This window comes from Coffea arabica, chromosome 9e (genome assembly GCF_036785885.1).
Source record: "Coffea arabica cultivar ET-39 chromosome 9e, Coffea Arabica ET-39 HiFi, whole genome shotgun sequence".
Lineage (NCBI taxonomy): Eukaryota > Viridiplantae > Streptophyta > Magnoliopsida > Gentianales > Rubiaceae > Coffea > Coffea arabica.
The window spans coordinates 36,002,774-36,074,862 of NC_092327.1; the positions used below are offsets into that span (position 1 = coordinate 36,002,774).

The 72,089-nt window shown below is 33.8% G+C and overlaps 4 protein-coding genes across 9 annotated transcripts; 3 read left to right on the forward strand and 1 right to left on the reverse strand.

Moving 5' to 3' along the window:
* The first annotated feature begins 7,623 nt into the window (after window positions 1-7,623).
* Window positions 7,624-9,414, forward strand: LOC113709206 (uncharacterized). Its single transcript, XM_027231910.2, has 2 exons — window positions 7,624-7,953; window positions 8,222-9,414. The coding sequence occupies exons 1-2, from the start codon at window positions 7,749-7,751 to the stop codon at window positions 9,085-9,087; spliced, it is 1,071 nt and encodes a 356-aa protein (XP_027087711.1). The 5' UTR covers window positions 7,624-7,748; the 3' UTR covers window positions 9,088-9,414.
* Window positions 9,415-13,322: 3,908 nt separating this feature from the next.
* Window positions 13,323-24,162, forward strand: LOC113710606 (uncharacterized). Of its 3 annotated transcripts, none has more exons than XM_027233712.2 (13): window positions 13,323-13,660; window positions 13,753-13,895; window positions 15,533-15,673; window positions 16,271-16,401; window positions 17,090-17,305; window positions 17,701-17,870; window positions 18,625-18,725; window positions 20,507-20,632; window positions 21,265-21,320; window positions 21,405-21,462; window positions 23,008-23,128; window positions 23,203-23,313; window positions 23,676-24,162. In XM_027233712.2, the coding sequence occupies exons 1-13, from the start codon at window positions 13,651-13,653 to the stop codon at window positions 23,768-23,770; spliced, it is 1,479 nt and encodes a 492-aa protein (XP_027089513.1). In that variant the 5' UTR covers window positions 13,323-13,650; the 3' UTR covers window positions 23,771-24,162. The 3 variants fall into 3 exon arrangements, with proteins under 3 accessions (XP_027089513.1, XP_071922139.1, XP_027089512.1); XM_027233711.2 differs by having other exon boundaries at window positions 13,332-13,660; window positions 23,658-24,162; XM_072066038.1 differs by lacking the exon at window positions 23,676-24,162 and having other exon boundaries at window positions 23,190-23,313.
* An 8,311-nt stretch (window positions 24,163-32,473) lies between these two features.
* Window positions 32,474-42,694, forward strand: LOC113710258 (DNA (cytosine-5)-methyltransferase DRM2). 4 transcript variants are annotated; one of them, XM_027233160.2, is made up of 10 exons: window positions 32,474-32,596; window positions 33,290-33,356; window positions 34,055-34,189; window positions 34,367-34,466; window positions 34,548-34,597; window positions 35,915-36,034; window positions 37,601-37,700; window positions 40,777-40,868; window positions 41,006-41,740; window positions 41,948-42,694. In XM_027233160.2, the coding sequence occupies exons 2-10, from the start codon at window positions 33,354-33,356 to the stop codon at window positions 42,386-42,388; spliced, it is 1,776 nt and encodes a 591-aa protein (XP_027088961.1). In that variant the 5' UTR covers window positions 32,474-32,596; window positions 33,290-33,353; the 3' UTR covers window positions 42,389-42,694. The 4 variants fall into 4 exon arrangements, with proteins under 4 accessions (XP_027088961.1, XP_027088964.1, XP_071921693.1 ...); XM_027233163.2 differs by lacking the exon at window positions 32,474-32,596 and adding an exon at window positions 32,600-32,671 and having other exon boundaries at window positions 41,948-42,536; XM_072065592.1 differs by lacking the exon at window positions 32,474-32,596 and adding an exon at window positions 32,602-32,742 and having other exon boundaries at window positions 41,948-42,536.
* Window positions 42,695-58,463: 15,769 nt separating this feature from the next.
* LOC113710697 (peroxidase 7-like) lies at window positions 58,464-60,226 on the reverse strand. The gene is made up of 3 exons (XM_027233816.1): window positions 60,017-60,226; window positions 59,284-59,626; window positions 58,464-58,867 (listed from the first exon to the last, which is right to left on the reverse strand). The coding sequence occupies exons 1-3, from the start codon at window positions 60,224-60,226 to the stop codon at window positions 58,464-58,466; spliced, it is 957 nt and encodes a 318-aa protein (XP_027089617.1).
* Window positions 60,227-72,089: the final 11,863 nt, after the last annotated feature.

Sequence of the window (72,089 nt, forward strand, 5' to 3'; positions counted from 1 at the left end):
GATGATGTGTTTTGATTAGTCATACAAGTTTCTTATTTTCTAATTATCAATACTTATTCAGATGATGACATCAAGTGAGCCCCATAATCGAGACACCTGGTTTCTTCTCACTGTTTTTCGTTAAAAGTCATTAGAAAATATAAAAAAAAAGTATTGTTAATAGCATCTAGGGATGGCAACAGGCAGATAAAATCCGATATTCACATGTAAAAATTCGATAATTAATTTGATTAATTAGACGGTGGATGAATTATTCATTAAGATTTACTAACATTATGACACATATATAATATTTGAATTTTAAATTCAAATTTAAATTATGTGCTATATATATATATGTAAATGTTCTCTCAAGACTCAATTTTACAGCCCAATGGAGCATAGAACTAACACAACCCATGACACAGCGCAACAGGCAATATGCCGTGAGAGCATTCCTAACACTCTTTCCTAGACAGTTAGATTTAGTCATTCACTAAACTCATACTTCTCAATCTCAAATTTTTATTCTAATGGAATATTTTTATTTTAATGTCATCAATTTTTAGTTCGTCAAAAGTTAGTTTTTAGATTTTTAAACTATTTAGATGCGTGTATTTTTATTTCATGATCGATTTGACAAGTTTAAGTACTGAATAGAGGTTACCGGATGGTTAATCTAAGCCTACGAGTAAACACCTTTAGTAATAAAATAAAACTTGTATGCTTATGCGTTAGGATTTCGTTCGATACTTGTCTAAATGGATAAGAGTTTAATAAAAAGGATTTCGAAAGATACCCTATCCACTGTTTTCCCTGTTAATATGGTATTTCCTTTGTAACTTTTGCAAAAGTACATGAACAAAATGAAATCTTATCATCAAAAAGCATGATGCCGTTTTTAACTATAGCATTTGTATGATCTTATTTTCGTTTCTACCATAGATGTAAATTGACCACTAACCAAAAAATCTTCACTTCATCGAACTGTAATCTCATTGTCTGTGGACATTATTTTGGCTGACAAATCAGAGCCCCGCCGCCTTGCCGAAGGTACAACGGCCAAGGGAGTTGGAGATTTGGACATGTTTGATAAAGCTGAAGATAGTTACTTGGGACAATGACCTCACCTGAGTTACATTACCAAACGAAAATGTACACAACATTGACATCCAACCTAAAGTAAACAACAAAAATGCCTAGAAAATTCGAGTTCTTCATCTGTTTGATATTTAATTACTTTTTATTAAGTGTATCTCCTATAATTTCTGTTCCTAATATTGTAGAATCGAGCCACATTGGAGTACTTCAGAATTCGTACGTTTCTATTGAAGGAGATATTAAAAGTGTGCATGTATGGACGCCAAAATTTTTTTACTCCCATTAGCGTTTAACTTGTGATGATGACAGTACACAACCAACACCATAAAATGGAAATCTCCTATGAACAAACTTTGCGTCTGTGTTTAAATACTTGTAAACAGGAGGAACTACTGCTAATTTTACTTGGCATTTACTTCGCACGTTGGTTTATATTCGCCCAGTCATCACCAGTAACTTGTATAATTTTCTCTTTAGATTTTTTGACGAAAGGAAGCACTGCACTTTTCCTTGATACATCGAGATTTGAACCCTCGACTTAGTGTACATGTACAAAAGATCTAAGAGACTCTTTCTGATCACTGGATCAAAACTCAACGGGTCAAAAATCTAGTATCACGGGAAGAAGTTTTATCTTGATCCTAGACTAGGGCAAATACAGTGGTTGATCGGATGCTGTGCTATTCAACAAGCGACTCTTGGACAATGGTAACTGGTAAGTAGTAACTTGGTGGGGGCACCAAAACGGAGTTACTTATCATGGATAGATAGCTTAGGAAGTGGGGATACTTGAGCTTGTTGGCTTTTCAACAAAAAAGGGATTAACAGAGATAATTGTAATTCTGTCGGCAATCCTCTAATTTATGCCAAAGTCTTGTGTGCTGCATTCGTGGTCCACTGTACGTACTTGATGATCATTAAACCTTCTTCTTTCCCATCATGCGAGCCCTATTGATATTTTAGCATCAAAAGGCCTAATTGGCCGTCCATTTTGTTAGCATGATACCTCTTTTGAATCAATCAAATCAAGTCTTCATCATCTACATACCTTAGTTTGTTCACTATGATGAACAAGTCATTTCAATCAGTTTTGAGCGCCATTTTGTGCTAAATCTTATGCATACTTGATTATGCTTTGTTGACTTGAAGGATTTGCAAGGCACCTAAGGTCTCGCCCATAAGCTAGCTAGTTGTGTAGACAATTTTATTCTTCTTCTTGGCATGCTTACAAGTAAACCCGTCCCTTTTACAAGAATCCTTTATAGGTAGTTTAAAGTTGAAACTATTATCCAATGAGCTGCTTGCAAATAAAAATTAGTAAAAGATTCAAATAATCTGGAATTACAATGAGTTCATTCCTCCAACCCAAAAAAGAAAAAAGTTCATTCTATTTCTCTCGATTTGGTTTAGGAAAGGAGATATTTAAAAAATCAGTAATTCATTGTCCTTTTTTTCAAAAAAAAAGAGAAGAAGTTAGATGTATGTTTAATTGCTCGATAGTGATTTATAACTAAGAAATAAATTGCAAAACAGGCGAAACTCAATTGAATTACGAAAAGTAGAAATCAATCTCATACGTAGCTTGGTATGTAGTGGTTAAAATGAAGCACTTTAATAACCGAATTTCAATGAGTAAACAATCGTGAATGAAAACATACAATGGTTGTACTCAACTTTTCTAGGATAAGAAGGTGGAATTAGAACTTTGATTCTCATTTTCCTCCAAAACTATAATATTTCCGATTAATGAAAATACATATACCCATTGCATCGGAGAAGAGGGATGGGTTGAATGGTATGCGAGAAAGAAGTGAGCGAGAGATTTCAAATTCGAAATCTCCCACTTAATTTCGTCGTGTCAATTAGATCTGTAGAAGCTTCAAGTTACGAGAATTGAATTCTCATTGATTCACTTTAAAATTACTTTTTTTTTCACAATAAAAACTTGTAACATAAATACTTTGACATGTACAAGATAAAAATTTAAAATGGAGGGAAGTAAATGTAGTCTCGTTTTTCCCCCACTTTGAAAGCACAAACTGAAGCTATGGTTCAGTTTATTCACTCTTTTGGTTAATGTTAAAGTAAAACAAGTACCAATACGCATTTTCAGATAGCCGCTGCAGATTCCCTTATCAAAAAAAAAAGAGTACCAATACGCATTGGTCTTGCTATGAGTTTGTGTATTTCTGTCTTCAAAGGTTTAAAAGCCAAAATACTTGGATGTTTTGGAACTTAATCAAATCATCCAAATACGGTTCTACCCTAAATGAAAAACCAATGTTAATGCTCAAAATTTCATCAAACGAATTGATTTTCTTTCTTGCCTGCAATCATGGCATTGTTTTTTAGCCTTTTGACTCTACATATATATATATATATATATATATCTATATATTTTAGGCTTCTTTCATAATTTATCACTAACACTTGTCTTCTTACCAACAATAGTAAGAAAATAACTAGTATTTAATTAAGAAACGATTCAACAGTAACAAGTATTTGAGCTTTCCCCTTTTCGTTTTACCCCCATGGTTAATTTCTTTCCTGAAACACAAGTCTCACCTGCCTATTTTAAAAAAATATTTGGAGACTGGAAAAATACAAAAAGTGGTTTCTTGGACCCATAGGCTATATTGCGATGTTAGGGGGGAAAAAAAGAACTGGGATCATAATTAAAAAGTTGCATCGACTTTCTCACAATGTACTAATTTACTTTTGTACAAAAAAGTCCCGGCAAAACTCTTTTCAGGCTACATTTCCTTTAGCAGGAACACCCTTCCTTGCTTAATTCTTTGTCTTTGCTTCTTTTCTTTTTTTTTTTTCCTTTTAAGGCCTTAAATCAAATAGTTCAATTATTAAATTAGTGCTTTGGCTAATTATTAAAATGCTCTCTAATCGATTACTGATAGGAATCTGATTTTAACTGCTGTGATTATTTGAAATAAAGCACCTCAGTGATTGGTAATTAACACATGCATTCAGTCCAACTCATAATGTCCTTAATTAAGAAATAACGAGAATAAATATTCAGTCCTAATCATCAATCAAACAAGAATTCTAGTGTGTCAATTCGATCCAAATTTTGAAAAGAAATAACTCGTATCAACTATCAATATTATAGGCAGCAATTTAAAGTGTAACACGTTACAATAAGACCAAGATAAGCAATATTAATTAGCTAGCCAAGTAAATGGAGGGTTGAAGAAATGTACTATTTCAACCAATTTCAACTTACAATTAGGTTCTTCTCTATTGACCTGATCATTTGTCCATCTTTAAAGCATTAAAAACCTAAAACCATTTCAAGCCTAGACCGCGATTTCTAGCTAGAATAGCAGACTATGATAGTAAACAATTGTCAACATGACATTGTTTCAGCATTTGGTCCATGCTATTTTTTATGTTTTTGTTTTTATTTTTATTTTTATTTTTTTGGTTAAGGATAACAGTACTGAAACCACAACCAGAGACTTCTTACTCGAATGGATAATATAACAATTTTGTTTGTTTCATATTCGAAAACTCAAGGTTTGATATAGGCTGTCAACTGCATTGAACAATTGTTTCTAAACATATATAGCCGGACAAGGGTCCTAGACAATTTGCTTCGAAATTTTCTTTTTCTTTCAATTTTTTTTTCTTTTTCTTTCAATTGCTTCAACTTACTGCAAATGCGATCCTGGCTTCATTATCAAGGATCCCATCTAGAACTATATATGTATTTTGTAGGAGCAAAAAGCTTCCCAGTCTTTGGGGTGGCTAAGTGAGAAAGTTTTATCCTCTTAAGAAGTGCCTAATGGCAGCAGCTGCCTTATTCTTGGGGAAATTTTTAACTTGGAAACCGCACTAGGATTACCAAGGCTCCTAATTGAGGATTTCTTAGGTAAAACTGTCAACTTATATGTAAGTTGAATTAAAACCCTTTGCTTTCAGAGCCAAGTATAGCCATTTTAAGTATAGCAATAATAATTAGGCATTACATTAATAAAACTAAGCTAGTGGACTTGCAAAAAAAAGAAAACTAAAATAGTGGACCTTGAGTTGGGCAGGGAGAGGCAGCTTTTAAGCTTTTAATTTTCCTCCAGAGTCTAGATTCAACAGAATTTATGTATCATCACTTATTAATTTCAAAATTATTGAAAGCTTCATTTTCTTGAAAATCTATTCAAGTCTAATGACTCCACCTCCCTACTGCAATAACTTATGTGCTTTCATCGAAATATTTGCCCATCCTCAACTAAGGAATTAAAGAACACTAAAAGAGAAAAGAATTTTATACATTTTATTCTTATAAAGTAAGGGAATGATTAAATTTAAGAAATGGAGAGGGAGAAAGCGAATTGAACTCAAAACCTCTTATACCTAACTCTTAACTTTAATCATTAAATCAACGCCTCTTCGGCAAGAACTTTATATATTGTTATTTCCTGCAAGCAAATATTTCTTAGATGAACAAGAAACCAAAGATATAAACGAGAAACCAATGAAACTTAGCTCCTAAATCTTCTTATTTAGCGATTTCGCTGTTTTGAGTTTGCTCCTAAGGGACAGGGCTAAGAAATACAAAACATAGCAAATGCACGAGTAAAAGTAAGCTTGGCTATATATAGCCGGCTACGTCTGCATGGCCATTGGCCACCTTATAGTTTGCTTCGGTGCAACATGAATAACACTATTCCTATTGATAAATTCCTTCCTACCAAACATAATTGTCAAAGATCTTTCAGAAGGATAAAAGTAAAAACTGAATTAATGGGATTCTAAATTCTAGGCTGATATAATTCTATCGAAGGCCTTTCTCTAGATGCCATGATCAATTTAGTTGCATCAGTATGACGAGAGGTATTCTTAAAAAGGGCAATGATGCAGGGTGAAACCAATTTCAACGTTTTTGGAAAGCATGATTTGAGGACTGGTTATGTTCCCCTTTCTTTGTCTTTGCTTTTTCACGTGATTTCCTCCAAAGAAACAAAGGGAAAAGATGAAGAAAGATCATTTTACGTGCTTTGTAAAGTTTTTTGCCACAGAAACAACGAGAGAGAAAGGCTATAGGGGGTGAAATATCATGAAAGTAGACACATCCAATCATCACCATCTTCGTTGACACCAAGAAATTGACTCTTTAAAGTAACGGTTGAGTGAAGAAAAGATATGCCACAGCACATTGTCTTGTACCCTCACTTAGATTAGGGGCACAAGACAGCCCTTAGCAATTTCTTCATCCAACCTGTGTATGTAAAAAATTTCAATTTCTTTATTTTTATTTTGCATCTACACCAAAAGCATATGTTGGATTATTCCAATGGTACAAATATCAAAGATAAGATATTTAGAAAAGCTTATAGTAATATATTCGATGTTTAACCCTTCTCGTCAACCTAATAGAAAATTGTTGGGTGGTGGGAAGGTTAAAAAAAAGGTTCAAAACATAAAAAAAAAAAAAACTAAAATAAAATTAATGTTTAATGTTTCATATTTAATACACAAAAATTCTGTTGGAGTTTGTTTGCTTGTCTTAGTGGAAGAGTGAGAAAGAAAAAGAGGAATGGAGGGAAAGATGATGGTCTTTATGTAGAATTCTAAAGCAAGATATGATGGAGGTCTTCTGCAAAATCATTAGGCTTTGCTTTATATGTCCAGAGATTATCATTCATTTACCTCTAATGGCATTCTTTTCCCCCTTAAAGGAACACCTGTTCACAGTATATTTCATTATATATTACATTTCTAAAATTAGAGCTACAGGAATTCAAACTTTACATGCCGACACCCTCTTTTAGCAATTCCTCATTACATACGGCAACCTAAAAGGTAGATCAAATTAACCAGTGTAGACTGTCGACAATTAAATATTTTCTACAATCTCTTTTTCCTTTTTTCTTTTTCCATTCCTTTTTGAATTACACGCGACTTGTTATTACCAAAAAAAAAAAAAAATTTTCTTGTATCCCTTTTTAAATTATGTCTTGAATAGAGTTTTGTGACCATTAAAACATGTACAATTGAGTATATAGAAGTGAAATAAAAGCTAGATGTTGACTCCAAGTGTAAGGGAAATGTGGGATTATATCAGTCATTATTGTTATTGTTATCACCCTATTAATTTATCGTTTTACCCTAGGAATCGCTAAGATGAGTAACTTGTTTAAAGGGACATGTCTTTTTTGCATATATAGTACAGCCTGAGAGCAAAGAAATTTTAGAAAAATAGTAAAGGTTTTGTGCATCATGTACCACCACTAGCACAGCTATGAGGGTTTTATTTGTAATAAAATCCTTGATTAAAGAAGAGTGTCAATCAAGTTGAGATCAATGGTTGAAGGACAAGGATTTGAAGCTGATATAGCACTCAATGAGACCCTGTGGTCCTTTTATGAGTAAACCCCAAGTTAATATTCCAGCACAGTTCCCTCTCTCTCTCTCTCTCTCTCTCTCTTGATAAACATGTTGATTAATAGAGTATTATAGTATTATATCATGATATGTCGTACACTTCACCTATTTTACGCACGTATAACTTAGCTAATATTTGGAGAAAACTCTGTGTTGTAGAAAAGTAAGATGTAATATTTCTCTAGTACCAGTAGCACTAGCAATACTAGTAGTAGAAGTATGATTAATTTGAGAAGAAAATAAAAGGGCCTGATGCATCCGACCATATATAAATGATGATGACTTGTACTAATGAGTGTGGTGGTGAAGGAGGAAGAGTAGGTCTAGTAGTAATACTGGAGGAAGACATGGGCCATCACTGCTGCAGCAAACAGAAAGTCAAGAGGGGCTTATGGTCTCCTGAAGAAGATGAGAAGCTCGTTAAACACATAACTGCCCACGGCCATGGCTGTTGGAGTTCTGTTCCGAAACTTGCAGGTTTAATTTGACCTTTATATATGCTTTGCATCTTTATTCGTGCAGATGTAGATAGTTTTTCTTTTCACTTCTGACTAACTGGTCAAAGAAATTTGGTTTCTTGGTTGAGAATCGAATACAATTTGAAGTTTAATATTAGTTTTTGTTCCTCGTCTTAGAACAATGGTTCAGTTCTCTCTTTCTTTTTTCCTTTTTTTGGGCTTTTCCTGTTCTCGTTCCTCTCCAGCTTCTGGCCCTTCTGGTTCCTAATGATGGAATGTTGTTGCAGGGCTACAAAGGTGTGGGAAGAGTTGTAGATTAAGGTGGATTAATTACTTGAGGCCAGATCTTAAAAGGGGTTCTTTTACTGAACAAGAAGAGAGGACAATTATTGATGTTCATAGGATTTTAGGCAACAGATGGGCACAGATAGCCAAACATTTGCCTGGAAGAACTGATAATGAGGTCAAGAACTTCTGGAATTCTGTGATCAAGAAGAAGCTCATTGCTCAAGGATTAGACCCCAATACTCATAATCTCCTGTCTCCTCATCAAACCAAAGCCAAGAACAATGGTAATACTATAAGCAAACTCAACTCTCATCATCAAGAATCAGGTTCAGTTTTCACCATGGATACTTCACCAGGAAACAAAGAAATCATCGATGCAAAATCGACGTTGTCTCTCCCGAGTTCATACATTAATTCATCCGCATTAAACGGAGCATCATCCATAACAACATTTGAGTTCCAAAACCCTAGTAATCTTGCATGGACTGACCATGGAACTCACAGTTCTCATCAGCAATCTATGATGGAGTTTTCGAGCTGTTCTTCTATGGAAAGCACTCCAATTTCAACTTCTTCTTTACCTTCCTCAGGGTTTGGGATTTTAGCTGAGAATTGCATGTGGGGTAATGGTTTTGAGCCATGCTTCGATCACACTCCGCCGCAGCAGCAGCAGCAGCCGGAAAAGGTCAGTACTGATCAAGAAAAAGTGTACCGAGTGAGTAATCACGAGTTTAATGGTTGTCAGAATGCAGAGAATGGATTTGATAGCTCTAACATCGACTTTGAGTTCATGGATTCGGCTCTAGTTCCTCCTGGAATGTATTGTAATGTGAATTCAATGGATCAACTTGCATGGGATTGTTAGACATTTTGTACAAAATCATTTCAATTTTTTACTTTTTTGCGTGCTATATACTGTCTTCACAAGCATCAAAGGGCAACAGATCTCTTTCAGATCATAGCTAGAGTTAGTGCTGATTCTAAATTTCTGATATACTGGTTATATCACATTTTGACAATTCTTTATGTTGTGAAGTATGAACCTTCTAACCATGTGGACTTCCGCAGCCATGTGCTAATGGGCTGCTGACCAAAGCAACCAAAGCTTTTACAATTTGTAAAAGTGCTTAAATGCTTTCTACCTTCTTCTAATTAACTTCATTAATATATGTTTTTGACTTTTGTGTACTAATTAGTAATCAATTTCTACGGTTTGGCACCTTTACGAAATCTCATTGTTACATCCAAATTAAGAAACTAGCTAGTCAGTTAGCAGATTGCATTACAATCGCCCGATCCTATTAACCTGCAGATCATAATATTATTCTGTTAAACAAGATTGCTTTAGTCTTTTTCTTGGAATCTTTCTTCCAGTCACTTCTGCTTATGTGTAATCCAACCTACAAAAGAGAGAATAGAGGGCCGATCCAATTTGGATTTCAGTACATAACAGTCACTCTAAAGTTGGTAGGGCGGAATATTATGGTACATAAGCATGGCTAAAGTTGAGTTGATGGGCATCTCCATGTTGAGTTGCTAAAATATTGCAATATTGCCTAAATTTAGGAGATAAAACATATTCAAACGTAAAGTAAACGTGGCTGTATAAGGAATATCGGCATTCAGTGGGAGATATTAAAATATACCACGGTGGGTTGGATCGTAAAGTGGGAGAGATTATAAATAAAAAATTAAATTCAAAACTTCCCACTTACACTCAGAAAAAAAAAAAAAGAAAAAAGAAATATGCTTGTAAAAGGCAAGTTAGCCCCCGAAAGGGAACTAAAATTTCTCTGTAAACTGTAGAGTAGGATAATATGAGTTCTGCAAGTTCGTAAAACAAAATTATAAAATAAAATAACTATATAGGTGTTTCCATTAATTTTGGGGTGTAAACCATCATAAACTACAAGTTTCTTTGTTTTTTTTTTTAATTGTCAATTGTCACTTCCTGCATTAACCTATTCAAAATCGTCACAATCTACAAGCTGTTTGCCTAGCAAAAGTTTCATTTAGTGAGTCTAATTAATTGTCAACATAAGGCATGGATTTTGGATCCTGAATATTGACCTTGTTCAAAAATTTCTTTGTTGGGGTACAGGCCTGCCCCAAAAAATCCATAGTCGTAACTTTGGACCTAAACTATGATGCATCCTTTAAAAGCAAATCTACTTAGAAAATAATTCCAAAGTAATACTCTTTCAGATTTTATTCCCTTGTCAATCGGAAAGATTTTATTCCCTTGTCAATCGATTTATTGCCAAGTAGCTAGGCTCTCCATCAAAAGAAAAGAATAAATTGTAATTAGTTTCTTTCTTATGTTGTATAATTCTTTTTCTATATATTTGGTGCTCTACAGGCACACTATAGGCAAACTAAGAAAGGAAAATAAATCCATATTAATTAATGCTTTAAAATTATCAATTATCCCTTTAATGGCAATAGTTTTGCAAAGAAAATTTACCCCTTTTATGAAAACAATAACAACATATCTGCTCTTGTGTACTCTTATGCCAACAAACAGCAAATCCATGTCACATATTATATCCTATCTTCTGACAATGTCGCTTTTATTTTTCCTCCTTAGCATTGTTCTTGATTGTTATATCACAAATTTCTTTCTTTATAAGTTGTTATATGCAATAACATAAATGATGATGAACTGTTGACTTTAAACATTTCAAGAAGTTTGGGAAAACTCAGATAGTATAACACACTAGTAAGTAGTTCAAGATAATGATCATCATTTAATCAGTACTATAAAAGTTCCATTTTAAAGGAAAAAAGAAATGACAAAAAAAAATCTTGTATTTTTTGTCTAACTATAGAGAATTTCAGCAATTCATAATTAGCACAAAAATTAACACCAAGGTTAGTTGATAGTCGACATTTGGAAGAGTTATCATTGTGCATTCTAAGAGTGAAAAATCATGAATTAATAGAATAGATCTCCAAAGATTTCTAGTTTATCTATATGGCGTTTCATCATACACATGGCAAGAAATTTTTTTAAGTTATTATGACTATTTAAGAAATTTCCAAATATATTAAGAAATTCCTCAATGTAGACAATCAATAATAAATAGAGAAGAACTTTTATTCACTTTAGAGTGTGTATACAAGTGGTAAATTTTGAACTATTAAAAATAATTGTGGATTCATCTAATGTGAATTAGCAATTAAGCTCCTAAAAGTAGTTATTAATATTTTAATGGGGATTGTACCTCTCAAAAAAAAAAAAGATAACAGGAAAAGCTTAAGCGTGATTAGATTTTCTTATTTGAAGTCCACATCATGGCAACAAGTAGATTAACGGGGGAATAAATTTTGAAACTGCATTAGTTTGAAAATATTTTGTTAAGGAGAGGATTATCGTGGCTAGACCTATCAATCGGGCCTAATGAACCGGGTTTTCATAAGCTCAATCTCAACTCATTTAATTTATAACATCTTCAGGGTTCGGGTTATGAGTTTCGAATTAATAAATGTGAAACTCATACTCAACTCAAATAATATTCGGGTTGTGAGTCTTATTCGAGTTTAGCCCAAACTCACTTATTACTTCTTAATTTTCTTAATATAATTACTATAACTATCAAGTTGTAAAACCAATTTAACATTTAGAAGACTGCAATATTAAAACTAAATATGAACAAGTAATAGTTTTTAAAAAGTATATAGACCAAAAATTTTTCAACAATATTTTTATCTAATTCATTCAAAATACATGAAAAAATAGTAATAAAACATGCGGTCATAAGCTAATACATTTTCAAAGGTTGAAACTTCTTTATAACCTTGTGATTTGAATCTAAACATGGTTGATGATTTGTGTTTCTAGACAAAAAAAAAATCAACCAATATTATGCCAACACAAAAATTTACTCAACCAATAAGAAAAGTTAGATATTCAGTTATGCATTACTAATATTGACTCTCAAGAAAACTGGTAGAAGAGTCTTCAGATATATTTTTGTGTTTTGTAATTTATCTATATTTAATATTTAGTAATAATATATTTGGATATATAATTATACACAATATCAAAATATAAATATCAGACATATATATAGATAACTAAAGGGTCGGGCCTATATCGGATTTGAGTCTAATGAGATCCAAACTCGACTCATATTTAATTCAGACTTATTTTTATGCTCAATCTCAAATCGACTCACTAAAAAGTTGGGTTAATGGGACTTTTTTTGGGGCCAAACGAGCCGAGCTCGGGCTAGTCCGACCCCATTGACAGTTCTAATCGTGGCAATAAACTCTTACTTGAACGACCCTCCAAAATGCCACTGGCCATTTGGTCCAGTGGTCATCACCATAATGGTGATGCTCTCACAATTTGGCCACAATATGTGGCTGGTCTTAGTTGACCATCCCCTTGCCCCTTCCCTTAGACTAGGTTAGAGTAGGTTATACAACATCTATCGTTGCTGGAAAAAAAAAAAAAAAAACGACCCTCCAAAATAATTCTCTTACTTCAACCTTTATCACCTTATTTGGGCTCATACTAAAGGTAGTCCCAAATATCCCAAAGATCTAGCCCAACATAATTAATAGGGATTAGATTGCCACCACACTTCTTATTTGTAATTAGGTTACTATAAGGTCATGACTCGTCTCATGATTTCCTTTTTTTTTTTCAAAGGTTTTTCTGACAGGTGCCTTATGGGTATCGTTAACATACTTCCAAATCACCTAACCTACCCCATATATATAAATAATAACAATTACTATTTTCTCTTACATTTATACACTTTTCCAAATTAATTTCCATACATTTATACGTTTTCCCTAATTAGTCTTCTATTTCTAAAATTCTAACAACTGAAATATATGTTAACAGGTGCCCATAGATTGACCTTTTTTTTAAATATATTTTAAGTTATATATCATACATCCAACCGTGACAATATAAGGTTAACTTTTAACTAATACGAATTATGTTAATGTGTGGGTACATCTTATTTGAGATCAAGGGAGATAGTTTTAAAAGGATGGAAGAAGGCGTGGCCTTTGAAGGGTATTCATAATTCATAATCCTAAGCATATAATCAACCCATTGTCCTGTACACGCCTTTATGCCTTTTTAAGTTGCTTACCCTGAGAAGGCGTGAAAAGAAAATGCTCTAAATATGCCTGTTTATGAAATCGTGAGTCTTCCTTCCACTTTCAAATTTCGGTAGACCGGAAAGGACAGAGGCTCCGTAGGCTTTCCTGGGCGGTGGCCACCTGGCAAAACTTCACCGTTCTCCTTCCCCTTAAATAGTAACGTTGGTGTTGTTGTCTTGTGGCGGAGTTGTCTTGAGTCAGCTGGTCAGACTAAGTACAACGTTGGAAGCGGCAAAAACACACACAAGTTCATATTCACTCGCACACAGAGAAAGACAACCAGGCTTCTTGCTGGGCTTCATCGAGAATGGCCAGAGGTTTTCTCTTCCCTACTGATTACTAATTCGAATTAAGCTAATGATTCTTGTGCATTCAAATGAGTTTGATTTGTGTACAATTAATTCTACAGAAATTGTGGGGTATTACTATGATGAGGAGAAGAAAAGGTTCTTCCCTACGCGTGGTCCAATTCCTGGGTCTTCTCGAAAGCGGAAATCAGAGTCTTCTTCTTCTGCTGACAAATCTCAAAAACCAGCCTTAGAATCGGACCAGGTAAATTTTTTTCCTGGTTTATGTGAAGAAGCCGTTTTTTTGGTTTATCGTTTTAAGGGCTTGCTCATTTTCTGTTAGTACATTCTAAATTTCTTGCTTTTCCTTGTTTGGTTCTGAGAAAAGTTTGGTTGAGAATTTGATTGCTGCTATAACGGAAGTTGGCAGTTGGAGTTGTGTTATTCATTTCCTTTCCCTTTTTTTTTGTAGTCAAATCCGTAAATCAAAAGGGAAAGCTGGAGATTTTACTGTTTAATTGTCAAACGAGACTTGATAAAAAAAAAAAAGCAATGATGTTCTTGCAATTTAAATTTTTGTCTCGTTATTGAATCCACGACTTTTTAAGCTTGCTTTGGGAAGAAAGGAAGAGTTTAGCTTTTGAAGGAGGTTTTACAAGCATCGAGCAGTTAAAAACTGCTTTGTCGAACACCTTTTTTTCCTGGTTCAATTACTGTTGTTGATGTGATTGTTAGCATTTCAATTTATGACTAGAATCTCAGAGCTCCTACATGGATTGTACTTTCTTGGTGCTGCTTTTGTTTTGCTATATTGCCTTGTTCAAAATGGTGATTGTGAGGTCTGGTTGAAGGTGAATGTAATGTAGCAAGCTGGTAAGTGTGAGTTTGAAAGAGTTTATCAGATTTAAAGACACCATCTTTTCCAAGACGGAGTATGTCATGTTGAAGACAAATTTAATTGGGACATGTATCTAGTTGATTATCACTTACATATAAAGGCTTCAAAATGGTAGATAGCCTGTTATTATACATAGTACTGAAATGGAAAAGCTAACCTACTATGTGACCATGTACATAAGTTTCTATTTTATAAAATTTAACTTATACAGGAGTATATGAGCATATATGCAATCATGTTACTTCAAAAAAAAAAAAATTAAATGTGCACTTTGAATTACACTTCATAGTGTAGAGAACACAGTTTTTCCATATGTATCCTTTTCTTAAATGAAATTTTACAATGTGTTAAGTTTGCTTATGAAGCGGATTGTTTCTGGATTTTTTTTTTTCATATTGTACATTATTTTCTTTTAACTTGTGTTCTTAATCACATCTTGAGAATATCACGAGTGACCAATTGCTTCCAAACTTTGAGGATTTGGAAATTTGCTTTTTATCTGTACTTAGTTGTGGAAATGTTCCAAGAAAGTGTAATGTATTGGAATGTCTCAAGAGAAGTGTGACAATGTTTGTTGGCAGCTAATGGCATATAGCCTGTAGATTGGGGCAACTTATGAATATATTGACCACCTTCCGATTCCGATTAATTTGTAAATAGAAAGGGAGATTCAAGGTTTTTTTTTTTTTTGTCATGAAAGTTGGTGATATCAGCAACATGCAATGATTTTTTTTTCTCTCTCTCTTTCCTCTCTAGCTTAGATGTCATTATGCTTTCTCAGTTGTTATTTACAATATCAGTGATGGGAATCCAACGAACTAGATGCATAGCTATGAGTTAACCTGCAAATCAATAGGTGGACTGATAAGCTTCTTCTTTTGATTTATTTTCTCCTATTATTAGTATATCTGAGTTGCTTAAAATGCTGCTTTTTTTTTTCTTACTCTTTTGTTTGTGTTTTCGGATTCTGTTCTGTGATATAAGTTGTTTATTTATCTGTTCAGGCTAGAAGGACACAGAGTTGGATGAAAAGTAGGAGTAAGATACTTCAGTTCAGGGAGCTGTGCGGCAACATAATCCCTTCCAGAAAAGGGAAATTTAATTTTCAAACTACATGCCAAAATAAACAAGCATCACAACCTCTGGTATGCTTCTCCAAGTCAGTTATCAATAGAGATTTTTACATACCATTTCCAATTACCATGAGGTTGGATAAAACTAGACATGAATGGTGAAATGATTTGCACCTTGGATTTAGAGTTATTGTCAGTGTTGCACATTTGTGTATTCGGTTGACTTGATGGAGAATGTTTACCATATGATATCGTAGTGGTGTGCATGTGTATTTGCTTTCTTCATCTCTGCTTGCTCGATTACAATGATTCTTTCCTACTAAAGATAAGTTTTAAGGAATCAATTAATCTCTTATGGTCTTTACTGCTTTCCATTTACAGTGCAGTAACTGAAGTGACACATCAGAAATAATTTTAAACCTCATAAAGAAACTAAGAAGATGTGCTTTCTTGTTGTTTAACTTCTGACTGTTTGAAAAGAGTAGGGAACATATTCTTAATGTGTCAATAACGAAGTTATTCATTAGAGAGAAACTTGTTATGTATTAATTACTTAATAAGTTTTAAAATTCTGTAAACTGCTATACTTTCTTTCTTGTTTTTTTTCCCCTGTCAAACAAGAGCTATGAGATTCTTTATCCATATTCTCTTGTTTTCCTATGCATTTAGATATGGAAGTATGGTCAGACCCAAAAGAAGGTTGACAACGTGGTGCAACAGATGAATATTGATATTGACACGCCAGCTGGCACATTGGAAACTGATATATTATTGGCTGGTGGTCTAAACGGTACATTGAGGTATCTTTGACATTGAATGTTGAATTGGATTTGTTTACTTAGTTAACAAATTAATGAATAGTCTTTTGGGTTTTGCTTTCCCCTACATTTTTGAGAATTATGTGCCTATTGATGAGACACTGACGACCAGTAGGCATGGAAGGCTCTTTTCAGGAGCACATTGCTTAATGGGAAAATGAACAAAAGGAAGTGAGGTATTTCTGCATACAAATTGAAATTTAAAATGAATTAGTTGAGTGAAATACTGATAGATGGAGTAAATAAAGAAAAGAGGAAGTGAAAGGGGAGAAAGAATCTTGAGTTCTACAGATAATCAGGTAGTGATTCTAGTTTTGTGTCTGAAATCCCAAAACATTAGACTAGTGTGGCTGTATGGGCTTTTCATATATATGACTGAAGAGAACTAGACCATTATAGGCCACGGAAACCTTTAGACATTGGTCAAAGAAAGCTGATCACCCATCTTGCTTTTTTATATTGCCATGTGTAAGACCTACTCAGGCGACTCTATGCTTGTCAAATATGTTGACAATACTCTGGTATTGCACTTTCACAACGCTTAGTTGTTTGCCATTTACAATGTAAGGATTCCGTTGAAATATTACTGTTCAGGAAACATTCAAGCATTTATTGGGAATTGTTACAAAGTGCTCTTTAATGTGTTGATTTGGGGACCTTTTTTTTCCAGTCTTTTCCTAGTTGGAAATGTTGAGCAAGTATTTGATTATGAGATCGAATGTTCTCCGGAGCCTGTATGGCCTGTCAACAAGGTGCAGCAAACCGAACGCATAGCACCGCCTAATTTATGCATGCCTGTTCATGCTTCAATCTTTATGGGTTCTGACATAACTTGCATCAAGATGTTGCGGATGCCAGTTGACGGGGCTTTGACAAGGAATGTTTTGTATCCTTTAAAAACTTTTAGATATTCATTGGAGTTTGTGTGAGTATTTCTGGGGTGACAGTTCTGGTCTTTGTCTTACTGGTAACTCTTAGGTACTCCTAAGGCGGTTGATCTCAGCTGTTTTACGATAGGTAATGTGTTTTGCTGCAGGATCTCCATTGTTAACTTCATTTTATATGTTGCTGTTATGTTGAGCAATTCACAAATTTTCTCTGTGGGATGCTCATTTCTTTGGTCTGTTTGTTTCTTTGTAGTCCAGACTAACCACCACTAGTTGATGCATTTTTTAATTTGCAAGTACATCAATCCAGGAGCTTATCTTGTTTAGATGCTTAGAACTTAAACAGCAGTATAATTTTTTGTTGCATGTGTACTCCTTGACAAATAAACCTAAGAATAACTACTATGGGTTCTGGAGCATCTCGTGGAGTGGCATACATTATGGATGTGACTGCACCATTAGGATATTACTCAAGCACTTCAGAATCTCTTCGTCGGCTTGCTTCTTTTGAAAGTACAATTTGGGATGCAGATTGCAGCTATAATGGGGATAAAGTAGCGATTGGTAATTTCTAAGACTTGATCTTTGATTGAGAACTTGTTTACTTTACAACGTTTCTATCTGTTGCAGTGTGAAATGCTTAGTTTACAAAATTAGTTACCTCACATCCATCAAGAATGCATTTAGCAAGATCATCTGTTTTCTTTTCTTTCCACATAATGTGTTATAAAAATTCTCTATTTTCATCCTTTACTTTTATTCTGGTCAAATCTTTGGCTTCAGTATAAGCACAATCTAATTCCGCTTGAACATCAATTTTTATTCCTATCCACAAATGGTTATAATGAGGGAAAGAAAACAAAAAAAAAGAAGCCCATGTAATCTAATTCTTATTTCTGCTTTTGTGGAATGAATTCTTCATAGGTAATATGTAGACATCAAGCACTATAGCATAAACCAGAATGCATTTTATGGAGAAAAACTCCTTTTGACATTAGTGTGGCCTGAGTTTTCTGTTATTCTTTGATGATCTTTGTCCCTTACTTCTGGAGAGTTCCTCAATATCTTGATGATTTGCAGCAAAGTATTTTCTTTATTCACCAGTAAAGTTTTTCCCTGTCTGCTTAAACAAATGTTATGTAATTGTCTTTTATATTGTCTTTGCATAAGTGGAGTAACTTGTATCCTTCACCCCATGGGCAATTTCACTTATTATTGGCTTCTTATGCAAGACATATTGCCATAGCAGTATTTATTGATGTATGACATGTAAATACATATGTTTGTTGGAGTAATACTTCTTTCCTTTTTGCTGCAGGCGCCAATCGTGGAGCTTTCTTAGTAAACGTAGAATCTCGAGTGGCATCACAGGTTTTGCACTGTAAAAGTGACGTTTTATCGCTACAACTTGATAATCCGGTAATTTGAATTGATTAATGGCTTTTCTTAGATGCATAATGAAGTAGTTGCTCTCATCGCATGGCCTTTATATCGATTTGATAGTGGAATAGATCATATTTGCCACTTCTTAAAGAATTGTGATGCATGAACTTTATCAAGTTAATGGTGGCATAGATATCATATTAGCCACTTCTCAAAGAATTGTGAAGTAATTACATGGCCTATGAAATTTAAGAAGCTGCCCGTTACATCCTTCCTAAGCATAGTGATCTGTTATGTTCTTCCTTTTTTTTTGGGTAGGAGATTTATTAAACATCAGTGTTGAGGTGCATATTATCTCGTCAATACAGATAGATCTGCCTACTTTGCTACTTCAAAATTATGTAGCAATCAGTAACGATACGCCAGTTTTTTAATAAGAGCTCCATTCCATAGCCATATCCTAGTTATATACTTCTAAATGTACCTCTCTGACATGCATTGCCGCACTTCCAAGAATGGTAAGAGCAAAAACAGTTTTAGTTCTGAACATAATCATGTTTCTGGCCCTCCAACTGTGGTAAACTGGAACAGCTAATGAGAGCTTTTGCATGTTTCTAACATGCAAATATATTTTGATTAAAGTGCTCTCTAAACCAGCAAAGCTCAGTAGGCCAGCTCTGAACAACATTTTCAATCAGACAAAAGACAAAAAAATATTTATTACATAGCATACATGTATCATCAGATTGATCTCCTCAGATCTGGAGTCTATCTTGCATAGTGAGCCTTTTTGGAATAAAAGCCTGAAAATGAAAGCAAACTCTGGGATTAAACTCTCTGACCAGACTAGTTTATGCCAAGCCACAGTAGATGCAACCCCTGATATTCCACATGTAGAAGATATCATTTGCCAAATCTTGATTGCTTTCATTTTTGCAATTGCTGGAAAAAATCTAGATGGTTTGCTTTCACTGTGTCAATAATTTCTCCAAGCACTAAGTCTTGTTTTTCCTTCGTCTTGTCTTTAATAATTATGTATTGTCTACTGTTTACAATACTATGGGTAGAAGATTATGAAATCTTTTGGGTAGATTTTTTGGTGAGAAGTAGATTTAACCATTCAGTTATTCTGTTATATGGAATTGTTTGTACACTAGATTTGAGTGTTGCTGGGCTTAGGCAGGAGAACTGACAGGAATGCAATCATGTTGTGGATAATTATGATGGACATCAACTGGAGAACTTTAAGATGTGAGATTTTACCAGTTAAACTGCTTTAGTACATCATTTTATTATTTTTCTTTTTGTCTTCAGTAGTGGAATAGGGAGTTTCTTTTTCTTTTTTTTTTTTAAGTGGAATAGGGAAGTTATTTTAACCCTTTTGTTTATTAGGAGTTAGGAGGATTATATTCTGCATATTCTGCACTATACCCATTTCTTTCTAGTATAATTTTTCTCTTTATTCAAATGACTCTAAATGTAATTATGAAATGGATGGAAGAAGTATTTCACCTTTTAGTATAGGTCCACTCACTGTTTCAGCTTGTCACCTTTTGTGGTTTTTGAAATCATTTCACCATATGCCTCCTTGTAAAGATGATCAATGTGGTGCCATTATTTTTTGCATCCTTTGCCTGCAACCTTATTGTAAGATGACCTGGTCTCCAAAACAACTTTATGCATGCATAAGAAAGAATGAAATTGAATATTTTCCTCATTTGCTTCAGAAGTATGGACAATGTGCTTGGTTAGTTGTTTCCATATATTCCAATTGCAGTTCTCTAATACTTTTAGAGACTTTTGTTTTCTCTTTTCAGGGAAACATCATTTTATGTGGCCTCCGCAACGGAGCAATTTTGACAGTTGATGCTCGTCAGAAATGTCAAGATTTTGCTTCTCAACATCGAAATCCCAATGCTCATCACGATTCTTCAAGACCAAAGGTTGAATGCACTAATGTAGAATGTCTTCTTTCTGTACTCTAGCCTGACAACTGAGAAACACACAAACATAGTTGAGAGATGTTAAGGATAACAGATCACCCAATGAAGCTATAGCCAATTTACAACCTGAGAATTGAGTCAAAACGATTATAGAGATGTTTTAGGAGCCACTTGAATATTTTTAGATTTATGTTATTATGTCAGGAAATGTGTCGCTAGACATAATATTGAAAAAAAGTGACAGCAATTTTCTTTCGCATATTTTCTAGACTGGATAACTTTTAAAATAATATGTTAACTTAGTGTATCTAATTACAATTCAACTGCAAAATCTAGCATATATACAGGACAATATGTCCTGCATGGAAGTTGATTTGACTACTTTACTATGAGTTAAAGAGACCCCAGAAAGATAATTCTTTCACACTACCTTAAATTTCTTCTTTTTAAAAACTTTTGTGCTCCTTAAATCTTGCACGACCCATAGTCCAGTTGCATACTCCTTTTCCCACATGTAACTAATCTTTATGCATTTTGTTTCATACCTTGAAATGTAATTTCCGGGTTTTATAGCTTTCATACGAGTATTAGTTTTTGGAGAGTTGGTGAAAGTTAAAAACTTGCCTTTGCAGCTCCAAAGGAATGTGCATTACCCTCCTAAGATATCAATGCCATCATCTATCGCTTGGTTAGTTGCCCTTCTGGAAAATTTTCTGGTTTGTTTCTTCTACTCATCATGTTTAACAAACTGCTGTTTTTCCTGTGAATGTAGCTTGAAGTCACTGATGCTCTATGATCAATACTTTCTGGCAAGCTCCATGGATGGATCGGTTGGTATTTGTTCTGAATTGCAGCATTCTATTTTTTTTTGCTCATTTTTGGAATCTCTTGAATACCATGCAATACTTAGCCTTATTTGCTTTGATAGTCCGAGAACATCAATTAGTGTCTCATACAATATGCTCATTTTACTGAGGCAAAATGAAAAAAAAAAATTTCTGTCATAATTCCATCATGTTGAAATTATAATACAAAATATGTTCTTTGAGAATTATAAGTTTTCAATATCTTAAACTTGATTTTTAAATGTTATATTTGAGTTTTGCATGAAGCCTGAGATTTGATATTTCAGTCCAACTTTCTTCACAAAGATGCATGTAGAATAATGTGTTGCAACATATGACCAGGATACAAAACATCCATGTTTCATTCTCCCTCTATCTAACTTTTTGTTGCCTGGCAATAGGTCAGGGGTATTTTCTGTGAAAACAGTATGAACAGGGCTCAATACTTGTAGCAAATATGAAACCCTACAATGGCAACAAATATGCTTTTGGCTTTGCCTTCTTAGGTTCTTGCTTGGGCTCCTTTTGGTGAAAGAAAATTTGAAACCCTTGCCCATTTAAGCCTAGTCATGATGATGTATTTAATTATTGATGCATATAGATTGCAGTAGCTAATCATAAACTTGATGTGATAACCTTGGACTTACATGGGAAAGACTTCAATGGAGAAGCTATTAAAATATGGTATCTCCAAGTTGTACTAATTTGGATTAGGTCACATTTATAATTCTGGTTTAATCTTCTGCCAACTTCCAGTGGTAAGCTTTTTGGCTTCTGTCCTTTAGATTCACTATGAGTCCTTTACACACAATTAAGAGATTATGCAAGAGTTTTGAATGGATGGATGAGCACAAAACAACTGGTCTCTGTGATGTTATAATCATGTCTGCAGAACCCATTTTTCTCCCCTAACCCTTCTTCTTGTTCTCATGTTTGGTCCTTGTAAGGGTTAATTTCTTCCACGCCATTCATCCTATCGGTGATTTGACTGGTTAATTCAATATGCCATTGTAGTTGATCTCCTTTCATCCTAAACTACATATCCGGTTTAGCTCCAGTGCTATATTTTTTAAGGAAGGACAATTAAAAACAATTTGTAGAGACCTCATGCATAGTTGCACGTTGCTTCACTATGTCTACAAATTTAAAGAACGCAATAACTGTTCATCACTTTGTCCACCAATTCAGTTAACTAGGCTTTGATTTTGATATGAATGGAAAGCCATTCAGTTTGGAACACCTGGGACTATTGCCATGTCTATGAGAAGTTTTCTGTTTGTACTGTGGAAGCTGCTCGGTCTATGTTCATCATGATTTTCTTCTGAAATCAATTTGCCTGTTTCTACACAAGGATGGAGTTGTTTCTTGTGAAAATGGGATATGATTGCTTTTGGTCTACATCCTCATTTGTTCGTCAGGTTTTAATTATTAAATTTAACCTTATTTTCCTGAATTATTGAAATGTTTTTGTGCTAATTGCTTCTCCAAGGCAAATTAGAATTTATCTTGCACTGTCTTCTTTCTTTTTAGATCAAGCTTTATGATCAACGTCTGATCCAAAAAGGTGCTGTTCAATCTTATGAAGGATATGTTAATTCTCATACTCGCATACAACTTGGAGTAGACCCAACGGAGAGATTTGTTATGTCAGGTGATTGGTTTTAAACGTGTGCATATTTTTTATTAAGAATTTTGAAATAAAAAATTTTAAGGTCTTCTTGTTAGGTGGTGAGGACTGCAAAATGCGGCTTTGGAGTATCAAATCTGGGGAAATGCTTTTTGAGAATCGATTCATGAGTTCAGTGCCTTCAGTTGTCTGTTGGGCAAAACCTGCAGGTACTGCCAACTTATCCTCAAAATTTTGCTGTTTTTTAAATTTCTAACAATCATTATTTGGTGGCAGTAGAATTTTAAAGTTGACAATCTTAGATTGTAGATTTCAAATAGAGGTACACAACTTTAATAAACTTTAAGCAAAAGAGAGGTTTGTACTGACTTCTTGCTTCATCCAAAAGTATAATCTGTGTGTAATCTGTTATTTGAGTAAATACTGGTATAATCTGTGTGTGTGTGTGTATGTTATGTGATTTAGATACATATACACTTGTGCCTACCTGTGAATGTACACATACATACATATTGACTGGATTCTGATTAACTCTTTTGGGACTCACTGATAGATCTTGCAAGAACACCAGGTGAATTACAAGATGACCAAGATTACTGGCAGAAACATGAATGGGGGGTGTGGATTGGATCTCGTGAAGGGCTTTTTTACATGGATTGGTGCTGAATGGTACTCGTTCAGTGGTCGTATCTGTGTAGTGTTGTGGCTTAGGTTCCTAGAAAGATAGAACTGCTTCAAGGTTGCAATTGTCAGCAAAGCTTGGGACAAAGCTACAAGGACCTCCTGTGTGCTCAACTGCTCAACCAAGCTGGTTTTTCTATTAGCTTGAAATTCAAATAGATTCAAGCTAATATTGCAGCTTTTTTTTTTATGTAGAATTCATCATCATCCCTGCATAGAACTGTTAATTGGTATGCATAGTTTTAGCTTTATTTTCTAGAGGAAAGTTGGGCTGTAAAGGAAGAAAAGGAAAGAAATATATTTTTTTGTAGCATAATGAAACTATTTTAAGACATGAAGAGATAGATTATAGAAAGTGACTCCTCTCTTTAGTTGCTTCTGCTGTTGTAACAGATGTCAAATGTAGTAGACTTATAACAATATTTTTTTGTAGCATAATGAAACTATTTAATAAGGACATGAATAGATAGATTATAGAAAGTGACTCTTCTCTTTAGTTTCTTCTGCTATTGCAATACATGTCAAATGTAGTAGAATTATAACAATATTACTAATATAGCAGGGGAAGTGTTTGATCAATAGGTTTTTATTCTAAGATGATGTAGTGCATTTTCTTTTCATGGGAAAAGAGAAAAGGAAGTCTGTTTTGTCTGCCATTTATGTTAATTGGGAGCATGGAAGTAATTGCTGTTCTATTTTTGTAGCTTTAATGTTCCTTTTAGACTGTTTAAAACTGAATCACTGATGCAGCTCCCAAAGTCAGAGCTGTGCTGGTGGACTTTCACACAAAGTATTTCTCTAGGGAATCAAACGGTATGAACTTCTTGTTCTTGGAGATTTATCAAAACATTTTTGTTTTCCTCTTAGGAAAATGATTTGGGACATTATTTCAATGGTTATCCCAAAAAGAAAAGCTGCTGATGTGTTTGGATTGCATTTTCCATGATTTTTCATGGAAAAATTACTGTAGCGATTTGATGTATGTGAGGAAAAAAGGTAATAGGGAAATGTGATCACGGAAAACGACGTAATTTTTCGACGAAAAATCGCAATCCAAACAAGGTTAAGCTTGATTGCCCTAACCATTGTTTGTGAAAGACGGAATTTATGTCTAGCAATCTACTGTCTTAGAAGCGTTTGTTTTTTGGATACTGGGTAAATGAACTTTTCTGTTTTTAATTGAAACAGGGCATGCATGTGCATAAGTACATAAAGATTTTTCTAAAACAGATTTGCAAAGTAGGTATATTTTGGATCTAGAAGTTTTTGATGAAGCTGAATGGTTAAAAATACATTTATTTCCAAAATCTCCATCGAACAAGTACTTGATCCCCTACAAACACACAAACATCGGTGACCGCAAAAGTAGATGAATAACTAATAATTTAGTTAACAAAAAAGATAAATAATTTAGTTAACATATTAAGTTGTAATCAATTAGTGGATTTGTTGTGATATTGTAAAGAGTAAATCTTATATACACTGATAATGTATACACTATCATGGTTGGATGCACGATACATGTATAAAATTTAGGTTTTAATATGCATAGGAGGAGACGTAAAAACTATTATCATTTGGCAAATTCGGCAGTTAGGATAGATTCAGGAGTTAATTTTTTGGTAAGAGTAAAACTAATTTAGAAAAACGTCTAAATATAAGGGGTGAAAGGAATGCAAGTGTGTGCTTTCACATAATAAATCAAGTGAAATTTGGGTATCTTAACGAGTAATTCAAAGTTAAAAGGTAAAATAAAAAAAGCTACACCTATGTTTTTATATCATTTTGAGTCATCTATCAGAAAAACCAATTCCAATTCAAGATTTGCATCCTTTGTGGTTGCAACCACAAAGAACAGATAATACTTTTAACGGTCGAGATTGACTCATTAGAATCAACAGTTAAAATCTCGAGATCCGATGGATTGGGCATTAAAAGTTCTTGTAGTTGCATCTATAACCATAGAGAATTCGCATCCGTCAATTATAGAAAAATCACTCCCAGTTTAGGATCTACATCCTCTGCATTTATAGGTACAAATGCAAAGGATGATTGGCATTTTTAACGCCTGAGATTGGCCTATTCGAATCAACAACTAATATCAATTCATAGTTGAATGGGCTAATCTTGGCTATTAAAAGTTCTTGCAGTTTGCACCTGTAACGGTAGAAAATCCACATCCCTCAATTCATAATATGTGACAAGATCATGATCAGATATTTTTAAATAAGGCGAGGTCTAGCACTTTTAACCAATGTTTTTAAACTCGGACCGGTCAGTGAACCGGAGAGGTGGCCGGTTCGCGGTCCGACCAGTCCAACCGGCTGGTTCACTGTTTTTTTTTTTTTAAGTACTAAGCAGGTTTCATTCTACACTTGAACTTTACCAACATAACTTAATTTAAATTATGATAATAATAAATTTACTAAAAGTTATACATAAAACATGGATTGATAAATATAATTAAAATATCATAATTCACCACAAGTTTTCATAAATTCATTATAAACATAAATAGATACAATCCAAATGTTCACCAATTATCACAAATAAAAACACAAAAAATAAATAAATTAAATATTGAAATTCTTTTACAACCCTTAAAAAAATCCATGAAACAGTTCAAGTTAAGATAAACCATTTGAATAGCAAACTTTTATCAATGGCATGATAAGCAACCACACCACCTTCACAATTTCATCAACTTAAGCTGGAAAAGTTAAAATTTCATTATAAAAATATAAATCTAATTGCTCAAACTCAAAAAAACTAAAAATTTTTGAAAAAAAATATACAGTTAAACACATAAAAAATTAATTGCTACTAAACATTACTAATTAACATGTTATATTAAATTCAATGATCCTATACCATTAATTATTTTAAATTCAATTATCAATAGCTTTGATTATGTGCCAACTACCATATTTTTTATCAGTCCAATGTTATTATTTGTAATTCCTACCCAATTCCTACACGGATGTGCACTACTTTTGCAAAAATTTCATCCTTAATTAATCAAATAAAAATAAAACAAAAATGAGGGAAACATATGAAAATTGAGGGGAAAAGAAGAAAATGCAAAAAAATCAACTAAAGATAATAATATAGAAAAAAAACCTTGAAAAGAAAAAAAATTAAACTTACCAAGATGTTGGAAAACAACAAAAGTTGAAATTTTCAACTTGTTTACAATCTGCTAAAGATAATAACCTGATAATAATGGTGAAGACTTGAGAAAATCTTGTTGTGGATATTTGGGTTAAAAATGGTTAAGAAGAAAAAATTGAAAAAAAAAATAAGAGAAGAACTTGATGTTTTAATATATATTTTAGTCAAGTAGAATTTTCAACAAACTTAACTATAGTCTAGCGGTAAGATTGTCATATCCAAACTTGGAGGCCCAGGTTCGAATCATAGCTACATCATTCTTGATATTTTGTTGAAGAATTTAAAAACCGCCGGTTCACGGTTCACACGGTTCGTCCGGGTTTCAACGGTTCTCCATGAACTTTCGGCTTTAGCATTAGACCGAACCGGTGACATGGCCGGTTCGCGGTCCCACCGGTCGAACCGGCCGGTCCGGTCCAATTCTGAAAACATTGCTTTTAACGCCTGAAATTGGCCCATTCGAATCGATAGTTGAGATCAATTCAAAGTTGGATAGACTGATCTTAGCCATTAAAAGTTCTTGCAGTTACATCTGCAACTCTAAATAATCTGCATCCCTCAATTCATATTAGGTGACAGGATCATGATCAGGTGCCTTTAAATGGGGTGGGTTCCAACATGTAAAAACTTCCTGACAAGTTTGGGACAGCTGTTTACTACTATAGTGAATTCAACAACATAAAAGACTAATCACCACTCACTTTGTGAGCACTTACCATTAGTGAATTCTAATTTTACTTTTAAAGAGTAGTGATATTGAATTTTTTGAGTACTCATTTCTTGAATTCCAATACAAATCTCCTTGGGGTGCTTATATGCAATGCCAAAAAATTTCCTTCCAAGATTTAAGAATTTGCCCTAGGTCCAAACCTATAAATTTTCTTAGTGAATCGGTCCTGCCAATGTTCATTCTATTGAGCACTTTAATCATTTTTTCAAATGCCCATAATCTCTATCAAAATAATCAACCTACATGTCAATTTGTTGGGTCTTACACCCCATGTTATGTTTGTTATATAGTGCTCTTTTTTCTATTCATAGTGGTTGAATAATAAAGTAAAAAAGAATAAGAAACAAAAAATTAGCTGGGCATATTGCATATGCAACTATGCTTCATATACTGTTTTTGAGGGTGTTTTTGAAAAACTTTGCTGTAGCAGAGTTTTTAGAGTATATTTTGAAATATTTTTAGAAAATATTTTGAAATATTTTTTATTGGCACTTTATTATGAGATATTTGGTAAAATTTTAAAAAAATTTAAAATAATTTTTAAATTATCTTTTAGAGTACTTTGTTGTAACTTTTATTGTATTTGAAAAACACTCCAAAAACAGGAGATCCAAACAGAGATAATATAGAAATTGTCTTAATCTACCAAACTTTACACTATCAGGCGACCAAGGCAGATATATCCATGTTTTTGTTCTTAGCACTGCTCCTAAAGAAAACCATTTTTGCTCTGATATGCATGTTAAATTAATTGGTAACCCCTGTTATATTCCAATTAGTAAACGTATCAAATTTGCTTCTTGGATCAATGAATCCCTTCTTCATCTTAAATTTTAACAGTAAACCAAACTCATAAGTATCAAAATGTCCATTTGCCAAATACCCCACATTTAAGCCTCGTAGTATTGGATGCTGATGGATGATCGGACCATAATATGATCTAATTACATTCACCAAACGCCACAACCTTTTTCTCAATGGAGTATTATTTAATTCTTCAATCCAAACGCAGCCTGACATCAGCTTTTAACTGGTCAAACTTATCATTAATAGTGCCTGCCAGCAAAAAGTGACGGTAAAACCGCACCACCGACGGTATAGAATTCATCTTACTCTCCTTTTCACGCAATGTTGAGCGTCACATCGTCTTTTATTTATACTAATCATAATCAAAGAAACTAAAGAAAATCTCATTTCTTCTTCGGCTAAAATTTATCGATTTCTCAAGGAGACTAAGTAGCAGACAATGTATAAATCTCTTTTTGTATTAAGAAATCTTTAGTAATAAGCAAGTCTTAAATCACTGAAAATTTGTTACCTCTACTATCATTTTGGAAAAGGGTGACGTCATCTGAAAGCCCATATAAAGCTTATGGCGCGTGAAGGAAGATCTCGGGCTGCGTCTCCTTCGTTTCTCCCTCCTTTAAGCCCCTTCAAAAGTTCCCTCTCAAAATTCCAAGCAAACAGATTTGACTGCGGTTTTAATGTGTGGTGAATGTTAATGTATGCACGTTATCATTACAGCTTGATTGTTGAAGATTTACCATTTCTTGCTGTTTTAGGCCTTAAAAAAAAGTTGTTTTTCTTATTTAGTTTAATCTATTTCTATGGCTACTCTTGTTCTTGTTTTTAAGATCTAATAATTAATGAGGCCCCTCAACTCTATTCCTCTTGTCATTATCCAAGGAATTTGAAGTGTAAAATAAAAGAAGCTTTACATTTTATGCCGGCATAATGTGATGAAGATTAGGTTAATGTTGCTAGAGTTCAATGTGCTCCACAAGTTTTCGAAACACTCCTTATTGGGTGTAAATGAATAGGGCAAAATAGATACTAGGGTAAAAGGGGAATTGATATGCCTCCAATGAGTGCACGACAACAATTTGGGAGTGTTGTTTAGATTGTAAATAATTTGAGATATTTTTACTGTAACACTTTTTGTGATGTGATGTATGTGAGATAAAAAGGTAATTGAGAAGATAAAAAACTGTATTGAAAATTGTAATGGTGATGTCAGCAAATATATTTGGCCAAATAATCTACTGTCCAAACAAATTCTAATTATAGTAACAAGCTAGTATTAAATTCTGAATATAAATGTGCATGTAAAATGATAGTAAATAGGAAGAATTAGATGTCTTTGAATGTACTAGGGTAAATGCTAAACTCCAACGCAATATTTTACTTTAGTAACTCTCGAAAACTGAAAAAATTTGTAGTTTATATTATCATACTAATACATATTGCACTCATTAGTTACATCTATTTTTAGTTTAAATGTACTTTTTACACTATCTTTTATATTTTCTTTCTTTAGGATTATAGTAGTAGGATTATTACTTTACAAATAATTTTTGACTTTTTAATCCATCATTTATTAAGTACTACAAACACATTCATGCAAAATTCTTTTCCTTTATCTTTGATAAATGCAAAATTCATTAAGCAATTATTGAAAATCATCCAACACGATTTCATTTACACTGCTACCCTAATAGTATGTTAAACATGGACTAAAAATAGCAGATCAAATCTGTAATTTAATAGATACAATAGATCTAAATTTTTTTTGAACATATCTAAAATATAATAAATTTTCAAGTTGTCTTCTAACAAGATAAATCACTACAACTCCCTTATGTGCATATTGCAATAATTAGATTTGCTAATCAGTGGATTTAAGTTCCAATAATGATGCTAAAATCTGTCCACAGAGACCTAAGATCCAAAAACTTTTCAAATCTAACAATCAGATTTGAAATAAATTCAAATTTAATAATAAATGAAGAAAAAAAAGAAAATTTTCACTAGAAACCCCCAGGAGAAATGGAAAATTCTCATTAGTAATCCTTAAGAGAAACTAAGAATTGTCACTAAAAAAATTTAGTAGGATTAAAAAATAAAATAATCAATCTCCCTCCCAAAGAGGAAGACTTTTCTAAAAAGATGAGAAAATTTTGAAAAAAGTTGGTGAAAAGGAGAGGAGGAGAGCTTAATCTGAAAAAAAAAAAAAGCTCAACACTCTTAAAAAATACAATCCAAGTGGAGCCTAGTCTACTGTAGGAGTACTTTATAGTGCAGCAAGATAAGAACACAAAACAGTGAGATGTCTTGATATGTGGTAGGGACAAATGTCAAGTCTTGGGAAAAGTTTTCAGTGGGTTGTATCTAGTGGACACCACACACTCATATAATTGAATGAATTAATTTTCTATACACTTTTAGTTTACAAAATTTTTTTGACGAGTGTGTTCGATTACTAGACAGTATAGGCTCCTAAAGATTTAAGTGCAAATGGTTTTGTACGTTAATAATTTATAAAAGATTAATTTACAATTGAGAACAAATCTAAATTGTTAATAGCCGATATTACACGAACAAAGCAAATTTTAACATTTAATTTGATCAAATGTTACTCTTCTCAGTTTTGAGTTTCATTCTTTGTTTCACCACTGAACTACATAAATTCCATCATAATGATGACCTAATTGTTGATTCTGGTGCAGCTTAAAAACTTTTGCAAGTAAAGGTACCAAAAGAAAGAAAAGGAAGGACCCAATGCAGTCTAACACCTATTTTTCTGAGTTTCTAATGTGCACATTACACACTGGTATGCTTACCATCTTTTGCAAATAAAAAGGTAGTATGATGCTCATAATGCCTAAAAAAGCCATTGTTGCCATATTAATAGCATTACAACCACAACAAATAGTCATGTGGTGATGGCCTTTTGACTAGAAGCATGTCATCGATGTTGAGCTAGGATTTCTTTTTCCCCTTGAGAAGCCTATTTTAAAAACTTTTTTTTTGTATTTGAAAAAAGAGTAAAACAAACAGTTAGAGTTGGCCTAGTAGTTAAGAGATGGCTCTTACATTTCTTTTCGCTATCAGTTTTAGGGTTTAAATTTTGGATCTGACAGTTGGGGATAAAAAGGACGTGAAAAGTGGAGCGAGAGTGTTAAAAAAAAAAAGACGAAACACAAATCCAAGGCAAATATGGTAGAAAAATATAGTGCCAATAATGGCCATTGGAACCATGATGTAAAATTTATTGTTCGTGTAACAAATATATTCCACAGCCGTTGTTTAAGGAATCCTTCAGCAAAGCTATACACTTTGAGTTAATAGTTTCTAAAATTTTGATAAAAGGAACCCTTTTGCACACAGAATCGATCAATGCATTTTAAAGCGCTTTTACCATTTAGGGATATTTTATTTTTATTTTTTATATAACTAAAAAAATTGACATAAATTTCTCTTGTCTAATATTTAACTATTAAAAATTTAAAATAAATAATAAATTATTAACTCATCGAATATTAATTTAAATCTTCATCGAGTAAAAACTTTAGTGACATACAGCTAGCCTTTCATATTATGACATCACTCCACTATTGAACTGATGAATCCAAACAAAGCCTATGACAAAAGCATGCAATCGGTCAGGCCTTATCATGAATAGTGCCAGCCAGCAAAGAAAGGGGCAGCACTGCTACACACGCTCAGAGTATAGATTTCATCTTACTCTCGCTTGTGCAATGCTAAGTGCCACAACATCTTTATATATCAATTATTTATGTATAATATAAATAGCATTTTAAAAAAATTATATAAATCTAAAAAATTTTTAATTACTGATATACCAATTTCTGAGTTCCTAGAGGCATCAAATTACAACTATCAAGAGTAATATTAACAATAAATGTTAAGGAAAAAAAAATATTTTTTTAGAACCCATCGAAGGGTAGTGGCGCGTGAATGCAGAATTTTGAACATATGCGCGTGTGCATGTAAAAGAGTGCGTTTTCCGTTTCAGTAGCGCACAAAAATTTTTCAGCTTGGACTGTAATATTTCCTTTCAATCTTTTTGCATATTTGTTGCCGAATTTGATTCTCTCTGCTCCCTCTTTGTAAGTTTCTCTCCCTCCTAAACCTCTTGGCAATTTCCCTCGCTCAAAATTCACTGCCCACCGATTTCTTCATCGGTGATTCTATATTCTAGCTCTGCATGCTTCTCTGCAACCTAATTCAATCTCATTTTTTAATCCTGTTTACGGTTGGAAAACTGTTTTTTCTCATTCATTTTCAGTTCTTTTTAATGGGTTTTTCGGGGGTTTTTTGTTTCGTTATGAATGCAGATTAGTAGTACTCCCACATTGTTGAAGTATACAAAAGTATTCAAGTCAAGATCACGTTTTCTATCTGTTTCCTGAGCTAAATTTTGCTGGGTTGGATTTTGTTTTTGTCTGATAAATTACTACACCAGTTTTGTAGTGAATTTGGGATGATTGGTAATTAACTGATAATTTTAATTGTCTTGTAATTTTGTTAAATCAAAAAGATTCTTGTTTGTTTGATAAGGAAAGAACTAATTAAAAGAAGGGCTCGTATACTCATGTAAAAGAAGGCCAGCACTTTTTCTGTAAAAATTCTGACCAGCATGCAGCGATTCGGATAGGAAATAGCGATTTTGTTTAAGCTTGAGCTTTTCAGATTAGATGGTAATTTATGAATATCCCTGTGAAGAAGAAGGGGGGAAACACGCTTTGACTTGTATTGGGAATTTATTGTTGACCCTTCTGTTCTTTCGTTTTTATTGTCAGTGAACAGGTTGGGAATTTGCTATTGAGGAGATATTGACTTGGGATTCTTGAAAATTCTCGAGAAATGGTAAAATGTTGCTCAATTGTTTAGAAATTCTTGTTTAGTAATCTTCTTGCTGAAGTATATTCTCATTGCTTTGGTGGCTTCTTGCTGAAGTGCATGCTGCTTTAATAATCACAATTGGGTGCTTCTGTAAATCAGCTTTTACCATTTCTAGGATTAAATAAATAAAACAAGCTAAAAGACAAAGCTGAAAGCAGGTGAACACAACTCAAGATTAATTCCTAAGCCCAATTTGGGATTTGTAATGGTTTGTACTAAGTAGTTTTGCTACTGGATTTCTCAGTGAAGTGCTTAATGTGGGTGTTCGGGATATTACTTGCACTAGGTACTTATTTTTACTTACTAGTCTTTGGTTTTAATTCTTAATAACTGATTCTATGCATAGTCGTATTCTTAATGTTGCAGTAAAATAGTCAAACTTTATGTTTAATTTCTTAAACTGAATAGTTATCTCAAACCTACAAAATATTAGTTTGTGCAAAAAGTTCTGCTGATTAAAGTGCTCTAGTCCTAGAATTATCGGAAGATGATCATCAGACACTGTCAAAATGCTTAGTTTCATAAAAAAAGCTTCTTAAAAGGAGTGCTGCAACTCCAGCTGAATTTAAGCTGTCGAGACAAGCCCATGGAGACTTAGAAGCAGCAATTAGAAAAACTTTTTTACTTCAATTTCTATGCTGTGTATTGTTCTTTCTTTTCAGGAGAGTAATGCGTCTGGGGATGACTTTGGTGACATTGATTGGAATACTGAAGATGAACTAGAAATTTCAGAAATACCAATTTCTACTTCGAACTTGCCCACTCCTGGTGGTGTGACAATTGTTTGCAATGGCGAGGTATATGCTTTAAACTTTTCCATTGATAGTAGAGTTAATAAACACTTCTTTTGTTGTTTTCGGGTACAAAGTGATAAATAATTGTGTGAATTGTATTAACGGCTGTGGCACAACATAATTATTTATCGTATTATTTTATGCCCAACCTTAATATTCTTACCTCCTATTTGTCCATAGGAAAGCTCATCTGCTCATTCTTCCAATTCCAAGTTGATTCAGCATTTCGTAGGGATGGGATTTCCAGATAAATTGGTGGTCAAAGCAATTGAAGAAATTGGTATCTACATTTCTATTCCATGTAGAGAATCATGTTCATCTTTCAAAGTTTTGCTAGTGACATTGTTTATTAAATGTACAGGAGAAGGCAGTTCCGAAGGGAAAATACTAGATACGGTTCTTACATACTTGGTGAGTGATGTCAGCACCATTGAGACTTACTACTCATTGCTTCATCATGTTTATCGTAGGTTACAGTCTTTGGGTGGGTGCGTGCTGTGTCAGCACATCTCTGTGCCTGCTTATTTTTCTTGTCTTCCACATCAATATTGATTGTTACACATGATTAGGAGGAGCAAATTCTGGGAGAAGTATTTGTTTAATGTAAACTTTACCATGTCAGACGCATCTGCAGCTTTATAAGAATCATGGTTTGGCTATTCAGCATGCAAGGCATCAATTTTGCAAACTGATTGGCTCCCCTGCTAATATCTGTTTGTGGTATAGAAGTATTACAAATTGCTTGATTGCATCTGACATAGTCTACTTTGAAGTGATTTAATGTTGCACTTGGCTAGATTGAACAGTGTTTTTTAAAAATAATCTGTTTGCTACAAAGACCTGTGTGTTTCTCATACTGCTTGCTTAAATTTCTCATCTAAGTACCCAGATATTCAATCCATGAAAAATAATTTTCATTCATTACTTTACATACTTGTGTCCGTATACTGTAGATTTTCTGTCGTTTTCTTTATTTCTTTCTGGTGACTGATGCATGTCATGATTTAAAAAATATTACTTTTATAGTTTTGGTATTTCTATGTCTCTCTGCTTTGAGTTTTTACATGATTATTCTTTTACCAATTTTCTTGTGATGCTTGGTTCTGTGCCTTTCTCCCTCTAATGGTAATGCTAGAGCTACTTCTGGTGCATACACTCTTATTCCTTTTCATTGGAATGAGAAGTTTAAGACCATTAAGGCATTCTTTCTTTCATATGTAGGATCTTTTATTACAGAGGTATGTTGTTTGGTGCTCTTTGTCCAACAATGATGAAAGGCAACTAGTTTGAAATTTATAAAACCATGAATATGCAACTTGTACTCTACATTATTAAAGTTTTCAAGTATGAGTGTTAAATGAGTTAGGCTACTTCTGGTTCTGATTGCATTGAAATTAAAATGATCAAGCTGACTTTTTAAGGCTGCAGTGTGTTTGATTAACAAATGAAATAATTGCACTAGGCTTTTGATTTTCCAGTGTAGACACAGAAAATTCAAAGAGTCAGAGAAAAATGCTTATAATATTCTATGAAGGCTTCTTGTGCTTTTAGCAGTCAAGTATGGTAGTCATTAGAATGAGAAGAATAGTAAAACATCCCACATGTGTTATTCACAGATGAAAACTTTCCTGAAGAATGGGATTCTCTATTGGCTGATTCAATGGCAATAATTTGCTGCACGCAGATTTGTAGTCCTTCAGAGATTCATGGTTTGACTTTTTCTTGCAGGAACTTCAGAATTCCAGTGAAGAGCATGGCTGTATTGACTCTGATCAGAGCACTTCTGGTTATGATGAGAGCCTTCTTCATGATTCAGATATTGATAGCTGGTCTGATGATGATGATGAGGTTTGTGATACTTGTCCTGTTCTTTCTTAGTTCTCTTTTTTGTCCATTTATATAGTGCCCTTGTGTAATACTAGATTTTGAACCAATTGTGTGTGGGGTGACAATTTCCTTCAATCTGTTGGGTGCCATTGTCAACAACTTATGTGTTTTAGTTTTATAATGGACAAAAGAGTCTTGGTTCATATGATTAACATGGTATATCCAAAAGAATTTACTTCTATCTCATCTAAGCCATTCCAGTGAGCAGTGTTCATGATATATGTGTTTGGATATCGAGTAAGAATATTCAAAGTTCACCACAGTTACGCTTGATAGCCAACAATTTTTTCCCTGTTTCTCAATCTGTAGGGACTCCATCATCTGTAAAACTGGTCCAATTGCTTGTGACTTGGATTGCACTTGTAAATGTATTGCTGGCCCTTCCTTGCATGAATTTTAGCTCAGATGCATAGGTAGCCCTCTAGTCTAAGTATATAGGATAAGTACTTGGAAGCTTTTTAAAACGGCAGAATGATTCTCTAGTTACAGCCATTTCCTCCTCAAAATCGATTTCTGCACTGCTCTTTTTATGCTATTTCTTGCTTGGAAGAAAGCTAATAAATCAGTAAAAAATGAGAAAGCTACTTGGGAAAAAATTTCAAAGCTTTCGACTAAATTTTACAGTATATTGGACAGCACCACCAAAGCTACTAAGAAAGCTTCAAGAATGTAACTTTTAGGCCATGCTCTGGGTATCTTATGTATATAATTAAGAGAATTATCAAGAGAAAATTTTGCATCAATATATGGTTGGTGAACCATTCAATTGATTGGAAAATATATGATTACAGTATTATGCCTAAAATTGATTCAAATAAATGTAAGACATGACTTTGAGTTATACACATCAAAGTTATAGAACCAAGCCTCAGATCATAGGATTTCAAATTTTAAGTTGACAAAAATATAATCTCATTGTGTCATCTCTCAATAGAAGGATTTCCTGATTCGAATGTTATCTTTATTTCCCCCGTTTGATGTCTGTTATTAGTACACCAGAGGTGATTATATAGTATGCTTATCATATCATTATGAAATTAAAATTATCCTTTTATGTTTTCAAACTAATTCTTGGGTGAGTTATTGTTTCTTTTATAATGATTCCAGCAAATTAGAGTATGAATAAAATTTTATTCTATATTTTTATATTCTCATATTTGGTTAACCAGCATCGGAATACATAACGAGCACCAAATGCAAGACCTTTTCTTTTGAGATTTCTGAACCACAATCCTCTGAAATGAAATTCACAATATAATAGACATTATAGTGCTCCAGAGAAGACAGTAGTTCAGGGTATACCTGAATGTAGTGTGATGTTTAAGATTGTTGTTCCTCTTTTCAAACGGTTTTGCTGGACATTTTTCCAGATTCTTCAAAGGCTTCCGGTTCATAAACCTACACATCATTGTCAGCCTTTCTAAAATTCTAGAAGTTATTCATCTTTATTTATAGCATTTTGTGTGAAAATTTTCCAAGGCTTTCAAGAGTATGATTACTATGTCTAATAAAAGAAAATCCTTGCAGGAAAATTCTGATGATTTGTCCGAGTCGGAGAAAAAATTGCAAACCTTACAAAAAATGGGATACTCTGTTGATGAGGCGACAGAAGCTATGCATAGATGTGGTGCATATACTAATACTTCTTTACTTTGTTTACTGTTTTGCTCATAATCATGTTGTGTTTATTTAGTTATGCTGATATTAGTAACTACGTGAGTAACAAGAAAAGATATATTTGCTGAGAATCTTTAAAGGTGCAACTCTGTATCTTGTTTACTGTAGGTTGTTAATTTTTGGAACTCTTGTTGGATGTGTAAAATAACCTTCTCTTTTTGTTCCTTTGCCTTGATGTTTTTCCTGCATTGCATTTGGAAGTGGGATTAGTCTGAGTTATCTCCCAATTCTGGTACAATGTTGGGTACTTTAGTTAAGAATGATTTTTCATGTTAATTTGTTATATTTCAGACTTGTGTTTTGACTTCCTTTTTCACTCTTTGTGGTCCTTTATGTTCTTCTTTTTGATAACCTGGCGGTCAAGCTTCGTATGAATAGTCAGTCTCTGATGCTACACCGTTAATCATCCTCTATAATAGTTTCTTTTTATTGATATAACTCATTGGCACAGTGGCTGAGATGTTAAGACATAATTAAAGACAGGACCTAACAACTTGTTCTTAGCAACATTATCTTTGACCCCATCAGGCTTCTAGCTTGTGCATGTCATAGATTTCATTTGCTGGTAAAATCTAGGCTGTCTATCTTAGCACCTTTATACTACTACTGCTTTCACTGCTCATATCAATTCTCTGTTCACACATTTCTAGCTGTAGCTGAATGAACCCTTATTCTGTTTATGGTTAATCACTGACAGTGCCTGATGTGCATTTTATATCCCTGCTCTGGTTGAAAAGTCTTGAGGATCTTTCAGATCAGTTTCTAATTTGACAATTTTCTTTTGGGTTTTAATGGTTGAACTTTCCTAGTTTGTGAGTTATCTACTTATGTTTTGGTAGGAGCTAAACTTCTTCCTATTGGGTTGCTATCTAAGAGAAGAGATTTTTCGTACTAGTTTTAGAAATCCTTTCACTTTTACGGCCCTTTTTCTCTTGAAATAAAAGCTTCTCAGAAAAATATGTTATGCTGTTGCCACTTCGTAGAAACTTGAACTTTTAATCTTCAACATTGGCTTTATTCTAATATTATGTGGACTTTGGAGTATTTCAGTGTCTAAAGAATATATATCAAAGATGTTTAGAAATAATAATAGTTACTTGTTTCATTTGCAGTTACAAATTTGTTTACCATTTGTATGGCTAAGATTTAGAGTATTTTGTAATGCTAATTTCTTTTCTGTTTTAGCATTTCAAATGACTTACCACCCATTTGGTTCAGATTAGAGAATGACAATGACAATCACTCTGAAATATCCCTTCAATAGCAATGAATTTATCAAGATTCCTTTTTGTAAAAACTTGTGTTTGGTATCTGTGATGGAATGAGAATCAATTCTCATTTTTAATTTTTTTTAACCCCTTTTGCTTTTTTTTTTTTCCTCTTTTTCTTTTCCTTCCACTTCATCTCCTCTGTTTCTTTTTCATCCACTTCAAGCACTGCCACCCTCACTGATGGCCAAGCAAATAACCAATCTTCAACCCCCAAAGGCCAAATTGCATATTAGAAAACTAGAACACCAATTTTTCTTTCTTGGGTTTCCAAAACAAATCTCCAAATATGGATCTTACTCTTAACAAATCAATTTTTTCACAACCAAAAATCCCAAACTCAACTATAAGCCATGATTAAAATTTTCAATTTTGATTGAAATAAACTCAAATTATCAAAATTGAAATACCCAAGAACAATTGTAAACCATCTGCCACTATGAATCAAGACCAAGAGAGAGAATAAAAGATGAAGCAATCATGGAGAAAAGAGAGGGATGAAATAGAATGGGAGGGGAGGAGATGGCAGAAAGATAGAGGTGAGGGAGAGAGTTTCTACAGATTAAAAGGATAGGTGGCGGGTAGGATGAGGCGGCAGCTGTGGAAGGTGGGAGGCGGCCATTGAAGGGAAACCTTGGGAGATGAGAAGAGGCATCAGTGGTGGGAGGTGGGAGGAGGTAGTATTTCCATGATTTTTCTAATTGGAATTTGCTTTTATTTTTTAGCTTCTTGTACAATGTCGGTAATGGGGATGATAGTGCCCAAATTACTAGGTAATGGGTTTTGGGAATTGGAAGACCCAAAATTGGGTAATGGAGAATCCTATTGCGGTGTACCAAGCACAATGAAAGGGAATTATTGCCCGTCTATTCCCATTGAGGGGTAGGAAACCTCCCAACCAAATGGGTGGTTAATCTTTGATTAGAGTGAAAAAGGATTTTCTAATTGGCTTAACTAATAAAAATTAATGACCTTCAGTTTACAGATTACAGCACATTGCACATGGCATGAATGTATGCAAACTCACTTTTAATTGAAATTGACCTCTAGAATAATTGATTTTGCGTTTAGCTTTTAAAACATGAGGGTGACCAGCCTGTGCATGGATGTGAAAGTTTGCTTAGTCATCTTGAGGTGCAAATACTAAATCTAAATGTTAAATTGGAGTAACATAGAATATTCAGATGTGAGTTTTTGTTGTGTTTTTGGAAGGCAGGTGTTATCATGTTCTTTCAACTTCTGATCGGTTCATAAGAGACTATTTTGTTGCCAGAACAAAACTGGTTTTAACATTGGCCACTGCATGACATTTAGTGAAAGATCATATCACCAAACGATGCAAATACAGTCCTGCATCTTAATCAGGGCCATATCTTTCTGAAATGATTTTATGTTAAATGAGACTATCCCTGAAAAGAAGTTACCGGTAGTTTCCTGTTATTCAGATAACTGATTTTTCTGAACTTTGTATCATGTATTGGTTTAACAAGTGATACTTCTTTCAGAAAGGACACTTTTGGATCGAACATTTGCTTTCATGGCTTTATTTATTCTTGAGGCTTTAAGTGGATTAATTTGGGTAGATTGGATATTGAGTTCTTTGCTAAAAGGTGATAACTTTCTGCTGGTGCCAATTGCTTCCTATGGGTGACAGATCTTATGTCATGATTAAGAAATCGCTTATTCACTTGTATCCTTGCTGCCGTATTTTATTTTATTGTAGACCTCTTTGTGAATTTCTACTTGACAATGCTATAGGTCCAGATGCCTCAATTGCTGTATTAACCGATTTCATTTGTGCGGCTCAAATAGCAAGGGCAGAAGCTCCAGACCTGCCTGCTGAGATTAAGGTTCTTCTTCCATCTCCAAGTGCTACTGTTCCAGTTATACTAATCTAATTTACACTGATGTTTTTGCCCTTTTGCTTTCAGCACTCCCAAAAACTAATCTAATTCAAACTGATGCTTTTTCCATTTCACTTTCAAAGCCAAAGGCAAATTATACCTGCAGTCAAAATGGAAAATTGAAGAGGAGGCTGTATGCTGAGCTGGATAACAGGAAAAAGCAAAGGGGCATGGTAGGAGAAGATAGTGAGATGATTCGCCTGCCAAAACCCATGGTAGGTTTTGGTCTACCTACAGATGATCAATCAAGTATTGTAAGAGAAAGAACTCTTCCAGAGCAAGCACTAGGCCCACCATACTTTTATTACGAGAATGTTGCACTCACTCCTAAGGGTGTATGGGATGAAATATCAAAGTGCTTGTATTATGTGGAGCCAGAATTTGTTGATTCGAAGTATTTTTGTGCTGCTGCAAGAAAAAGAGGATATGTCCATAACCTACCAATTCAAAACAGATTCTCTCTTCGTCCACTTTTGCCCCTCAACATAGAAGAAACATTTCCCCTGACCAAGAGATGGTGGCCATCATGGGATTCACGAACATATTTAAACTGCTTGCAAACAGCAATTGGGAGTGCAAAGTTGCAGGATAGGATTCGCAAGGCTGTTGAAGCATATGATGGGGAGCCACCTGAGCATGTCAAGAAGTATGTAATTGATCAATGCAAGAAGTGGAATTTGCTGTGGGTAGGAAGAAACAAGGTTGCCCCCTTGGAACCTGATGAATTTGAGTTGCTGCTGGGTTTCCCCAGGAATCATACTAGAGGAGGTGGGATTAGTAGGACTGACAGATATAAATCACTTGGCAACTCATTTCAGGTGAGCATTACTTCCACCTGTCTTAAAAAACTCTGTTTCCTATGAATTGCTATGCCCAAACTGGAAAGTTTACTCCTGGCAATACTAGATCCTGAATTACTGGTAGATAATATTTCGCTAGTTTGCTTGCATAAATAGCTTGATATTTTAGAGTTGATTTAGCGACTACAATGGTGATAATGAGAAGCTGTTTGCTATTTATGGCAGGTTAATACTGTGGCATACCATCTGTCTGTCCTGAAACCTTTGTTCCCTGACGGCATCAACATCTTATCGCTTTTCTCTGGGATTGGTGGTGCAGAAGTTGCTCTCCACCGACTTGGGATCCCATTGAACAACGTAGTTTCTGTTGAAAAATCTGAAATCAATAGGAATATAGTCCGCAGTTGGTGGGAGCAGACAAATCAGAAGGGGAATCTGATTGACTTTGATGATGTGCAGACCTTAGATGCATACAAGATAGAGAGTTTAGCAGGTAAAATTGGAGGTTTCGATCTTGTAATTGGTGGTAGTCCTTGTAATAATCTGGCAGGTAGCAATAGAGTGAGCAGGGATGGACTGGAGGGTAAAGAGTCCGTACTCTTTTATGAATATGTCCGGATATTGGACACAGTCAAGAACATAATGAGTGGGCGACGGTTTAATTGATGGTTGCCCGGGCAGATATCTTGATACCTGATTTCATTCATTGGAAAGTCTGTAGGCCATAAATTTTCATTCATTGGAAAGTCGTAGGCCGTAAATTGCTTCTCTTTAGTGAATGAAACATCACAACATTCAGTAACTTTAGCTTTAACTTGCTCTCAAGTGTAAATTCATATTGATTTATTTGCCCTGTAAAAGCCCGAGATATCCAACCACAAGTGTACAAGCTTCTCCCAGTTGTACTTTGGAAACAGGATTCTGGACTTCCAGTCTTAAATTTGTATCAAGTAGAAATTTTGAACTTGCAAATGTTAGATATGATCCAGTTCTCACATACTGAAAATGATTGTCTGGACTCTGGAATTAGCTCTGTTAGGGGTGGTTTCCTGATGGCTTTGTTTTGACATGCGGACATGATTGTGGAACGCATATTATCATCTGAATCTGTCCCATTTGCAAATGGAAAATAATCGTTACACTTTCAGTAGCCTATCAGCCAGAAGTGTGAAAAGATTAGTGGATGCTCTCTCTCTCTCTCTATTCCTAATCACTTTTCAATTGACAGATTAATACTTGTGATGAAAGAAAATCGAATGGTAGCCAAGGCGTTCTTACCTTCTTCTTGACATTATGCAAAATGTTGCATGTTGAAGTTCAAAGCCAAATGATATATGAAAGGATAGGAATTGAATTTGGAGACACCGAAACCTTGAAGATATATATATATATATATATATATATCATAAACCTCCCTTGAGGTTTCTCTTAATGTCACTTAGCATTCCTAAAGTTTTCAAAATATCACTTACCTTCCTTACTTTTATTATTTGTGCAACAAAATTTCAAAAAACCCTAAACTACCCTTTTGCTCACTAAATAAAAAATACTCCTAAAACATTTTGTTTACTCCAAGAAAACCATCACTTAAAAAATAATCTCTAGTAGAACTACTATGTTACAATACTATAGCCCATAAAAGTATAAATTTGAAAAACAAAAAAGATATTTGCAGAGAAATACATTAGTATCAATTTAACTCTATATGCTCAAAATCAATTTCTTATCAACCTTATATATTATTTCCAACTTCTTCTCAACCCGTGTCCAAGCCTTTAAATCGTATTAAGCATTATGAAAACAACTCAAAATAAATAAAGAAATCATACCCCACTCTATTACAATCACAAAAGGTAAAAAGATAAACAAAATTCAGTTTCCTATAATTTACAAATAAAAAATCACGTAGTCATTCAAAAAAAATTAGCAAGAGATAACATTGAAAAAGAAGAAAGAGAAAAAAGTGACTTTTGTTTCTTTCTTTCTTAACTTTTTGAGCTCCATTTATTTAATATGCGAATTATATATCAAGTGAGGGTTAATATAATCTTTTCACAATTACTAGGGGCAGTAAATGATATTTTTAAAATCTCATGAGTGCCAAGTGATATTAGGAGAAAACTCAAGGGAGGTTTCTAATATTATCCCTAAAAAGTAAATTTCATTAACAGATTATTGAAAATCGTCTTGACCATATAAATTTAGTTGCTCTTTTTGGTAAAAGATTTTGTTCAAACTTTGACAGATTGGTAACATGATGGTAGGAAATGGTAAGTGACACCTTTCCATTTCGTGCCATCAATTATGAGGAACTGTGAGAACAGAAAGTTCATCGACATTCAAGAACTTCATAGAATGAATGAACACAACGTCTCCAAATTTAAAATTTCCGAGACCGTTAAGTTGCTGTGGAATCCCTTCTCAAAATACTCGTTGCAAAGAAAGTTATAGTCAGAATTCTTTCTTCGTATAACTCAGCATCTTTCGAAAAACTTCAACTAATTTGCCTCCAATTGGATTTCAAACACTTGTCCACGTTTCCCTTCATGTTGAGAGGGGCGATTGTGAGTCGATTGGCAGACGCTTTTAAGTTTAATTGACTATTGTTTCCCCTACTACTGAATGTTTTTAGCATCAAATTTTGTCTCTTATAACTTTTTTTTCGAAGATCAGCGATAAGTAATTTTTCACTTAACCCTCTTGATGATTTGAATCCGTGACCTATTTGTTATAGTTATTGTCCCTCAGTAACTTAACCATTAATATGTACCAAAAAAAAAAAAAAGGAGAAGAAGAGAGAACTGCAAATCAGGAAGGTGGCTTACAAGCAATTTAGAAGCAAAATGTTGCTTACCAACTAAAGAAACGAGTGACAAATCACTACAGCATAGTCCACTCCATGGTACCCCACGGTCCACCCACGTAAATTAGCAAGCCACAGTCAAACGATTAAATTATTTTTAAAGCAAAATTTGGCAGAATTCAGACTGATGCCATATCTGATATCTCTATCACCTCAATCTAGTCTGAATTCATACATTACTAGCACATAAACTGTAAAAAGAGCTTTTTGGCAATCAAGGCATCATATTGTCCTCCATCACTTTTTAATCTTGACGACTTTCATTACTTTTTTAAGCTACTTTTAAGACCCAAACTTGGACGACAATGTTCATGAGTCTATAAAAAAAGTTAAGACCTAAACCCTTCTCAAATGCAAACTCCCTAGTGGTTTCTTTTCTTTGAGAATTGTATCGAAACTATCCACAAACAGCACATCAGTTCAGTAGTCTATTCAACTCATTCAAACCAAAAATGAAGAGAAAGATGTAAGCAAAGACTGCTTAAATATCCTCTTTTGACAAAAGTGATTCAAGTGATTATCAATAACTTTTCTTTACAAAAGTGAGACTTACTTGGGTGAGAATATCCAAAGTCGGTGAAGCCTTTTGCTTGGATGGCGGAAAGATTGATAACATGTATATAGCAAATTCTTTCCAAGTATCTTCAGATCAATAAACAACTCTTTTAGTTATTTTTAACACTACGAGCTTCACATATCTATTACCATTATAGTAGTAGAAATTGGATCATCATTTTACACTTTGTTATGCTAATGTTTCCTAGATACACACTCATATACGCACACATATGTGTGTGATGTGTGTGTGTGTGTATATGACTGATTAACTTTCTTGAAGTGTGTTTTTTTCCCAGTTATAGCCATCACCAACGCCAATTCAGCCAGAAACTCCTTTTCCTCTTCGTCCCCATGCATGCAGATTATTACAGATGTGAAGTAGAGCAACATTTCGACTGGGATAAATGATCCCCCCTTTTTTCTCCTTTTCCTTTAGCAGAATACACACACACAGATATATATATATATATATATATATATATATATATATATATATAGGAATACAATTTTGTTCTTCTTTCGTAGCTAGCTACATTTTATTCTTTAAAAGTTAGATTTTTCAACCCGGAGGAGTGTCTTGACTTAGACCCTCCAAAGCAGAAATTTTGCTTGATTTCTAATTTCAATTTGAGCTATTTGTCATCTTTTTTCCAGCTTCTTATGGAGGCACAGTTAACTTCTAATCTTTGCCAGTACATTAAAACGTGAACGATTACCAAAGAAGTGCCACTGCAGAACTCGTTTACTTCTTTCTCCAACTTCTACACTTGTGGTAGTTGCAATACCCTTAAAAAGTACATGATCTCCATATATAACTCTACATGGCTGTATTCTGATACGTAATTCTCTAAGTAAAAAATCATCAAAGATCCTATATCTTTTATATCAAGAAAAATCACACACCACTGATTTGGTGGAGAAATACCTAGTTAATGACAAAAACTAATCGTTCTAGCTTACCAGATTTGAAATAGGACTAACTGCATGAGAGTTGAAACACATGAATTCTGCAAAATAAACTCAAAAAAAGGAAACATAATATATATCTTAAGTGTAACATTACTAAGTACGAAATGATACTGGAGTACTTCTTATTTTAAAGTCTTCTTTTTGTGCGTCAAAGTCTGAGCTGAATTTATGTTGGTAGGGATATGTACGATCAGTCTTCCAGGAAAAGTGAAAACTTGAATGTGATCTCTTTGAGTGAAAGGCCTCTTTTCTTGTTCAAATATATAAGTTTAAGCTTTGAGCATATAGGTTAATTTCTCATGCATATGCTTCATTAGGTAGTGCCCATCAAGTTGCAAAGCTCAGTTCGTAAAGAACCCAATAACAGTTGATGGCACTTCTTTATTCTGAAAGAAAAAAAGAGTAGAAAAGAGGCATTACTACTAATATAAACTTCATATGAGCTCTTATAGGGGTTTAAAAACTTCATGACTGAGAAGGCAAGTTAAATTACTTTGTGATAAAGAGTCCTCTTCTCATGACATTTTGACAAAAACGAGGTTGAATTTGCTATTGACAATTAACCTATTCATGGTCCGGGCTCCAATATGTAACTTAAAGCTTATGTGAAAGTTACTTGGGAGTAGATGTAAAGAGTGCAACTAAACATAGGAGTGTACTAATGTGAAAAAATTTTGGTCTTCCCATCGAATAATAAAGAACTACACTTAGGTATACATTATTCCAAGTCTACCATTCCAAAGCCTAGAATGGTACAGTACAGGACAGAAACTCAACTGGTACCACTGCCAATAAACTATACTCAATTAAATTACATAAAACTACACTTAGGTATGCATTATTCCTCACTAACAATCCAACATCATATCAAATATAGCTGACTGAAATTATCAGAAAATTTGTAGTTGCAGAGACCTATCTTCAATATTATGGCATGTTTGGCAATTTAATCCATGAATTTGTAGCTTAGGTATGAAGATCGCACAAATCAAAGATTTCCTAATGGCACTTTTTGAAGTTTATCCAACCTCTTCAATCATTATCCTTTCCCCAGTAGTTGTTTTCGTAGGTGATGTTATTAATATGTCATCTATTCACAAGATTTTGGACATTAATACTTCTTATTCTTGTTACTACAATATTGAGCAAATTTGTAAATTTCTTCCGCCTCTATCTATTTGTTCGCTAAAAGAAATCTATATATTTAAACGGGCATCAGCATGTCTTTGAATTGCATATGTGCTTACTTCAACATTTGAACACCCCTAAACTTTCTTGGATATATACATGTAACGTAATTTTATAGGGTAAGTTTTAAAATTCACTTGCCAAAATTGGACATTTATTTTCGCACTTTCAGAATGGAAATCAACAAAATGAAATGAAGCACATATTTATATCTCAATATTAGTATTAATTACTTGTTCTCATGGCTCAACGAAACGGGGATGTAAGGAGCTGTCAGACCTATTTTTTTGCAAAATATTGTCAAGATTTAAGTACCATAAATGACCCTCCAAGAAGGGAAAACACTAAGAACAAATATTTAGCAAATCCTTGCCTTCCACTATAAATTTAAGTGAAGATATAAGAAAGGTCATTGTATTTTCTCCTCTGAAATTTCACTTATCAAGAAATCATGGAGGGCAAGCAAACTAGGGGTCGTCGGAAAATTGAAATGAAAAAGATAGAAAACGCTGATGATAGGTATGCTAGCTTCTCCAAACGTAAGAATGGAATGTACAAGAAAGCTAGTGAACTTTGCACCTTGTGCTCGACCGACATTGGCATACTCATATTTTCACCAACAAATAAGCCTTATTCTTTTTTCCATCCAACTATGGAAACTGTTCTTAATCGATTCCACAAAAAAGACCAGCAACCCGATCCTACACAGCAACTTATTGAGGCATATACTCGAGCTAACGTTGATAGACTCAACAAACAACTTGACGAGCTTGATGCTCAGATGGAGATTGAGTCAAATAGGGCTAAGCATTTGGATCAAATTGGTGCTCCAAAAGACCCGTTTGCTTGGTTGCCCACCCCCATTCAGGAAATGGATGAGGAGATGGTTGCAAAAGTTGAAGCTTGGGTAGATGACATGCTTGTCCAGTTACAAAACCATGCAAATGAGTTGAACAAGGGAGCTTCTTCATCAGCTGCTGTTCCTCAAGCTGCTGGCCCTTCTGCATCAGCTTATGTCCCCATACAAGATTTTGGTTTTGGAACAGCTTCTTCATCAGCTGGTTTTCATCCACAAGATTATACTTTTGGAGGTTCTTCATCAGCTTTTGTTCCTCCAAAAGATTTTAACGTTGGAGGTTCTTCATCCGCTTTTGTTCCTCCAAAAGATTTTAACGTTGGAGGTTCTTCATCGGCTTTTGTTCCTCCAAAAGATTTTAATGTTGGAGGTTCTTCATCAGCTTTTGTTCCTCCAAAAGATTTCAATGTTGGAGGTTCGTCATCAGCTTTTGTTCCTCCGAAAGATTTCAATATTGGAAGTTCTTCGTCAGCTTTTGTTCCTCCAAAAAATTTCAATATTGGAGGTTCGTCATCAGCTTTTGTTCCTGCAAAAGATTTCAATGTTGGAGGTTCTTCGTCAGCTTTTGTTCCTCCAAAAGATTTCAATGTTGGAGGTTCTTCATCAGCATTTTTTCCTCCAAAAGCTTTGAATGTTGGAGGTTCTTCATCAGCTTTTGTTCCTTCAAACTATTTTAATGTTGGAGGTTCTTCATCAGCTTTTGTTCCTCCAGAAGATTTTAATCTTGGAGCTCCTTCATCGGGTGTTGCACCTCCAGAAGATTTTAATCTTGGAGCTCCTTCATCAGCTGTTGCTCCTGTAGCAGATTCTAGCTTTGGAGTTTCTTCAGAAGATTTTACTTTTGGGACTTCTTCATCAGCTTTTGTTTCTTCCGAAGATTTTAATCTTGGAGCTTCTTCATCAGCTGCTATTCCTCCAGAAGGTTATAGTTTTGAAGAATTTTATTATGAAGCTGCTTCATCACTTGGTGTCGCTCCTGAAGATTTTTATTCTGAAGTTTCACCCCCATTTGTTCTTCCGCGAGATGATTTTAACTATGAAACTTCATCAATTACTCCTATGGAAAGTTATAATTTTGAAGCTCCGTCAATTATTCCTCCACCAGAAGATTTTAGTGTTGGAGCTTCTTCATCACCTATTCCTCCACCAGAGGATTTTACTGCTGGAGCATCTTCATCACCCATTCCTCCACCAGAAGATTTTGGTGCTGGACCCTCTTCATCACCTTTTCCTCCAAAAAACTCTAATCCATAGTGTTCATTTTGTGTTCCATCAGTAGTAATCAATAATATCATGTTACAAAAATAAATAAAATCATAATCCGATTCCTTTACCGCCCCCCCCCCCCACCCCCACATTCACAATGTAGCTTTTATATTTTCTGGTGAAAGCAATGAAATAATTTTTTCCTCAAAAGCAAATAGTGTGTGTGTGTGTGTGTGTAATGGTATACACATGGAATTAATGTGTCAATTTTTATGAATCGTGTTAATTATTTCATTTAGCTGACAGTATGTGTCAAGAATCTCATGTGCTAATCGGAGTTTTAGGATTTCTAACTTCTGATATATTCAAGCCTATATATAGACTATTATATACTTGTACCCAATAGAGAAAAAAGAAAATAAAATTCCATTCTTGTTTGTAAGTTATGCTAGGGTAAAATGACCTTCACAACTAGTTAAAACTCTATGCAAACTTACTTTTGTGCAGATTCATATTCCCTGTGATGCCATTAAACTCGAATAAGCCATGAAGGTAATCATACATATTACTTGTAAGAATAACAAAATATATGCAATCCATATGAGATTATAATAAAATGCGATTGTATTTCCAAGGACAACAAACATATGCATACTTATGTCATCATAAGTGTTTACTAGTCCAAATTAATTAGGGGTGGGTATTGTTCTTGTTTAGGCTATTCCACAAGTAATGTCTATATTCCTATTTCTAATATTGTGCTCAAGATCTTATGGACCCAAAATTTGAAATTTTGTCACATTTTATCCTAAAAAGTTGTATTAATCTAACTAAAGTTTCGATTTACGTTGAATGGACTGTTTTCTAATTCTCTTATCTTTATATGCATTATCATCTTCTGAATGGTTAATAATAAGGCATTTTCTTTCTTTTTTTATTTCTCTATTTTGATGAAATTGGGGTGGAAGCTGAATTTTCTTCTTACCAACTCAACTGATATAGAATGAACAGAATCTAACTTAATCATCAATATTCTTATCAACTCAATTGAGATTACTGAATGGACTATAATAAGCCTTAGGTTTCATTTCCCTTAGGCTTTTAGAGTATCAAGAGAAAATAAGTTTATTTGTATATGATATTGTTCATAAAAAAAAGTTTTAATTGTATCATAAATACGTTTTTTAATCACTGTTTGATCTTTCCAACCAATTTATTTTACGTTCATCACATCTCAAAGAGTAAGTTACAAAGGCGGAAATACACAATTTTTAGGCGTGTTTACAGGTTCGTATCAGTTTGTTTGCGTGTCTTAATTCTAAGTTTAATCCAAAGAGGATCCATTTTAGCCTATCAAACTACTTGACAAATGATGTCTGCAAGAATTTCTCAAGTGTAACAATAGTCACAAATGAAACTGGGGACCAGAATAAATGTTGCATATGGACCATGTTTGAGACTGAAATGCACAAAATAGTGTAAAGGGCAGAGAGGAACAAATTTGTCAACATAAGGGACCATTAGTCTGTGTGCTTTTTTCTAATTAATGGCTTCTTCTAGTGCTAATTATTTTGGTTCCAAAGCACTGGCAAATTAATTCGTAAAACTTCCTCATTTAATTAAGAATCATTTTTCTCAAAGTTGGAATAGTATCTAGCAGAATTACACTTATTATTAGAAGTTAGGGGAAGCAGATCATTGCAGCCCATTAAAGCAACTACAATGCTGTAAAGATTTTTTTGCATCTTTGGAAGAACAGCCAGCCATAATCTCTAGGGAGGTTGTTAGTGCAATGAAGACAAGTTCAATTAATTGATGGCTTCTTCCTCTTCCCAATTTGTTCTTTCATTGCTCATTCAATCCTGTAGTTCTTATCCAAGCTTCGTACCGGGCGAGACCACAGGTATAAAACAAGCAAATTGCAAAATACTGACACCCAAAAGAGAACAAGAGCTTTGGCAATGAAGACGTACGATCAAATTTAATACCGACTTTTATGGTGACAGCTTTTAAAAGAAATGGCCAAAGAAGAGTGGCAGCTGTTATTTTTCAGGAAGAAGTAGAAGGGCTTATCTTTAGTGAATTTGAAGAAGAAAGGGACCCTTCTTAGGCAGGCTTCTTTCATTGGATGCTAGACACGTATATAAATGTGGTACATATGTGACTTTACACGAAAAACAATGGGTGAAATGGTGATGCACTCATGCACTCTCTTCTTTTGCTTTTGATAATTACATGCAGTCTCGTCTTAACTCATAAAGCTTAAACCCCACAAACATATACTAATCATTGTGCTCCTCAGAGAGACCTGCTTTTGTTTATCTGGGCCAACACTTTTGTTTGTGTGCTGCAAATTTTTTGTCATTTGAATTGATTAGGGCAAGAGACCTATTTGTTGACCGTGGCTAGCTATTCCCTTTTAGCAGTGTCGTTCCTGCCAGTTCATGATCAAGATTTGATTAAAAAAAATTATGCGATCTAGATTTCATTTTGTATCTCGATTTTAATAATATGTGTGGGATTCACAAAATTTTGTTCTAAAGTTACATGTTGTTGAAAGTAAATTATACCATATACAAACAAAGTTACGTCGTATATAAAATATACATAACTGTCAAGAATGGTTGCACCTGCAACCGTTCTTGCCCCTTGTCCTAGAGAATACACTGCTTCTTTTAGCTATTCTTTTACCGGGGATTATCTTTTTCATGTTTTGCCTAGCGAATATGCTTCTACTAAGGCCTAGTTTGCGTACTAGTAATGTGGTTGTCCGGGATGTACTTGAGGTTTAACCTCGTGTGGAAGCTGTTTTCTTGCCTATGTCAATAAAATAGTTACTACTATTTTGCTCAGAAAAGAAAAAAACTTTCAGTACAACGTAAAACTGTACATAGAATCTTGGAATGGTAATAGAAAAGAAAAATAGCTTTGGGAAGAATGTTTCAAATTCAAGAATAGTAGTCTGCCCATAAAGTTAATGCAATAAAAGCCTACATAAATGAGAAGTGCCTTAAACGACAATAAAACCTACAAAATTTCCATCCAAGGAGAAGAAAGAAATTCAATTAGTGCGAAGAATTTTTTAAAATTTTGTTTCGGTGTAAATCTTTCAGTAGTATCTGGTTGACCTCATTGGACCATGACTAATTTGGAATCAAGTACTCTCAAATCTTTTTCTAGAAGTGATTAGTTTGGAATAAAATACTGTCCAATTTTTTTTTTAGGAGTGGTTATTCGAATGTTATATTTTCCATCCACAAAATTCGAACCCAAGACTTTGTTTAAAGAGTATCAAACTCCTTATCACTTGACCCAAGATCCTATGATGTATGACACAATCTAAATACAAGAAACTAGGACAAAGATTTATCAATTTTCAAGTAAAAGGTACTTTGTTTTGCTCTTTAATTTGTTATTGGTTTGTTATAAAAAGGTAAAATCAAGGAACAAAATGGATAAAAGAATTTGCTTCATTAAGGTAAATGTTGTTGAGTAACATCATAGTTTTACAGAAAAGCAAAATAAGATGAACAAAAGCTGCTCAAAAACAGATGAACAGAAACTACCATCATATAGTTATCCATTTATTTTTCTCAATTAGGATAATCAGAGAGATGTGGACACGCACACACACAAAAACATCAGTATTGGTTGAATACTATAGCAACTTCATGTTAGCACGACCATATACAATTCATACTTGTTTGCTTCACAATCAATTTTTTTTTTTTTCAATATTACTGCGGGGGACCGTTCAAAGCAGCTATTCCGTGTGGAGAAAAAGCAAATCAACCATGTCTTTTTGATTAAATGAATAAAGACACTCCTCCTTGGAATGATGGCCCTTTCAGATTTCCCGAACAAAGACTATTCCAAAAAGTTAGCAATCAAAGATCATCATGGCTGCAATCCCATCTCCATGCATCCCCATGGCCAAAATGATTGGAAAATAATATACACTTGCTACTAAATAACAACAAAAAAATTGTAATTATAACGTTCAAGACTTGAATCATAAACCAAAAGGTGTCACTCGATTGTATATAGTATATAACGTTTTGTAGAAACAACAATTTTCACAAGCACCAAGAGATGACTAGCCATGACATAAACCCACAATATTCTTAATTTCTGCTACCTCTGATGTATTTTCTTGTTCTCAGTTCTCACCTATTTGAAATGGGGTTTGGACCGCTAGGAACTTCATGAGCGCTGGCACTGAATATTTTATCTCTCCATGAGAAAGATGGAACCTTAACAGAATGGCGCCCTCCTTTTCTTCCTATTGGTGAAAAATGGATTCCATTATTTGTCGAATCATGAGCACTGTCTCTGCAATCTCTCCTTGTAGAAGATTTTGAAATCATTTGCTTTTGCCCCGTCAGTTTAGCTGATTCATATCTGGGATCAGCTTGCTGGAATGAACTGGGATTTTCCTGCTGATGATGATGATCCGCTATCAGAACTAGGAGGAAAAAAAGTAGGGTTAATGAAGTGATGTAGGGAAAAATGGAGGAGGCGAATTTGTAGCTGATAGGTCTTCTTCCTTCATTCCTAGCCATACAGAACGGAGAGCAAGAACCATCCATTATATTACTTGGTTTGTTTAGTACATTTCTCAAGGTTTGACTAGTGTTATGAATATATATGTAGAACTTGACAACAACCTTGTTGAGTTGAGCTGAGCTGGCTAGCTTAGGATAAGGAAATGTATTTTTCTGCTTCTCTCTGTGTGTGTGAGTAGTGTGTATTATGTGGGAGGATGAGTGAGGAAGAATCTTGAAAGAGATAAAGAGTGTAAAGTGGGGGAGATAGCCAGAGAGGCTGCTTTAGCAACGTTTCTTGCGGTAGACTAATGGTAGTGGTAAAGGTGAGAGTAGAAAAAAGAAAGTGTACATATATCAAGTTATCAACTGGTATCAAAAGTCTCTGTGAGAGAGAGAGAGAGAGATGAGGGTGGTTGATGGTCAAGGGTAAGCGCCTCTCGTCTCCTAAGAGGAGGACCAAATGGAGCCCATGCACAAATGAGGTTAACAAAATGGACAAAATGATACAAACAATTGCTGACACCTAGAAATGAAGAAGATTCAAAAATTGGTAACAAGTTGCTACTTACAGCAAAACTCAGTTGAACATGAAAAATCATAGAAGTAGGAAAACCATTTACTGTCCTCGAACATAACAAGTATGTGCATTTTTGGCTTCAAAAGGATTTTAGAATGATTGCAATAGGATCTTTCATGATGTATAATTATTATGTTTTTCCTTTTTTTGGGTAGAAACTATTAGATGTCAAATGATTTTGAGAGGACCAGACCATATGTTTTAATTGGTTAACTTGGTTGTAACAAAGTGATATTAAGACATGGTTGTTATTCTAGTACATTTCATTAGTTTACAACCCTAACATTGATTAATCCTCATAAGTTGGGACAACTGCACGAGGGGTTTTGTTTTCTTTAAGGGCTTCTTTTTTTTATTTTTATTTTTTTGGGGGAGTGGTGGGGCTCTTAATTGAGCTTTCTGAACTTGGTTTCAGTTTGGGTAAAGTAGAAGTGGCTCAAATATGTAAGAAAAATTTTATTTCCTTTGTAAACTTTAATTTGATGGTCTAGATGAAGCTAGGTCGACAGACACAACACTGTCCAATTTAAATTGTCAATAGCCTCGTACAATCGCCTTCACAATGAGTTAAAAACTAGGCTCACACTTGGGTAGATCAGGTTTTTAAAGATCCAATGGTCTAGATTATACCACACCATCTCACCAAATGATATGGTACAATCTAGATCATTGGATCTTTGAAAATCCAATCTACTTAAGTTTTGGCCAAGAACTATAGGCATAATGAGCTTTGTATGCCATGCACAATGGTTGGCCTAATTAGACTAAAGGTGTATTAGATAAAACTGAAGTCTAAAAATTGAAATATGAGATATAAAATCTGAATCCATTAATTTATTGAATTGTTAAGTACTAAATCTGATATATTTGATTATACATTACATTAAGTGATAAATGAATAGTTTGTCACTTATTGTTTGGAGCAAATTTTACCTAAAAAATTTAGTGCCACTTAATTAATTCAGATGTTCGATTTTTAATTATCAAACACATCAGAACATATTAAGATTTGAATTCATTAAATTTAAGTATTGAATTGGATAATCAAACAGGGCCTAAGGCTTAGTAAAAATGGTCTAATGTCATAGGCTTACAAGCACTAATTTGGATGGTTTTTGTTGTTTCATATTTCATTATTTTAAAGGAGACTTTAAATCTTACATAGAAAAACGATAATTTAGGAGTCGAATCTAAGACCTATCACTACTTCACCTGCAAGCTGAGTTAGCTTTTGGATTTGATTTTTTCAATAATGGAGGGGTCGGACTTAAGATGCGGAGAAGGAGTAAAGAAATTTGAATTCAAAATCTTTAATTCTTGAAAGCTGAACCTTAACTACTAGACGAACGCCTTCTCGATCACCTAGGTGATCCTTTGAAGAACACTAGATACATGCTACTCTTACTTTGGTTCTATTAGTTATATGGGTTGGCCAGGGACTTTCTTTGGACCTTACATACTTCTGTACACAGAACAACGTAGTATCTCGATCCGAAGCGTACTCATTCTGGCAATAGTAAAGCCCCGTCATAAAGCCCAGATTTTCCAGAAAAACTTATGCTCGACTTTTCCTTACTTTTCTTTTCTTGTAGTGAGTAATTGTTTTACCCTTTTATTTGTTTGAGGGAAAAATCATGCAAGAAAGTGTGCCATGGGATAAGTGATATGAAGTGAGGTACAGGAAAAGCAAAATAACTTTCTCACATGTGTTTGGTTAACAAGAAAATGATGCAAGAAAATATAAAATTTTTATCTTTGTTTAGTTGAAAAGTCACGAAAAAATTGGCTAGTATGTCTGTTAATAAAAAAAATTCAATATTGAAGTTCTTCATTTTTGGTATTTAATATATGTAAAAACATGTAATAACTATAACATTTTGCATAATGGAAGAGTTGCTTACCTGAAAATTAATCACATTCTTTAACAATAAGTTTGTGTGTGTGTGTCTATATATATATATATATATATATATATATATATATATATATATACACTAATTTCATATACATGTAGAAGAAAATAATACTAACATCATATAAATTCAATAAATTATTAATTCATTAATTTTTTAAATAAGGGTTAAAAACAAAAAAGCTCCCTGTGGTATAGCTATCATACAGAAAAGCCCCCTGTGGTTTGATATCATACGCGTCGGTACCTCATAGTTTGAATTATTTTGAAAAATGGACGGAAATCGTCAAATGTACGGCGTTTGTCTTAAACGCACTGGAAATGCGCGTGTTTCTTGTGGAAAATAGATTTCTACTACAAACTTGTTCCTAATATGCCTACTTTACCCTTCACACTTTAATAACAAGAGAACTTTACCCTTCGACACCTTTTCTTCTGCTTGATTCCTCTTGGATCCCAGTGTTTTCAACAATCTGATATTCAATCTTTTATATGCATCTCTTTGGTATACAAGAGCAGGCTAGACCTAGCTCAACACGTCTTTTAACCTCATCCAAAGCACAGCTAACAGCATTTTGAAATGCTTCTGAGTTACTTTGCTTCTCTATCTGAGAGAAATGTGGCCGGAAGGGCTTTAGTAGAGATGTATCATTCCAAGCAAAAGTTCGGTCTCCAAAATATGCTACGAGAAAACAGTCCTTTTTGTAATATTTGACTGCCTTCTCTGAAGCATCAGCAGGATCAGATATTTGTCCAGGCCACCAAGGATGGCTTCTGACTTTTCCCCAAACTAAATCTATTATGGAGAATTCATTTTCATTCTGTGGTGGCGAAACATATCCAGCTTGATGTATACTCAGCAAGCTTGGAAGCTTTTCTGTTTTCTCGTCCATTCTTTCTGTTGGGTCCGTCTCAGAAGCATTTTCTGGACTTGATAAATCTTGCTCTTTATGGTTAACCTGTCCATCATGCTGGTACTGTTCTCCAACTCCTATATCTTTCTAGTCCTCTAAAGACTTAGTATCTGGAATATCAACCTGCATGGCTGCATCAGATCATTAGGAATATCAATCTGCATCGCATCATTACCATTGGTCTGGCGGCATTCACTTTTGCTTTCAACCAACTGAGACACTACCCCAGATTCTGCTGTTCTATTGGTTTGATCCCCATTTGGTTGAAAAGTTTCATGACTGCCAATATCAACCTCGCCATGGAGACATTCAGAAACACCTGCGCCTTCAAATCGATCAGAATCTTGAGCATTAGAGAGAGAAGCATTAGTATCGATACCAGTACAAGATACTTCTGCAATTTTCGCTTATATTAAAAGGGTATTTTCGTCGTTTCACTTAACCCCGTTACATTTGACGATTTCCGTCGATTTTTCAGAATAATTCAAACCATGGGGTACCGACATATATGATATGAAACCACAGGGGATTTTTATGTTGTTAACCCTTTAAATAAAATAAGAATAAGATGTCTAACTACAAGCTGGTTATTTGAATTATAAATTCTAAGTATTCTAATGAACATTCAAATAAACATTCAAACCTTGTAGGAAGTCACTTTTCCTTCACTTTCCTTCCCTTTTCCAGGCAACCAAACACTATATAAAACTTTCTGATCACAATTGATCCATCCACTGCAACTGCTTGTTAGATGAGGAGTTGGAAATATCTTAGCCCCCCCAAAAAAAATTCCGAAAATATTTAAACATTTTAGCCCAAAGCCAGCATAGTAAGTTATTCCTAGACCTTCTGTTGATATTTAAAACATTTCAAGATCTTGCAAGCCGAAAAATGTACTAGAAAGCCATCAAAGGTAATCAAAATTCAGATGCATGGTGAAGTATAAAGATTTCTGTTTTCTTAAATGAAAAATATCAGAAACAACAGCGAACTAACTTAAATCCATTTCAAGTCATACTGGCCAGTGAAACGCTACAGCCAGACAAGAAGAAATGAAACAAGAATGAGAAACAAAATTCCAGTCTTAAAATACAGATAAATCCGCCACCAACACTGAGGATGTAGTCTTAATCTTCAGTATTTTCAATTCCTTAAGCATTGACATAGTTGCAATTCACTCTAATTTCACCGTCATCAGCACTCAAATAGTCTTGAATATTCCCAAGTTTCACCATGGATGCTGCAAACTGATGGTGAAAGACATGAGTTTGGGAAGCCAATGCATTCACAAGAGGGGCTGTCCTTGAATCAGAATAGAGGATTTGGTCAGTTTTTAGGAGCCCCATCTTATTCTGAACATTCTTGAAGTACTGAACATCAAAGGTCTTAGGGGTGGTGGCATCAAGGTCTACGTATTCCGATGCCCATCTGCATTTTCTCCTCAAGAAATTTAGATACTTGGGGTTGATGGTTGGATCAGGCTTTCCAGTTCCCATGTAGTTGAACAATCTGAACTGCAGGGATCCGCATGTGCTTCTTCCAATTGTATGAGCTCCTGTAAAATAAATGGCATGCAATGAGAAAATGGCGCTTATCATTGAAGAGTTGAAGAGTTATATTCTAGTGATTGAATGGTTGCTTCCTACACATAGAGAAGTCTCATTTTACCGTTCGAACGATAGAGCATGTTCTTAACTGATTTCTTGGACATGCTTTTAGTTTTTCATTCTATAAAATTGGTTATATGATATGATATTCTCAACGACTTTTTCTTTCAATTTTTTACTTTCGAATCATAAAAAAAAGGCCAGAATCAGAAGCTCTAAGATACCTGCATATTGAATTCAAGCTTTTGCTTTCCAAAAATCAATTTCTACAAAAATCAAAATGAGAACAGGCCTATTGTAATAAAAAGGACTGCACCACATTTTAGCTTCTTTTTCCTCATCATCAAAAAGAAGATTTGCATACCTGAGAGGGCAACCAAGTCCAGTATATTCAGACCCTTGGACTGGTAAAATTCGATCAAATCGGTGACTCTTTCGTGGCCCATGGGAACCATTTCAGCTTCCTTGGCAATGGAAACTCGTCCATCTTTCCTCCCATATGGGACCTGCCAGAATGGACCTCCAGCTAAAACTGTTGCATCTCTAGCAGCAGCAGTGAGAATGTCAGCACAGGAGACGGTCTTAGGGCACTTCTTCTCAATCTCTGCTTTGATATCATCAATCACTTCAAATCCTCTCAATGACTTGCTCACATTAGACCTTCTTTCACTTCCTTGATGGTTCAAAAGAACTGAGGCATCACATCCCTATTCGATAATCAAGAAATAAATTCATTAATCTACGTAACTTAACTACGTAATATTCAATACGTTCATGAAAAAGATGAAATTCGACTCGTGATTTAATCACTGGACCTAAAAGGTTGAAATTTAATTAGAATGTCATTATGTTAACCAGATGTTGACATTTAATTTATGACCAAATGAGGCAAGAAGTAATAATAGATAAGTGAGTCACCCGCACACACGTATACATACATACATATATATATATCTAGGAAAATAAGGTGCAATTATTTGTTTGGGACAGCTAAAAGATTGACAAAATTTATTAGAAAATGAGATATATATATATATATATATATATATAAGTTCAAGTTGTAGTAAATGATATTTCTGTAGGGAAATAATGCTTACCCTAACAGCACAGTCGTGGAAGTGCAACCTCATGAGGGCAGGAGCAAGTGTGTAATCTTTGGCAACCCATTGTTTGACTTTATTGTGGATTATTTTTTCAACATCTGGGCAGCTTCTATAATAATGAAGGAAAGACAAAGCATCATCATCAAATGCAGAAGTTTCAAGAAAAAAGAAGACCAAGAAGCACAAAGAGACGGAGAATTTCATGGTTTTGTTCCTTTTGTACAATTGGCCAAGCTAGGAGTGTTTTGCTTGATTTGATTTTCGGGTTCGTTGAGTTTTTAGTGAGTGATCAATAGGTATATATATATATATATATATATAGAGAGAGAGAGAGAGAGAGAGAGATTTCAGCAGCACAAAGTGGTAAAGATTAAATTAATTGGTTCTAGTTGAAGTACGTGACTTGCACTATAGTGAATTTCAGAAAAATACGTGAGACACACATTTGAAAACATGACGTGCAAGCATGTAGTAGTTAATTGAGCATATATATGCTAAATGACCTGCTTTAATCATTGTCCAATGCTTAAGAGAAAACCCACCAAATGAGATAAAAAATAAAAAGTGAGGAGACATTCTCCAATAGCAAGAGACTCACAAATTAAGTATTATAAAACGAACCTTTGTTCAAAAGTCAAAACAAACATATTTCTTTATGATTAATCTTGTATACATTGTCGGTGTATGCACAATTATTGTTAAATATATGACACATATACAAAAATTTGAATTTGAAATTAAAGTTTTGCTCATGTGTCATCCATCCAACCATGATAGTGTATAAAAGATTTACTCATTTCTTTAGTGTCAGTGGCATTCTATTAGTTGCACATTAAACCCATTGTAAAAAAAAAAAAAATAGATTGAAGGCAGCACTGTTGTAGGAAAATTGATTAGAGTAAATCTTATCTACACTGACAGTGTATACATTATCACCGTTGGATTTATAATATGTGTGTAAAAATTAAATTTCAAATTCAAATTTTGCATAGTTGTCATTCATCTGACAGTGCATACACTGTCAATGTAAGAAAGATTAATCCAATTGATTGACAACAACATGGCAGAAGCAGAACTAAAATAGAAGATTAGTTGACATATGCAATATTCTTCAAAAGGAAAGAGCAAATTAAGTAATTATTAAAACCTTAACCACCAAAATTAAGTTGCTGACTTTTTTCTCTTATTTCGATTTTGTTTTTGAGTATCATGATGGATGGTGCCATTTGGATTAAAATTTGACTATCCCACCAATTATAACGTTTGATTTCATTTCATTGGATATAGGTTAAATGTTCTTGAACGAAATGGCTTTTTAATTTTGCCAAATTTTAGCTCTTACTATTTGAAGACATTTTTGAGGTTGTCAAAACTAGTATATAACATTTCCTTGGCTGCTTTCACAGTTGCCTGCAGACTCAAAAATTGCGCAAGCTTCTTGTACGTGAAGCACTCAAATCATATAAACCTTCTAAGGAAGACGTAGAAATAATTTGAAAAAGAGAAATTTTTAAGAAGAACATTTGGAAAAGAGAAAATATCTCTTACATATATAAAGCGAGAATCCGCTTGTGAACAGTGAAAAATGGGCCGGTTATGCCGTTATTTTTGTGAGTTTGAGGGGCTTTTTGGTATTTTGTTGATGGGTGGCAGCGGTTTTGCTGGAAATTCGCTTCTGTCCGCGTGGGCCTCTTCTCCCTCTCCCGCCAAGCTCTTTCCTCTTCAACCGCCCGTACGCAGATCCAGTTCCCCCCCTTCTCACCAGAGCCTCTCCCCAACTCATCGCCGCAAGACAAAACCCAAGTTTGAAACTCTCAAGGACAACCTAATCCGCCATGCAGATGCCGGCAACATCAAAAGAGCAATCTCCACTCTGGATTTTATGGACCAAAATGGCCTCACCCCTGACCTCACTTCCTACTCCGTCCTCCTAAAATCCTGCATCCGGACCCGAAACTTCCATCTCGAGAAGCTTATTCACTCTAAGATCCTCGACTCAAAGCTCTAACTCGACTCCATTGTGCTCAATTCCCTCATTAGCCTCTACTCCAAGAACGGCGATTGGCTAACTGCTCAAAACATATTTGAAACTATGGGTGAGAAGAGAGACTTGGTTTCTTGCAGCGCTATTATTTCCTGCTTTGCGCATAGTAATATGGAACTAGAAGCGATTTTTACATTCTTTGATATGATCGAACATGGAGAGCATCCGAACGAGTTCTGGTTCTCGGCTGCAATCCAGGCATGTTCAAATGTTAAATATGCTTCAATTGGGCTTGGACATTCTTTTGCTGATGGGTGGCAGTGGTTTTGCCGGATATTCGCTGTTCTCCACGTTTTGGTCTTGGACAGAAACAAGTTTGCAATTGAGGGCTATTTTGGTCTTTCGGCTGACTTAGTTGTTGGTGTTTTGGTCTTTGCACTTTGCTGCAAGCTGCTGCCCGATTGTTTCTTGAGTTAAAATGGTTAGAGGTCCTTCTATTTTGCAAAAAAATAAAAAAAAATATATATAAAATGATCCCCATGTAAACTTCTTTTTTTTTTTTTTTCAAAAGGATGAACTTTCTTCATAAAAAAATGCAGTTTAAGACATGGATTATAGTTTTTGAACTTTTACAGTAGGTCCAACATTTTTCTTTTGAGCATGAAAAAATGATTAAATAAATACATATTTTCTAACCTTAAACACGAGTTTATTACTCCATTTGTAGAATAGTTCCACCAGTTATTTCTTAGCATTTTATTCTAACCTATCCTTAAACACAAGTTGATTTGGAATTCACCATTTAAAAATTCCAACTATCTCTTGATTTTGAATACCATTTTTATTAAAAAATAAAAAGAAAAAGATAAACTCACCTATTTTAGCACATGATTTAAGAACACAAAATAACCTATAATTTTGCAGCTTATGATACAGATTAACAAAAAAAAATCATCAACCAAGTAAGAGAAAGAATCATCAAATAAGTAAGAATTATAAATCCAAAGAACCTAGAAAATAGAAAAGAAAAATTTTAAACTCAAGAAATTATTAGATATTGTATATATCTAAGCCATTATCTTAGTGAAAATTCAAAGAGATTCTTCCATGCTCCTCGTACTCACCGCATAAAGTGTTGCCTCCTATACAAATTATCAAAACCAAAATCATCAAAATGTCCAAAAAAAAAAAAACAAAGAGATAGATAGCCTAAAAAAGGGAAGAAAGAAAGAAAAATAAGCTAGAAAATATGTATATTCACCCTTGCAAGTTAAAGTTGTTCAATATTGAGAGTTCGAGTCTCATTTTCAATAGATAATGTCCTGTCCAAAGAAACCATTGTTGCTCCTTCCATTCTTGAACACTTTTAATCTACTAATCAAACAATCATCTGAATTGCAACAAAAAGAATAGGATCCAATATGAAATCCTGAGTAGGAGAAATAGTAGTATATATAAACCGAGGTCATGGTGGGTTAGAGTTGAATAAAAATTATGTGTCATGAATATAGACCTATTAATGTAAAAAAAAAAAACCACTGAATATACAAAAAAGATTAATTCAAATTGACATCTGTTTGAAAATATTTTTAAATACGTTTGAATGCTCATTCAAGTCTAGCAAACAAAAGTAAATGACAAACCCATTTTATAATTGTCTTTCTTTATTTCTTTCTTCTAAAAGATTGTTAAATGTGAAGTACTAGCAAACAAAAATTGTCAAAAAAAAATGGAAATTATCAAATTGCTTGTCTGAGAGAAGTAATGTGACTACTAAGCAAGGCTACACATTACATGTATAGCCATATGCCTCTTAGTTCGACCTAATTTTAGGCATCACTCACTGATTAATGCTACATTAAGAATGTTAAATAATCATGCCTTTTAGTTCTGCCGAATTTTAGACATTACTTACTGATTAATGCTATATTAAGAATGTAAGATAACCTGATTTCAAAATCATGTTTATTTGTGCAATTAGAAAAAAACACACAGTCACACACATGACTACTATATTTAACAAAGAAAAAAACACACAAATATAATAGCAAAATAATGAGTCTCAGCTACCTGACGCATGGCGTCAGGGCTGAAAAACTAGTTATTAAGAACTCAAGAATCAAAGTATCATGGCAGCACATGGCAAACGATAGCATATTGGGGTACCTAAGCCAGCCCTCTGACTACAGAGCCTATACCCATGACTATTGTGGCCCATGAGCGGTTTGCCCGCTTGGCAATCTGAAAAGAACAGTTGACGCTCAAATTGGACCGACATAATGTTGAATTTGTTTTTTTTTTTCTTTTTAATTTTCTCAAAAACTGATTCCAATTAAGTTAACTTGATCTGGTCCAATGTGGAATATAAAACTTACTCTGAGGAAAAGCTCTTGATTCGCCCATGAGCTTTTCTTTTTCTTTTTCTTTTAAGGACAAATCGTTTAGAATGGCCATTGCATTTCGGCAAATGAAATTTTTCATCCTTCATTTTTAAAATAGAAACTTTACGCCTCTTACGCAATCAAGATGGTAAAAATTTAGTTCCAACCTAAGTTTTCGACCACTTTTTACCTTGAATCCATTAGGTGACCCATACGTAATCATTTTTTGAAGACCAAAAAAAGTTAGATTCCATGAACCACAATTAGCTTTTTTCAAAAAAAAAAAAAGAAGTTGAAAATCTAATCCAATTCATCTTCATTTTTACCACTAAAAAAATGGGATCCTTGTACATAAAAAATGACTAGATGTGAGTCATATGGTGATTTCAAATTAAAAAATGGTTAGAAACTTAAGATAGAACTAAATTTGGCTAATTTGAATTTATGAGGGATATAAAATTAACATTTTAAAAGTGAAGGATGAAAAAATACATTTGACAAAATGTGAGGGGTTTTAAACAAATTTCCCATTCTTTTTACCCTTCCACACCCTTTCCATTCTCGAACTATTAAGTATATGATTTAAATTCTGAACCTGATAATGGAGAGAACTTTAAGGATCCTTCTTTCTATTTGCCCATGAGTTGTTTATATTGAAAAGAAAAATTGTAATCTAAATGACATACAGAAATAAATAATGGCTTATTTCCTTAATTTTAGAAAGTTTCATATTTGTATTTATAGTTTAGATATGTCATGATTTTAAATCGATTTTTTTTAGGCAAAATCGATTGAAATATCCAAGTGAAACAGGATCTTGATGTTGAGTAAGAGTTTCTTAGTGATTTCTTTTTTTCTAACGATACCATTTACTTGGTGATTGAAATAGCCAAAATTTTTAATCTTCCTAACACTTGTAAGAATAGTTGAAAATCGGAGAAGACAGACAAGTAAGATGATGGAATTGAAGGTCAGAATATACTTTACTATATGGTAGAGAAGACATGCATGCTAGAGAAAGATATCTAGATTAGTGCATGCGGATAGTAGATTATTTTAACCAAAATTTATTGGAATAATATTGTAGATCATTTTGTAATATATTGTATGTAAAATAAAAAGGTGTGTGAAAAAACAAAAAAAAATTACTAAACAGCGTTATTCTGATTTTTTTTTTTTTTTTTTTTTTGCAAAAAATGGTCTGTCCAAAGATAGGGGAACACAGACCTCCATGATTTTTTTTTTTTTTTTTAATGAAATAGCAGCATCATGGAATTATGATCCTTCTATTAAGACTTTGAGATGATTTTACTAAGCCCTCAAATAGGTAAAGTGTATTACTTGAAATGAACAAAAGTTAATTATTGTTTTACCCCCTTAAACATCATGTCTTGAATGAATAATTTTCGTCTTAACAGCTATAATTAAGATCTAAAGTCAATGTGATTTTGCAACTTTGCTCGATTGCAGTTAGATAACTAGCTAGTTAAAAGAAGAAAAAAACTAATAATTTTTATCATTTGAAAGGTCAATTGAAATCATTAGATATTTTTTTTAGGTGATGACCAAAATTGAATCTTGAGACTTCAACCTTGAAATATGTGGGTAGTAGGTCAAGTTGTTAGCTAGCATGTCATACATACAGAGTTACCCATATAGCAAGGAGTCTTCATTAGTCTGATCCAGTTACTATTGCCAGAAACTTTGCCTCTAGTCATATGCCTCTACACGTATATTCAAATATTCTCTTCGTCTACCTAATTCTAATTGATGATTTCACTGTTTCACATTACATCTTTGGTAATGTAAAGATCCTTCCCCACGTTTTACTAGTAATTCTACAGCAACCATAAATTAATTGTAGGTTGCCATTGTGAAGAGTTCAAAGATGGAAGCCCATATTGTGCTGGTGATAGTTATGTCGTGGATCAAATTAGAGTTTTTTGCTTTACTAAGATTAATCAAGAAAAGTCTCTACAATGTGCATGTGAAATCAAGAAAAGGGCATAGTCAACTTTAACTTATTGCAGCAATCTGTTATCATAAAAAAAAAATTTTTAATTACTTGTTTATCTCATATGTATTACATCAACAAAGTGCTATAATATTATGCTTAAAATTTGGCGAACAAACTCAAATGTTTTCTGCTTTGTCAAATAGCAGGTTGTGTGTGTGTGTGTGTGTGATAGAGTTTTTTATGTGTGGCTTTTGTCAAGAAACGGGCATAATCAACTTGAACAGTACATGATTTGGAGAAATATTATTTTTAGTTGCATCAAAAACAAATTTTTAAATATCTTTTAATACCATATATATATATTATATAAAAAAAACGCTATAATATTATGAATAATTCTTATATACAGTGATCGTTATATTCACGACACGTATATAAAAGTTGAATTTTAACTATTACATAACTATCATTCATCCAAGACTAACCGTTCCAATATGACATCAGAGGAGTCCTATAGTATCATACTCAAAAAATTTTTCCAATTAATCTTCTGAACAAACTCAATTTGATTTTTGCTTTGTCAAATAGCAGTGTCAGTGTGTATGTATGTGTGTGTGTGTGTTGGGGTGGGGGTGGTTGAAGTTGAAAACTTGAAATTGGAAGCGGGAACTGTACATTTATACAGATGGTGATGGCACATAGACCATAGCCTGAGCAAGAATGAGATGTTTCTTTCTTCTGTGAATATCAGCATATGCAAAGTTTACAAGTCAAATTTCTGATGAACTTGGGAGCACGTGAGACTAGACTAGCAAGCCGAACAGACATTCAAGTTTCACAAACCGAGTTGTCTTGGCAAATTTCCACGCATCCATGCACAATTTAGACTAGTCGATTCTGGTCAATGTCCTCTTTTCTCAATTCTGGTGCTCTGCTGCTGGTAAGCTTCCCTTTCAGAATCTGACTTTGTTTGTTTGACACATTGGACTCCTCTTCTCAGTTCTCATCTACTCAGGCTAGTTCAACGACAAAATTTTATTTTGAAACCCCCCCTTCTTTTATGTCACTTGATTTTTTGGGAAAAAAAATCAATCAAACTTTTCAAGTATTTGAGGGATGCTAGCTACATAATTTAACACAAGAAATAGGAACCACAAAAACAAAGGTTAAAAAAAGAGTTATGTCATATGATGTGATTTTTATTACCTTGGTTATAAAGCAAATAAACTTAAAATTCTCCCAATAATTTTGTCTGAATTTTTGGTATACAAAAAAGTCATGAGGTGCTGCTTGTAATTGGAAGTTGGCGGATCAAGTAAGACATTGGACAAAAGACTTGGGGAAAATGACCTGTGGGATCCCTCACATTTCACAAAAATATTCTTTTCGTCCCTCACTTTTAAACGAAGCAAATTCGTCCCTAACATTTAAAAATTAAAACTATTACATCCCTGAACCTAATTTTCAACTTGAATCAAACTATCCAATAATTCTGTAATAAATTTCGGAGTTAGAATTGATGGATCATTCAGTCAACTCCATCATATTCGCGTGACATTTATTAAACCAAAAAAAATAAAAAATTATAACATAAAAGGCCATTCTTTGTTTTGGAACAGTAAGGTTTCTATTTTGAATAAATCTTTTCATGCATCGTTAGTATATACGCTTGCGAGTCTAGATGTATATCACAAATACAAAATTTGGTGTTTAAATTTAAATTGAAATGATGTGGCAGGTACATAAACCCGTCAGTGTATACAATGACAATGTAGGAAAGATTAATCATTCTTTTTTATGTTATAATTTTTTATTTTTTGTGGTTCGTTAAATTTCAATTGAATATCAAGTTGAGTTAACCAAGTGATCTACCAATTATACCTCCAAAATTTGTAATCAGGTTGATAGGTGATTTGATTCAGATTGAAAATTAGGTTCAGGGATATAATAGTTTTACTTTTTAAATGTTAGGGATGAATTTGTTTCGTTTTAAAAGTGAGGGACGAAAAGAATATTTTTGCAAACTATAAGAAATAAAATAGGTCATTTTCCCAAAGACTTATTAGAACCCTCAGTTGAAAAGGACTAGACAGGCTATTAAGTCCTTGAACTTTAGGTAATGTGCCAACTGCTACGGGTAATTGAATTTATCTGAAAAAGTGTACCATACTAGTAATTTGCTACTACTAACTTGTAACTATTGCTCTATATATATATATATATATATATATATAGAAAAGATCATTTCATTCAATAAATCTGCACTAATAGTAAAAAAAATTACATCAAATAAACGTGACACAGATATATATAGATCTGAAATCAATAGATACAACAAATTTAAGAAATTAATACAAATAAAGATAACATTGATAATCTCATTAGAACATTTTAGGAGTGAATAAACTCAATAAAACTCTCATCGGAACATTTTAGGAGAGGAAAACTCTCGCTAGAACATCTTAATTAGGAGAGAAAAATCTCTCACTAAGAAACCTTAAGAAAGAATTTATTCAAATAAGATAAATTAAAACCTAGAGAAAGTGCTTGGATCCCTCCCATAGAAAAGACCAAATTTGATCTTTCTCCCATGAGAGGGATGAAGGAGATTTTTACTGAAAAAATTCTAGAGAAAAGGAGGAGAAAAAAGTTCTAGAGAGGAGTAGAAGAGCCCAATTGTAACTATTGCTTATAGTTCCTTTTGCAAGAGCATCATGTTTATCATATTTCAATCAGTTCAATCAATCAAAGTTACTACTGAGGTAATCTTCACACAACTACATCTCACTATCATCACAGGTTTCGTAAGAGAAGGTAACAGGAGGTTTTGACTAAGGCCGTGGAGAATATTTGCTTGTTGCAGTCTTATCTTATGGTACCAATTTGGACTAAGCATTGTCAAAGGAATGACGCTTTGATGAGTTTAATATTCATCATCTTTGTCACATTCATTTGGACTAAGCATCTTCTTTAATTATGTTGCAAATTATTGAGGACTTAACAGCTATCACAATTCACAACTACACATCATTGCATGGAATGTATATATACATATCATCTCTTAATCTTCTTTGTCTCGTATAATTATTTGATGATCATGATCAGAAAGAGCAAATAATGTGGTTTTAAGAATTCAGCTAAAGCTTCTGTATTTGTTACAAAATCTAGAAGGTTTAATGGAAATTTAACAGCCGTACACGATTTGGTTTTTGTGTACCAAATAAATTATTTGACTCACAAAAACTAGTATTAGTACTAAATAACGGACAAAAAATAAGTGTAATCTATTCATAAACGATGCCAGCCAAAATATGCTTGACTCTTTGGGCAATTCATAATAGTATTATATGACAATGGACGTTTGAATGAGATGAAGGTCCGTGATCCATCCACAGCCAGATGTGATTTCAACAATAATTTTTTTTATTCGAGTGTATAATGCTTACAAGATTGTATAAGATATTAAGGGATTCCTTTTTAGTTTAACTAATAATCTTTGTCTTCTCATGAAGAGAAAATGTTAGAAGTTGATAGTGAAGAAATAGGAAATAAAAAAGGACAATATATATATATATATATATATATATATATATATATATATATATATATATATATATATATAAGGATGCATTATATATGCTGACTGAATTATCAATAAGAGTGTTTTACAGCACCAAACCAAATGCATCCCATTGAATACCACATAATTTCTCTTTCAAGGTCTTCTAGTGCAAATACATTTGCTAATCTTTCTTTTCTTTTCTTTTTTGGCAATGAATACAAATAAATTTAAATTTATGTACTAGCACAGAATATTTGCAAGATTAACCTTACCTAATGATTTATATTTGCAAGATTAATCTTACCTAATGATTTAGGCAATAATGAAGATTGAATCTGGTATGATGCATTTCGCAAATTGTACTCTTATGCACAATTCTGTTGTATGGTTTAGGGTTTCAACTTGGGATGTTAAACAGATATAAGTAGGAAATAACCATTGGCATTGTGCAGGCAGTACTCTAATCCTGTCAAAATGAGCTTTCCACTTTTAAGAGTTTTTCAAAATGGCTTTGTATTTTCAATCCAGTAAAATGTGATTTGTGACCCTATAGTTCTAAATGTACCACCATTCTGGCACACTATTAGTCGAATATCTTAAAACTAGTAGGAGTCCAGAAGGAAAAATAGCCATTTTGGTCCCTTATGTTTGGAGTATTTGTCAATTTAGTTCTAATTTATCACCGCGGCTATTTTAACTCCTTTATCTATATTATAAAAAGCCAATCAAGACCCTCTAATGAAATATTAAAAATTTTTAGCAGTGTCACCCTGGTGCACAATTAAAAATGACCACTTTGCTACATTATCATTGATCGTATCCAATTGTATCCCTTACATATCACCACATACCCATTAGTATGTGTGTGTGTGTGTGTTTTTTTTCATTTTTTTTATTTCAAATGTAGATTTATAGTGTACAAAACTGGCTCCATTAGCATTTTTTAAAATATCCCATCAAAACTCCTATAGTAACTTTATTTTGTAAAAATTGGGGTTTGTATTGTTGAAATGACAAAATTGAGCACAACTTTGAATAATGGACCAAAACGATCATTTTTAATAGTGCACATGCATTGCACATGATTAACTCCGTTAAAAATTTTTAATTTTCCATTGGACATTTTAGATTGACTTTTTGCCAAATATATACAGGGGTCTCAATGGTGGATCTATAGTTTTATCCCTGATCTATATATATATATATATATATGACTGTGGCCACATCTTCTCAAACATCACAAATTTTCAGAGTAGGAACTTGCACTTAAAAACTGAGAAATCATAAATTCCAGAATAACCAGATAAAAAAACCATTTCAATGAAGGCAGTTTAGGCCCATGTGTGCAAATCAGGAGTTGCATTAAGTAGGAAATATCAACTAAGGCAAAGTTCTGTGTATAGCTTCACAGAGCTACAGAGAGGATGGTGTTGGTTTTGTAGGTTCTTCATTTATTTTTATAGGTCTCTGGTAAAAAGTATGCTATATTTTCCCCAAGAAAAATTTTGTAAAGACTATTACTAGTAATCTTTTCCCTTTTGATTTCTATTCTTGATGTGTGAAGGCAAAAAAAATGCAAAATCAATTGGGCAGCTTAAAGTTCAAGAATCTACCAAGTTGAATCCACCAAAAGGGCAACCTAGAAAGTTAGTAACTTGAAACGTAAGTAAAATGTAAATTGTTATCAGATACTAAACAGAAGAAATCTTGAAGTAGTTGGATTTCTTGTTCTAGTAAAAGTGTAATGCGAGCTCAAAAAAATGTTTGGAGCGTTGGAGATGAAAGGCTTGGATTTTGGATTAGGAAGCAAAAGTCTAAGCCTCAATGCAACCATTCAATCAGAAAGAGGCTGCAAAAGGACACAAGGATTTGGTTAACTCAATCCAATCACAAAGTTAAAGAATAAGTTTCCTCTTTGTCTAAGAAACAGCAAAATCTGCAAACGTAAAATCACAGAAAAGAGAATGAGAGTAGGAAGTTTGTTTTATAGCTATGACGTGGGGACCTGAAGTGGTTGACTCAATAATCTTATGTTCCCTCAGCCCCTCCCTCCTTCGTACATATTTTTTTCAAAAAAGAAAAAAACTACCACAAACTAACAGATAAATTGGAAATCCAACGGATCACTTTCATGTATGTTCATAGTTGTTTTGAGCTAATACACCAAAACTGGCAAATCCACC

Bases quoted from the DNA above. Each gene is read 5' to 3' on its own strand.
- LOC113709206 (XM_027231910.2), top strand. From the start codon at position 7,749: ATGATGATGACTTGTACTAATGAGTGTGGTGGTGAAGGAGGAAGAGTA. The intron at 7,954-8,221 runs GTTTAATTTGAC...ATGTTGTTGCAG, and splicing joins TTCTGTTCCGAAACTTGCAG to GGCTACAAAGGTGTGGGAAG.
- LOC113710606 (XM_027233711.2), top strand. The intron at 13,896-15,532 runs GTAAATTTTTTT...TTATCTGTTCAG, and splicing joins CAGCCTTAGAATCGGACCAG to GCTAGAAGGACACAGAGTTG. The intron at 15,674-16,270 runs GTATGCTTCTCC...CTATGCATTTAG, and splicing joins AACAAGCATCACAACCTCTG to ATATGGAAGTATGGTCAGAC.
- LOC113710258 (XM_027233160.2), top strand. The intron at 34,598-35,914 runs GTGAGTGATGTC...TTTTTCTTGCAG, and splicing joins ATACGGTTCTTACATACTTG to GAACTTCAGAATTCCAGTGA. The intron at 40,869-41,005 runs GTTCTTCTTCCA...TCACTTTCAAAG, and splicing joins ACCTGCCTGCTGAGATTAAG to CCAAAGGCAAATTATACCTG.
- LOC113710697 (XM_027233816.1), bottom strand. From the start codon at position 60,226: ATGAAATTCTCCGTCTCTTTGTGCTTCTTGGTCTTCTTTTTTCTTGAA. The intron at 59,627-60,016 runs GTAAGCATTATT...ATTATCGAATAG, and splicing joins TCCACGACTGTGCTGTTAGG to GGATGTGATGCCTCAGTTCT. The intron at 58,868-59,283 runs GTATGCAAATCT...TTTATTTTACAG, and splicing joins GGACTTGGTTGCCCTCTCAG to GAGCTCATACAATTGGAAGA.